The 60,420-nt window shown below is 34.9% G+C and overlaps 5 protein-coding genes across 9 annotated transcripts; 4 read left to right on the top strand and 1 right to left on the bottom strand.

The window, feature by feature from the left end:
* Positions 1-2,198: 2,198 nt before the first annotated feature.
* On the bottom strand, positions 2,199-7,237 carry LOC138320761 (uncharacterized). The gene is made up of 3 exons (XM_069263950.1): positions 6,847-7,237; positions 4,253-4,634; positions 2,199-3,585 (listed from the first exon to the last, which is right to left on the bottom strand). Exons 1-3 carry the CDS (start codon positions 7,015-7,017, stop codon positions 2,747-2,749), a joined length of 1,392 nt encoding a protein of 463 aa, XP_069120051.1. The 5' UTR covers positions 7,018-7,237; the 3' UTR covers positions 2,199-2,746.
* Positions 7,238-7,934: 697 nt separating this feature from the next.
* On the top strand, positions 7,935-19,783 carry LOC138320762 (location of vulva defective 1-like). Of its 5 annotated transcripts, none has more exons than XM_069263951.1 (4): positions 7,935-8,036; positions 11,557-11,742; positions 14,299-14,674; positions 15,356-19,783. In XM_069263951.1, exons 1-4 carry the CDS (start codon positions 7,950-7,952, stop codon positions 15,796-15,798), a joined length of 1,092 nt encoding a protein of 363 aa, XP_069120052.1. In that variant the 5' UTR covers positions 7,935-7,949; the 3' UTR covers positions 15,799-19,783. The 5 variants fall into 5 exon arrangements, with proteins under 5 accessions (XP_069120052.1, XP_069120056.1, XP_069120054.1 ...); XM_069263955.1 differs by lacking the exon at positions 7,935-8,036 and adding an exon at positions 8,052-8,201; XM_069263953.1 differs by lacking the exon at positions 7,935-8,036 and adding an exon at positions 8,857-9,115.
* Positions 19,784-21,395: 1,612 nt separating this feature from the next.
* LOC138320760 (uncharacterized) lies at positions 21,396-26,538 on the top strand. Its single transcript, XM_069263949.1, has 3 exons — positions 21,396-22,550; positions 23,229-23,601; positions 25,151-26,538. Exons 1-3 carry the CDS (start codon positions 22,377-22,379, stop codon positions 25,888-25,890), a joined length of 1,287 nt encoding a protein of 428 aa, XP_069120050.1. The 5' UTR covers positions 21,396-22,376; the 3' UTR covers positions 25,891-26,538.
* Positions 26,539-31,497: 4,959 nt separating this feature from the next.
* LOC138320759 (uncharacterized) lies at positions 31,498-35,950 on the top strand. Its single transcript, XM_069263947.1, has 3 exons — positions 31,498-31,821; positions 33,430-33,808; positions 35,480-35,950. Exons 1-3 carry the CDS (start codon positions 31,651-31,653, stop codon positions 35,593-35,595), a joined length of 666 nt encoding a protein of 221 aa, XP_069120048.1. The 5' UTR covers positions 31,498-31,650; the 3' UTR covers positions 35,596-35,950.
* A 5,707-nt stretch (positions 35,951-41,657) lies between these two features.
* LOC138320758 (cyclin-dependent kinase 9-like) lies at positions 41,658-47,248 on the top strand. The gene is made up of 4 exons (XM_069263946.1): positions 41,658-41,876; positions 43,160-43,241; positions 43,746-43,836; positions 44,206-47,248. Exons 1-4 carry the CDS (start codon positions 41,713-41,715, stop codon positions 45,060-45,062), a joined length of 1,194 nt encoding a protein of 397 aa, XP_069120047.1. The 5' UTR covers positions 41,658-41,712; the 3' UTR covers positions 45,063-47,248.
* The last annotated feature ends 13,172 nt before the right edge of the window (positions 47,249-60,420 follow it).

The following is a 60,420-nucleotide window of genomic DNA, read 5'->3' as shown; positions in this document are numbered from 1 at the left end:
AGTCAAAATGTTCTTGTATTAAACTTTTTTTCTCATACAGATTTTTGGAAATTGGAGTGCATACCGTTGAAGAAAACGGAATAAAAAACATATGTCCGTGTACTGGTTTTTGAGCTGTAGTCACTCAAAGATACCTAGATGACAAAATATTGGATTTTATGGGAATGTTGCCGTTTTGGCCATATACAACAGATATTAAAACCATAATTTACTACTGAGGTGTTTGATATGCATGGATGTTTGCATAATATTTGCCACAGTTGTCGTCTTTACAAATATAGTAGTTATGATCAATAAGACTCATATTTTTTCTCAGAATAACGACATACGCTACCCCTCCCCCGTTATTTTTGAGCTTCCGAATGCACCATTTTCAGCCTTTTTTGCCAGATTTAACTCTTTATAGAAAACTTTCTGGCATTAAACTTTTTGAAATATTTTGCATATAAATAGGGAAAGAGTTGCTCTTTCTAAATCAGGCAGAAAAATGGAGGGTCCGTGTGCTTACTTTTTCGCCCCATTTCAAAAAATAAAAAATAAAAAATAAAAGTGATAAAATGACCATTGAATCCTAAAATAAAGTGACAAATGTGTATCATTTCACGCATTAATGCTTATTATTTTAATCAATACGAAATCAGTAAAGAATTACAGCAAAACTTACCTCAATACAGATAAAAATGCTGGCACAGTGACGATTTAAGTAAAACAATTTAAATGATGGTAAAACTTTGGCTCTACTCAAAACAAAACAAAATACACATTTTCAAAATAGCCGCCTAATGGGTCATTTCTTAAAACCCCTGTATAAAAAATCTACTAGGAATAGAAATGTAATTTTTGACAAATTTTGCAACTGGCAATTTACTACTGATATTGATGACTTTATTTCAAAATCTCATAACTCCTTTGATCTGTCTTGAAACAAGACTTCAACGGGACTGCAACTTCAGAAGAAAACATCCTTAAACTTCAAAAGAAATGATATTATGAAATTCAAATGGATGCATAATGTTAAAAATATCTTCGAAGAAACCGGCTTAAGCCATAACCTTATGGGCCTTGAGCAATTCATTATCTTGACTATTCCACATTTTTCGGTATTTTTTCTATATATATATTTGTTTTACTGATATTCGAAATGATAACATTTTTTTTGTTTAAATAAAGTGATGAAATGGTGAAAAGTTTAAGAGAAATATATATACCAATTACTATATTAGAAATCATAGTATTATCAAATTGAAAGGCCTATTTACTAAATGAAAGTAACGTAACTGTTTTTAAAAAATATTTTCAAATTGACTTTTGATGTAACATCACTAATACAATGTATATAATGTAGTGCACGGTTACACTAGGTGCCCTTTGTGCATGCACGCCTATTTTACTCGGACTACTAATCTCACATGACATGGGATTGATACTATCAGTACAAGAGAAGGCCATTTTCCCTGACGTCAGTGACATTGATCAGTGGTTGATGTGATATCGAACTACGCCAATATCTACAATGTGAATTATATTAAAGTATCCTACAACATATACGTCTTTAGAGAATGTCAAGGGCATACTTAACTGTTCAATAGGTTAACAGTTTATTTAAAGTTAGCCTTTAGGCTAATCAGCATTGAATGGCAATAACAATTGGATGGTTCGTACATAATATGGTGGGTAGAAAATGCGGTGTATTTATGTTAGCAGCAATAAGATATTTATAGTAACTTAATTATTTAATTTCTTCTTTTATGGAATTGAAAGTAAATTAAATAAGTGAAAAATACAATGTTAATTTCAGACCAATTTCTAGCTAAATATTTAGCGTAATTCTTCTTCTTATTTTTTTTTAAAATTGAAAGTAAATTGACTAACTTAACCTTACAATGTTAATTCTAGGTCAAATTCTGGTTAAGCGTTATTGCGGTCAAATTCTGGGCAATTTTAGGTGCAGATTTCTTGACGCAAGAGTTCATATGAAATTTGGTATTTCTAGTAAGTTAATTTAACCTGAATTAAAGTAATAGTATATACCTAGTGTCATGTACAAGATATAATGACAAGAGTATTGCACATCTTCTCACACTCACAGTATGCTAAATGTTTACTCCTATTTAAATAAACCATGGTACAAAGAGCTGTAAGTCCAAATCGCCTTTAAAAAGCTATAGCTACATAAACTATAAGCAACAGCAATCAACTCAACCATAGAACAACACTATTTAATATATACGTAATGTTGTTATGTCTGTAATAAGCAACAGATGACCATGAACATTATATACTCCGATGTTAACATCAACTGCATTTTATATACGCAACAATGTTCAAATCTGCTATCCACAAAGTGTTTATCCACAGTACACATCAATGTCAACACGTACAACACTAAGAGTGACAATGCTATCAAAACAAGGACGATGATCAAGTTGGTAAAGCTGAAATGGAGATCTACTTATTACCGAGGAAAGTGTTTGGAAGTTGCTTATTTATTTCTTTTTACAACAGCTCTATATTTAAATATAACGCAAAGATTTACAAAATGATATCATAGCATATAGCCATCATATATGAACTTGTGTTCAGGGTTATTTACTGGTGAGTTCCAGCAGAACGAAACATAAGTAACTAATGTCGAGGTATTTACATTTTGTATCTTCGTTTCAGTCATATATGTCAAATGCCTATGCATTTATCTTGTTTTCAGACAATCTATGACATACGTGGCAACAGATACTGTGTGTTTATATCACGTGCATTGGCAGAAGTTTGATGGGCAATATGGAGGTTCATGGTTACATGAACTGCTACACCAGGAATCCGTGGCAACCGCAGACACGGACACACACGTTTGACTAGAGGACGCTGTAGAAGTAGGTGTTGCAGTTGTTGTCGTAGAGAGCATCATAGTTGTGGATTTAGTTGTTGTCGTAGACAATGGGATTGTTGTCGTAAAGGGCGTCGGAGTTGTGGATGGTGATTTAGTTGTCGTAGACGGTGGGGTTGATGTTGTAGGAGGCGTCGGAGTTGTGGATGGTGATTTAGTTGTTGTCGTAGACGACGGGGTTGTTGTTGTATGGGGCCTCGGAGTTGTGGATGGTGATTTAGTTGTTGTCGTAGACGATGGGGTTGTTGTCGTAGAGGGCGTCGGAGTTGTGGATGGTGATTTAGTTGTCGTAGACGGTGTGGTTGTTGTTGTAGGGGGCGTCGGAGTTGTGGATGGTGATTTAGTTGTCGTAGACGGTGTGGTTGTTGTTGTAGGGGGCGTCGGAGTTGTGGATGGTGATTTAGTTGTTGTCGTAGACGACGGGGTTGTTGTTGTAGGGGGCCTCGGAGTTGTGGATGGTGATTTAGTTGTTGTCGTAGATGATAGGGTGGTTTTCGACGTTGTGGATGATTTCAAAATGGCTAACAATGTTGTAGATCTCTCAGACGCTGTCGTAAAGGACGTCGTAGGAATCTGTGATGCAGAGGACGTTGTATTAGACATGGCTCCATTTGTAATTGCTATGTCTGAACATGCGTAGAATTCCTCCTGAGGTCCATGTCCCAAACCACTTCCGGTCTCATCTACACCCCAACTGTTTCCTGCATAAGTGAATATTATGAAAATAGTATATACGCAGTCTCCTAAACATTGTCATAATACAATACATACTTACGGGCATAGAAAAACACTGAGTATATGTTGCACTTGATGATAGCTCAAATATTGTTAAAGAAGGCCGGTTCAATTCATATACAACTTTCAAATATTCATGCTATTAGTTTTATGCTGTTAAGGTTTAGATAAAAAAGACCAAAATAGAGCGGTTATTTCTTAGCATTATCTATTAGTTAATGATTGTATCGCACAAAGAGTAATATCAACCTCAGTCTGTGGTAAAATCATGGACATCATTGATATTTTAGAAACATATTGTATCTTCATCTATAAATGATCGTTAATTACGTGGTACACATCCGTGGTACATGTGTACAAGATGGTAACGCAAACCGCTGCACAACTTTAAACGGGTAAACTCTCCGCATCTAGATAGAGAGTAACCGAGTTAACATGGACAAGGCCATAATTAGAAGGGGCCTGTATAGTTTTGATAATCTTTGAGAAGTCCTATCTGAACCATTTCGACAGTTTATTATGAATGAAACCTATGGCAGTTGTTATATTATCTTGTATGCTTAGTGTACAAATATAATTTACTGGTTATTTGGAGACGGTCAGCTTAAGATGTCATTTGTTTTGATAACTTACCTGTGCGATATTTCCACTGCATGACGCACTGGGAACACGTCACATCCATCGGAAGAGTTACAGTGACTGTAAAATTATGAGCACCTCTGCTTCCATCGACGTGATGTTTAGTATCGTTCGTCTGAGAGTTAGTGAGCATATGTTGCGACAGACATTCTTCTGTGATTGCTTTGGAAACGTTATTATTTACACAGAGACGGAATTCAAAGTATCCAAGGTGATTAGCAGTGAGTTGGACGGTGATATTGATGGCAGACCCCATGTTATAATGGCTTACGATCAGTCCTGTTGCATATTTTCCTCCAGCCTCGTTTTCCCTGGGATGTGCCTGGTCATAAGGGTCTCCGCAGAGTCCACATTTGCCATCGAGACTTTGCTGGTGCTGCACAAAAGCAATAACATATTTTTATACTATGCTTCAGTACATTATTAATGCACTATACAGATACCCTTCTGGAAATGTACGTGTAGATTTGGAAACAGGTAAATCGAACCTGTCCACGAGCAATTATGAAATCCATCTTGAATACACATAGTTTAAAAAAGCTAAAGCCTACTTCTTGGTTACATGAAAACGTAGAAAGATTATTCGTTCAAGCAAAAATGTTTTCAAATTTCATGTTTTGCGGCTAGAATCGACTCTATCACATAACAGCTTATGTACCACTAGGCCAATATAAAGCACCAGGGAAGACACATGACAATAAATGCGTATAATTCAATTTTGTTTGTAAAGATATTGTCATTGGTTTAAAATTTACTTTATCAGCTCATAAATGAATAAAATTACGTCGCTTCTGATTGGCTGAGATAACAGACTGAAGAGTCCTTTAATGAATTTGAAGAGATTATCTTCAGTAAATTGAATTATAATGTTTAACTTGAATATAATTTTTCATGTTAGGAATATGTAATACAAAAATCTGACTAAACTCTCATCACAAACCAGCTAATCATTGAATAAAATAAATAAATAAAATAAAACGAAAAACCCCAAAAAACACACATACAAAAAATTGGACATTAAGCACACCAACAAACCAAAAGGACCAAATTATATTCTAAGTACCTCTACACACATGCTATGCATACGGTATTGTATCAATAATTATTCGAAGCACATTCCAATAATAATGTAATCCATACTTGGACATGATCCGTCTCACCAAAATGTATTGTTTCTTATTTTAATTCCACATTGTTATTAGTTTTTTCATATATTTTTCTTTTCATGTCTTACCAAATTTGACAATAAAAATGTATGTTCTATATATCAATTTCCTATGTATATGTATTATTTTCGTACAAATTAATAATTATTTAATGGAAGTATGCTTCGAATGATTACACTAAATCTGACATATATAAAATAATGTAAAATTAAAAATAATAAATATAGTTATTATAATATTTATATTATAAAATTAAAAAAAAAGTTTTCTTCAAAAAACAAATGATCAAAATTAAGTCTAATTGATTTCAAGACAACTATTATTCCAATAAGCGTAAGAATTCACTTTTCATTTTCAGCTAATTTTATTGCAAACAAGTAAATTGATTACAACATGCCTATTTTAGCCATTTCCATGCAAATCCGGTATGGTACAATGTTTTTAACAAAACTTATTAACAGCAAACAGAACATTATATTTTATAGGTACATCTCATTGAATTCCTTTTCACTCTAGTTAAGTTTCACCTATGAGGATACGTGTCAGCACTTACTCGTTTCGTTACATTAAAATATATCAATGTATTATTTATAACAAAAAACATGCTTAACCATATTTTAGTTATATATATATAAAGCCTTTAGTATTTCAGCAATAAAAAGATAGTATATGTCAGTGGATATTTTGTAAATGTTCTCACACATGGAAAAACAGAAATTTCCAAAAAGTCTAGGACCCGTGTGTGCCATCTTTTTCAATCTGGAAATATTTTTGCAGGTGTCTCTAACAATGCGGGGAACTTTACAGGTATATTTATATATGTATTAGATTTATAACTTACTAACCGATTGTCATTGTAGTATTTATAAGTGCGAAGCACTTTTAAGGTAACGCATTAATGAGAATAAAGAAAAAACACAATCTTCAACATTCAATCCTACACACTGACAGCTTCAGTTTGAGGCCACCATTTTTTCATCCACGGTAAAAAATCTCATCAGCGTGAATACGATACGTGAAGTCTGCTTATTATATAATCAAGCGATTCAAACGCTTTTAAGATCCGACGAACGTAATCTTCATCCGGCAGAAGCTCAGTGCTGTTGCTCATTATTTGCAAGCGTTCAAGTGATAAACTACCGTCCAATATAATCACCTGACCAAAAACGGCATATCTGTTATGGAAATAAAAGTTTCTTTCTTCTCTTATGTGGGTTTCCTCTCAAATGGGAGTTTTGGGACAAAGATAGAGTGTGAATATATGGATAAAAATAAACCAAACATTCGGCTCCGTTATTTCAATAAATTGAACTCGTTTAACATTGCATTATTTATACTTATTGAAACATCTGGCGACGCCCTTTAAGGCCTTGCCTTCAGTCATATTAATGGTATAATTGAGTTAGAGGATATTTTACTTACCGCGAATCCACCACAGTACAGCTCATTGTCGTTGTAATTTTTCGGTGTATTGTACCCCGCTCTCCAGGCACTACTTCGTCCGAGTGGATTCAACAGGCGACCATGGCCACTGACCGCCACAAACATGGACAAGGCAATATGTAGGAAAAATGTCATCTCAAACGCCTTCATTCTACTTCTACCCTTCAGACAGTTTCTTACCACAAATATACTTTGCTCTACCCGACAAGGGGTTTTTATACTTGGATACAGATTTTCATGAAAGTAAAAGGGTATTTTTCTTGACGTCAAAGTAATAGATATGATTTGTAAATGACGCGATATTGAACTGCTATATAACCCTTTGTTGATCTTAAAATTGTGCGTGATGTGTAATATCTTTTAGATGTGCGATTAAAGTGTTACACGGGTACTTAAGTATTTTTGTAAGGATGGGTAAACTGTCTTCAGTCACGTTACGCTTATGTGATCATACCAGCACTACAATGATAAGCCCACATATTGCTTGTATATCGGGTGACTGTTCATGACTTCCGTATTGCTGCACTCACTGAACCAAATAATTACATAAGAAATGTAACAAAAGACTATCAAATTAACATTTGTTTTCGAACGACGCAATTTAGCTGTATACATACATTGACACCTAATAGAGGTATATTGTATCGTCGTAACGGATAGGCGTACGTAGGTTACTACGCGTACTGTTCCATTGTTAACGACACACCATATAGCTAAAGAAATAATAACTTTTTATGTTCAATACCCAACAAAAAAGAGCTGTCGGTGTTAAATTTCTTACGGTCCATTATACTTTCGGGATTTAAAAGGCGTAAGACTTAAAGAGCTTTTGACAAACACTATTAATGATACCTAAATATAAATAATGTCGTGTTTTAATAATATATATAAAATAAGCATATAAGAATTTATTAGGTAAGAGTTTGGAAAAAAAAATAAAATGAGAAAATATCACATTAAATATAAAATATGTGATCAGACCTTACATACCGAAAGTGAATAATAAACATTCATTTTAAACCTACTATTATCAACGGAATATGTGTATAAAAACATGTGATTGAATGAGTACTTATAATCAAATGTTGTGTTTATTGCATTTATACCTGCTATTTACAATACAGGGTATCGAAGAAGGCCCATCAGGAAAGAAATATGAACACGATAATGTAAGAGGCATTCCTAGTCTAAGGCTTTATGATGAAGCGGAGCAAATGTAGTGTAATTGTTATTTTTTCTTCCTCCTTGGATTTTGTTGGACACGATGTGTAATAGACCAAAGGTCTATATAACGAAAACCTCGAGGACAGGTAACAGGATGTCGATGAAACCGAGTACGTACATTCGTAAGAATTTTTCTCTCTGTTTGTTGATAAAAAAACCCATATATATCATATATATGGAGGTTTTGAGGAAAGTCAAATACACCACTTTGGAAAAAATCTGTTGTCGTGAGAGACTCCTGATTGATCGACATTAAACGATTTTGATGAAAATTGGTATAGAGTGGTTTTAATACAATGGTGCCTGCGACTGCAAGAGGTTTTTTTTTATTGGGGGGGGGGGTCTGTTATAGTCATCCATTACTATTAGTAATTGTTGCTATATTTTCCATTTTATGGACATGATTTGAATGATTGCTAATGACGAAATATTGAATTGCCATTAAGACATCAACCCAATACTTATGTGACTGTTTAGCTTTAATGTCCTTGAGTAAATTCATTAAAACATGATCCTTTTGTGACTGTAAGTAAAACTATATAATATTTATATCTTCATCTATACTCATTTAGAAATATCTCGTGTAAATTATGTGGTGAATTACAAGTCTTTAATGTATGTACATTATGTCCTTTTACTCCAGTGTAAAAGAATGACCCTTTAATGTAAGGGATAATTTAAAAATTCCTCAATGGAAAGCCTTCATTATCATATTAAAATGATATCGTTCATAATTAATGATCATCTCTAACTTTTATAGGAAAAATGTATTTTTAACTTAATTTTCGTCACTCTTCTCTAACATTCAATATATCCAATATAAAGATGTCGTCACAACCGCATTTCGGATGCTTTCTGATTTTTCCCCTCAGTATAAAGGGATGTGATTCGTCATCATTTGAAGAGGATGTGTTTATCGTAGTTTTTGTCACGCACTGAAAAATTATTGTAGTTTCAGAACAACAATGTTTGTACGCAGTAAAAGTCTTCATACAGACAACCACCGACGAAGAAAGTCAAAAGGGTAAATTTCCCTATTTTAATGCTGGTACATAATATACTTACCAATAGAGGAATTATTTCCCAATATTATGCAATGCTATGGGTTGTTATTGGAATACATTAACATCGAATTGATATGCGCGGCCATTTTATACCACTTTATATTATAATTATGTGGAATCCAAATACGGTGTATAGACACAATTACTACATATATAAGTCGCTGAAGAGAGTACACAAAAATTGGACAGTTGAGTTCTCTATTGTGTGAAGGTAATAGCATTCAACCAGTACACACACAAATTGAAGAATACCTGAACAAGTACTAATGCACTGAGTGGACAGGTGAGTACTCTCTTATATGGAGGTAAGTGTAGTAAACAGATTATACAAAAATTAATAGCTGAAAATTATAAGAATCAATTAAATGTAATAAAATACAATTAGAACGATTATTTTCAATGCCCATTTTTAACTAAGTCTTCAGCAAGTTCCTAGAGAGACCGTTACTTAAAAGAGGTACTTTAGGTACTTTAGTGTATAGGGAATACATGGAAAGTGTCTTAAAGTATAAGCTGTATTTTGACAAGGGTTAAGGAAGAGAAAAGTAGCGACTTTTCGACGGGCCACTTTTTTCCTTCTGTCCCGAGCCAAACATACAGCTTATGTTTTAGACACTATGTATATTTTTTGTCTTGCAATATTCTACAAGCCAACATATCAATGTTTCAGACATGTTCAGACACTTAAGTAAGTCAGGCGCACATTCTGAAATTCTAAAAAACAGCTGTTTTCTATCAGTGCTGGATACAGCAAAAATATATGGGTAGGTGTATACCAATAACGCCAATGTTGGTTGCATATGTTAACAAAGTTAACTGTCTTAATTGAGTCTTTTTTTTATTTAAAGCAACTTATGTTCTCAAATATTCTCGAATTTACACAATGTAAGTTCAAATCGTCAAGAGCAGAGTAACAAATCAGTTTCAAAAGTATTTTAGACATAGATATAAATGAATTTATTACCTTAACTTATCAATCAACGTATTACTTGTTACTTTACTTAGCAATATGACATATTGTGTTTAATCTTCGCCTCAAAAATATATCGAGAGAATGGGATGTCTAGATTTCTGAATGGAAAGAAATTGGCTCTTTCCAGGATTGCACGTAATTGGGTGCCTGTGTTTTCGCAGTGAAACGATATCCCAACTTTTCACTCACCAATATCGTATACAATATTTGAACTTCTTTACTTTGATGATATGTATTAACTTTTGTTTAGCATATTCATTGTACTCCTTCTCGACACTCCCAATGTTTAGTTTCCACTCAGTACGTTTATATACCGAAGATAGCGGGTTGACATATCTATAATCAAATGGAATTATAACTATGCCCATGGTGATCTAGATATCTCGTGTATGTATTTAAGAATTACACAACACTTTTAAGTTATTCCATGGTGTTCCATGTACTGTTGTTATTGACAAACAAACGTGATCACCAATTAATATTTGCCATTGTATGTATGTAACAACGAACGTAAATTCCTCCGTTTATTTTTCGGAGCACCCGCCTATATGACGGTACATTCTGCCATACCTTGCAATTCTTCATCTTAAACTGAATATGTGAATTTTCAAAAACTAAGTTGTAAAATATTTATAGGGATGGATTACAAGCTCGTTAAATCGATTGAGATGAGATATGATTTGCCACGAATATATAGCGTACATGTGAAATATACACACGTCTATTTGTATATTGAATTGTTAATTTTATACCCTTAAACTCATCTTTATCTAGCTCAACAATAACGCTTTTATTCGTGTATATGTCTGTTTTGGAGCTCACATTTAGTCTTACACTTTTTGATCACATAACTACAACAACCTACATCTCAAAGAATTTTAACACGAAAATGTGCTGCAAAAAATCAGCGGAGGCGTCATTTTATTCCGCTGTTCTCGAAACCTGGCGTTACGTTTTTTTCCTGACATCACATTGTGGCAGTGCAATAAAATAGTTTGAGTACCTCCGAGAGACATGAGTTTTTGAAGTTGTCTTCACATGGAAATAGACTATGGCAAATTTCGTAGATGTACATGTATTATAAATTATTCATTTTCTTATTTGCACATATATAGCCTAGAATGTAACGACACCGAGTTTTGATTTAAAATAATGTTCATTTACAGTCAATAGAAGATATAGATCTAGGATGTGTATATCTCAACACCATTTATTTTATGTTGAATTTGGAGATATATTATTGTCAATTTAAGAAATAACATTGACCATATCCCTACTTCTTACCTTTAGTGAATGGTACTAGAACCTCGTTCAATAAATTATACCTTACTTATGTCTCCTTGGCCGATGCTGTTCTGTGTATTATGATTACATAACTTTGTACAATGATGAATTACCGATGGTGGATAATTTGCCATTCATTTTCAGTCTGGTTACCTAAACATGCCACGAGTAGGACTTTTGTTAATTGGAATGTGTTCATGGCTCCAGTACTTTGTGGTTGATGGACACGGCTATATGTTGGACCCTCCCGGCCGGAGCAGTATGTGGAGAGTGGGCTTTGATACTGTACCTAATTATGACGACAATGGTTTAAATTGTGGAAATCAACATGTGAGTAGAATTTTCAATTCTTGAATATATCCATCATAACTCTCGTTCCTGGCCTGCCACTGTCCTGTTCCATATGTTATAAATTTTCATTTTCCTATTAATTTACATGGCAGAGAGTCGATATACCATGGATGATAACGCAATTGCAGATGCGAATATTTTTATGATTGGTTTTAGGCCATGGGCTAGGAGGGTCCCACATGCGACCCCTCCCCCCAAACCTCCAAACCAATATTTTTCTGAACCCTTATGGCCCACTGATCACAAATGAAAATGTTAACATTGCATAAGTTGGGATGAACTTCCGGTTATGACGTCATCAAGATGGCCGCCATCTCGAATTTCACTAAAAAAAATTCAGCATTTTTTCATATTTGGCTTGACGCAGCAAAATTGTTTACCAACAACAAATTATTATTCACAATCAGTTATTTGACCTCTTATCAATCGGTTAAACAACAACAACAAAAATATATAGAAATGCAAAAGAGAATTATTATACCATCATTTGGTTTACAAAACATCACCGGATGTGGCATATGATATATATATATATATGTTATTTTTTCCAAACCGCTAACACTACAGTTTCCTGGTGTATTGGAATTTCCTGAATATAACATTGGCTATTGGCGATTTATATCTTAACAAATTTGAATTTAAAGTTGGATGAATATCAAAGTGGGACTTCACCTAGATCCACATATCGTATATGATGTTCCAGACTTCCCCGGCATGATGGAAAAGATACCAGATCAACATTCTGCGGAGGGTTGCCTTGGTTCTCCTTAATTCGTATGAAGCACAATTCCTCATTCTTGTGAACCTCAGTGACCATAGGTGGCACAGGTGGATTCTTTGAGGTCATGAATGAGGTCAGCAGTGAAGTTTCACTCTTTGTCATGTCTGGAAAGCACTTTAGAGAACTCCTACTGGAGAGTCTTCAATGGTCTCTTTTTGCGCATACACCAGATGTGACACAACCAGCACCTTCAAGGGATTGGGAAAAGTCAGACCATTTATGCCCTCATTAATGACCTCGATGATATCACCTGTGCCATTTATGGTTGCACGAGGGTCCACAAGATTGATGAATAGTACTTCATACTAATTATGGAGCTATGTGCTAAGGAGAACCAATTCCACCATTGGAAGAATGTGCATCTGGTGTGATTTCCATTATGCCGGAGAAGTCTAAAACAGCATGTACGTACGATATGTTAGAATCTGAAAGAGATCCCACATCCCTGAACCTGTTGTTCCTGATATGAACTCTGGCCATGGATGGGTCATAAAAGATGACAGGCTAGAACAACATTGGTAATGCAGTGTCACATCAGCTCATCGACATCGAAGACGACGCTCTGGCTTTCGATGAATTGGATACTGTATCTCGAGTACTCTGATTCGGACTGCATGTACCAGCTACCAGATATGCCGAATCTCTTCAGTGGATAGTGCTGTGAGGCGAAAAAGCACGCACAATGATAATGGTTACCAGTGAAAGACAAATTAGTGACATTGTAGTAACCATCAGACATATTGCTTATGCTATGCATAGGGAATAAACAATGAATCTGCTCATTTTCAAAGACACAAACGCTTTGGGAACTGTTAATGATATTAACGGAAACACAGGCTTAGCTTAGGTTACATTTATTACGCTATCAGTAGGTGTTGTGCTGTAATAATTTGTTGTTGGGAAACATTTTTGCTGCGTCAAGCCAAGTATGAAAAATTTGCTTAAAAATCACCATTTTTGAGCTTAAAAGCTTATTTTTTCATTTCTTCCGTACAAATCACTACATATATTGGATTATTTGGTCCTGATATGTATTTGTCGTTCTATTGTGGTCATTTTGATACCTCATTTGTCTACTTTAGGTGAAAAATATCAGTGTTATGACTATTCTTCATTTTTTAGTGAAATCGAGATGGTGGCCATCTTGATGATGTCATAACCGGAACCTATACAATGTTAGCATTAGTTTTTGTTGTTGTTGTTGTTGTTTAAACTGATTGATAAGTGGTCAAAAAACTTATTAGAAATAATAATTTGCTGTTTGGAAACATTTTTGCTGCGTCAAGCCGAATATGAAAAATTTGCTGAAAATCACCATTTTTGAGCTTAAAATCTGATTTTTTCATTTCCTGCGTAGAAATCACTACATATATTGGATTTTTTGTCCTGATATGTATTCGTTGTTCTATTGTGATCATTTTTATACCTCATTTGTCTTCTTCGGTTGAAAAATGTTAATGTTATGACTATTTTTCAAATTTTAGTGAAATTCGAGATGGCGGCCATCTTGATGACGTCATAACTGGAAGTTCATCCCATCCCAACTTATGCAATGTTAACATGTTTAGCCCATGGCCTATTTAATGTAAATAAACACCTGAAGCTGGTTATTGATAGTTCGCAATCTTTATTAGTATTAAAGGCAATACATTATTACAATAATATAATACTAGCGTTGGAAATAGATGAGAATACAAAGTACCATGTCTGAATATATAGGCAAACAACATTTAGATATGGGTTTATTATTCCAGCAACCAGCTGACTTTAAGGATGTTCAGTGCGGCTTATGTGGAGATCCACTGGATCAGGTTCCACGGGACAACGAGGCTGGCGGAAAATACGCCTCCGGAATTATCTCCAAGTCGTACAGTATGGGTGACATTATCACGATAAAAGTCTTACTCACCTCTAATCATCTGGGATTCTTTGAGTTTCGTCTGTGTGAGAACAATGACGTCACTAAAAGAATCACTAAACAGTGCCTGAAACACGTGCTGGTGAACCCAGTGACGGGCAGCACTAGGTATAACATATCTTCTTACACGACACAACATTTTGAACTGTCTGCGAAGCTACCTGATCACGTCACGTGTTCCCAGTGTGTACTTCAGTGGCGGTATCGTACAGGTAAGGATAAGCTGGAAAATAAGTATGAAATATCAATTTGAGTACTGATGATAGCATCCTCGATACTCCAGGAGTTCCGAGCACCTACACCTCTGGACTATCTCATATTAAAAGTGAAGGCAGACCAGAAGAAAATATCTGAACCAATCACAGGCTTGCAAAAACTTCCTCTGTCTTTGAAGACTATATAGAGGGTGACGCCCAACTTAAAATCCATATATATTCCGTTATACGGCTCTTTTGATGTACATAAAGGACTAAATTACCTGTTCTGTTTCGTTGCCTCCACTTTTACTAAGAGATAGTCCAGGGGCGTAGAGATCGTAAGTGATCGGAACCCGTGGAATATCAAATATATGATGATAGATTATTTAGTAATAACATATCAGGAATAAATGCATCTTTGCCGAATATTTAGTAATAACATATCAGGAATAAATGCATCTTTGCCGAATATTTGATTGGCTTCGTAAAAGTCATGATGATTTTTTTTCTGGGGTGATCTCCCATATGTTAACGCATGGAAATGTGAATCGAAAATGTTTTAATTCGAAGCATCATTTATCTGATATATAATCAGGGTTGATGATTTAGATGGAGCATGTAAGACTTAATTTAAAACATTTGGTCTCTGAAATATCTAAATATGTTCTTTCCTAAATGCATTCGTTTTTATTGTAGGGAACACTTTCCATTACACTGAAAATGATTGTGACCTTTGTGGTAGCCAGGAAGAGTTTTATGCCTGCTCTGATATTTCAATAATTAACAGTCCATCGGCAACCACTGAATCATCGGCCAAAACTACCGAGAATGATGCCACTACTACAACTACCACTCCCGAAGGTGACGTCACTAACACAACAACCAATCCCGATAGTGACGTCACCACCACATCTTCAACCACTGACAGTGACGTCACTACCGACAGTGACACCATGACCATCACCAATCCTGCAATTACTAAGAAATCCACGACCACAAGAAAACCTACTACAAGTAAACCATCTGGCGGTAGATGTGTATCGCTTTCTGTATTTGTGGCTGACATTTGGTGTGACATCAACTGTAATCATAGTCCTCCCTTTTGTCCATTTTTCTTGTGTAAATGCTCTTCATTTTAATGGTAGATTGACGGCTGTCGACTTTGCTAAATTGTGTTGGTTTCGACTTTTGCTTCGACATCTGCGAGCACGAGGGTGTTTACATGCTGTCTGGTCACCTGACAATATTCTGGATCAAGATCAATTTTGTAGTTTAAAATCAGTAATATTATGTTTATTATGTATTAGGTATCTTGATATGGCACTGTATTTTGCAGCATCTTATTTATTTCAACAGCTATATAAACATAAAATCTCTATTATTTACTGTTATCATTGTATAAAAAGTTTGAATTGGGATCCGTGAATGAAGAAAAGATTTAATAGGTACTCCAAACACAAAGTGACGCTCATTATTTCAGCATGGGTGTGATGAATAGATTCTATCCTAAATCCGTCTACCGTGTCGGCATGCCATTCCCCTTAAATTAAAATCCGGTTCGGCCTTTAAGTTCCAAAAGTTATTAGCATAACGTTAACACTATATGATCACCACTTTCTGAATGATTTCACACAGATAAAGTAAATGTTATTTTTTATAACGCGGGTCGTCTAATGCTCCCTTCAACTTAGGACATCGATATAGATGATCTGGCCTTATTGTTGTTACCTTCAACAGGAACAATGTCCTGCTCCTGCCTATAAACAAATTCTAGTACTATAGTTTTTGTTTACCTTACACCTTTTTACATAATTCTATTAAACAAAACGTAAGACTGAATGACTGTTTTTGTCTTATTTATTTTTTGTTGTTGTAATTTCTGTTGCATAAAATTCCCAAGTAGAATAGATTGTTATTCCGGCATTCTAGATAAAATGTATATCGTATGTATAAGGGATGTAAGGAACTTTGTCCCCTGTGTAAAGTTTTAGAACCACTCTATCTTCTGTCTACTCATAATTTTTTTTCTGAAATTATGATATAAAGTGTCAAAGACCCAATAAAACTTTCTTTCCGAGAATATCTCTTTAAAACTTTCGAGAATATCTCTTTAAAACTATCAAACTTTTCAACATTAAGATATAGATATCCCATGTATTGTAGCCGTCTTCATTCAAAAACAACAATCCTGTTTGTAGTATGCCTATTTTTGTTTTATAAGGCAATTCAGTGACATTAAATTACTATCTTACTCCATGAAGGTACATTGAGAGAAATTCATGTATTCCGTATCATTCGACTAAGAAATCAGCGATTATAGAATTCATCCATTCAAACGTATGGAAACTGAGCTATTTCTCTTTTGTTTATTTCTTATATTTTTTTCTGCCTATTTTTATCTTATAACTCTTATAACACCCATGCCATTATAATAGGATATTAGCCAACTATTTGAAATCAATATATATGCAACATACCGTTGTTAATCCTGTAAATGATTTGTAATTGTAGTGATGACAGCGCAAAATACAGTGCCATTATCGAATGTTATCACCCTTCTATAACTCTTATCTTTAAAGCACTCAGAAACAATTTAATATAAATTTAGTTCTGACTGTGACAAGAAACATTTTAGGACTTTTTAAAATATATTTTTCTACGAATCGAAATTATAGAAACATTTATGAAAAGGCAGTGACAAATGATAAAACCACTTGCCGGGTAGACAGGAGAGGAGAGAGAGAAAGTACACAGGATGAGTTTGATGTTCATGAAAGAGACTTAAAAGTAGCTCGCTCTATGAAAACAATATTTAGGACAATGAAATGTCAAATGGTTGGGGAAAGCATTAACATAAGATGCATTTCACATAATAAAAAGGCTATGTAATAAACCGAATAACAAATGGTACCTTTGCTCCTTTGTTATTTTTACTTAGAATCTTTTTTAAAGCGAAAAAAACCAACAACAAACAAACAAACAAACATATGTTATAAACATGAACACTAGCTGGAATATATCATGTAGTCGATTGTTTCCGCGGGTTTGATACATAAGCAATTTAGGGACATAGATATGATGGCAAAAATACAAAAATGACCGTTAACAGAAATTCGAAGAAAATGCATACCACATTTATTCCAAATAATATTTTTCAACTATACACGACTATATTCGGGAAATCTTTCACCTCCTGTATCAGTCATTCCTAACACTTTAATCCACACGGAGTCATACGAGAAAACATCGTCAATTTCAGTCGATTTTCCAATCTGTTGTCCTACAACCTATTAACATAAAAGGTTATATGGTTACATAATTCGGGGTCGCCTCCGCATACTTTTGATCAGGATCGGGAAACGTTTATATTTGAAAAGTAAATCTTACTTTCTTCTTCTTTTGGGTGAATAAGGAAGTTTTCCATCCTATGAAATAATCGACCGTTTTATTCTAATTAATGAAATACTTTTTATGTTTTCAAGGAAAACAATGTATCGCGAAATGTCGAATTCAGTCAGTAATGATATTATGCATAACACATTTGGAGGCTGAAAAAAGTTGGTTGCGAGTTCCTAGTTCCGTTGAAGTTAAAAAGAAATAGGAACTCGCAACCAACTTTAGCCCTCCTGTGGCAGTTAAATAGAAATAGGAACTCGCCACCCACTTTAGTCCTCCTGTGGCAGTTAAATAGAAATAGGAACTCGCCATCCACTTTAGCCCTCCTGTGGCAGTTGAATAGAAATAGAAACTCGCCACCCACTTTAGCCCTCCTGTGGCAGTTAAATAGAAATAGGAACTCGCCACCAACTTTATCCCTCCTTTCGCAGTTAAATAGAAATAGGAACTCGCCATCTACTTTAGCCCTCTTGTGGCAGTTAAATAGAAATAGGAACTCGCCACCAACTTTGGCCTCCTGTGGCAGTTAAATAGAAATAGGAACTCGCCACCCACTTTAGCCCTCCTGTTGCAGTTAAATAGAAATAGGAACTCGCCACCCACTTTTGCCCTCCTGTGGCAGTTAAATAGAAATAGGAACTCGCCACCCACTTTAGCCCTCCTTTGGCAGTTAAATAGAAATAGGAACTCGCCACCCACTTTAGGCCTACTGTGGCATTAGGTTAAGCTTATGAAATGTTTATGTTATGTCATACAGGACGTTAATAAAAAACCATTAACACTTCTTCAATGCCATACTATCAATCGCATAACATTACATAAAGAAGATTGAAAATCCAATACAGATAACACGAGCATTGATTCATACAAAAGGTGTGTCTATAATATTATAATTTATGTAACAATATTAAAGCTTTTCTTCATTCACCGATCCCAAATCAAACTTTTTATACCATGTATTGTAGTCGTCATCATTCAAAAACAACAATCCTGTTTGTAGTATGCCTATTTTTGTTGTATAAGGCAATTCAGTGACATTAAATTACTACATTAAATTACTATCTTCCTCCATGATGGTACATTGAGAGAAATTCATGTATTCCGTATCATTAAGAAGTCAGCGATTATAGAATGCATCCATTCAAACGTATGGAAACTGAGCTATTTCTCTTTTGTTTATTTCTTATATTTTTTTCTGCCTATTTTTATCTTATAACTCTTATAACACCCATGCCATTATAATAGGATATTAGCCAACTATTTGAAATCAATATATATGCAACATACCGTTGTTAATCCTGTAAATGATTTGTAATTGTAGTGATGACAGCGCAAAATACAGTGCCATTATCGAATGTTATCACCCTTCTATAACTCTTATCTTTAAAGCACTCAGAAACAATTTAATATAAATTTAGTTCTGACTGTGACAAGAAACATTTTAGGACTTTTTAAAATATATTTTTCTACGAATCGAAATTATAGAAACATTTATGAAAAGGCAGTGACAAATGATAAAACCACTTGCCGGGTAGACAGGAGAGGAGAGAGAGAAAGTACACAGGATGAGTTTGATGTTCATGAAAGAGACTTAAAAGTAGCTCGCTCTATGAAAACAATATTTAGGACAATGAAATGTCAAATGGTTGGGGAAAGCATTAACATAAGATGCATTTCACATAATAAAAAGGCGTTGTAATAAACCGAATAAAACAAATGGCACTTCTGCTTCTTTGTTAGTTTTACTTAGAATCTTTTTAAAGCGAAAAAACAAAAACAAACAAACAAACAAACATATGTTATAAACATGAACACTAGCTGGAATATATACCATGTAGTCGATTGTTTCCGCGGGTTTGATACATAAGCAATTTAGGGACATAGACATGATGGCAAAAATACAAAAATGAACGTTAACAAAAATTCGAAGAAAATGTATATGTGAACCACATTTATTCCAAATAATATTTTTCATCTATACACGACTAATTCGGGAAATATTTATTTTTCACCCCCTGTATCAGTCATTCCTAACACGTTGATCTACACGGAGTCATACGAGAAAACATCGTCAATTTCAGTCGATTTTCCAATCTGTTGTCCTACAACCTATTAACATAAAAGGTTATATGGTTACATAATTCGGGGTCGCCTCCGCATACTTTTGATCAGGATCGGGAAACGTTTATATTTGAAAAGTAAATCTTACTTTCTTCTTCTTTTGGGTGAATAAGGAAGTTTTCCATCCTATGAAATAATCGACCGTTTTATTCTAATTAATGAAATACTTTTTATGTTTTCAAGGAAAACAATGTATCGCGAAATGTCGAATTCAGTCAGTAATGATATTATGCATAACACATTTGGAGGCTGAAAAAAGTTGGTTGCGAGTTCCTAGTTCCGTTGAAGTTAAAAAGAAATAGGAACAACTCGCAACCAACTTTAGCCCTCCTGTGGCATTAGGTTAAGCATATGAAATGTTTCTGTTATGTCATACAGGACGTTAATAAAAAAAAACATTGACACTTTTCAGTGTAATACTATCAATCTCATAACATTACATAAAGAAGATTGGAAATCCAATACAGATAACACGAGCATTGATTCATACAAAAAGTGTGTCTAATATTATTATAATTATGTAACAATATTAAAGCGACTAATACTTTCACCGTTGAAAACAGAAGCCAAGCGTTGTGCAACTTATTAAATATCAATATTATTCACTTTACGTTGCCAAACAGAAAACGAACCTTATTCGGTGAGACAAAAACTAGAAATGTGTGTCATGTAGGCGATAAGCCAGTAACTGACTGAATGTAACCAAACAGCATCATTTTCCTTGTCCTCCATATATGTTGATACCTTAATGTTTCATAATATTATCGATCAATAGTCCTTAATCTTTGCAATTAATAATTATAGCCATGCATCGTCCTGTGTGGGCTTTATGGTAATGTATTTCTTTTTATCATTCTGATGCCAAATACATACTAAATTGAATGCAATTATTGCATATTTAGTGTGGCAGTTCACATCTGGGTCATTTAATTGGATTTATCACAGAGTAGGAGTGGATGACGTAGTTGCAGTTAATTGCTTTAAAGTAACTAACCACAACTTACGTATACTAATTAAAAGATAATGCCTTGGGTAATGTTGATACTGTAAATAAGGCACCGGCTCGGGACAAAGTCAAACGTGAATTGTAGCGGTAAGGTGAGTACATGCTATTATGCTAAATCCATAGTCCAATACATATTATAGAATTTTTATTAAATTAGATTATCAATCTTATCATTTTTATTTAAAAGTGATTCAAAAGTCACATGTTGATATAAAAATCTTTCTATATATCTGATTGAAACATATTCCAAGGTTTCAAGTACTTATTAAGCAGCTTATTTGTCATTAATATCTTCAACTATTTTTCGGTCTGATAAATATGTTGGTAACGAACAGTTTTGTAACATTGAGGATGGTACAACATCCAGAAAAAGCATCTCAATATTAATGAGGTTATTTCATTATATTTAATAACTGATACAAAAACATGTTTATAAGGTTATTTCATTTTAACACAAAAAATACAAGTTTGATTAATGAAAAATGCTGAGAATAAAGTGAACAAATGAACAGATACGTTGAGGAAAATCATCCCATGATTGTTACGTTATATATAAAAAACGACGTTTAGAAAGGCAACTCTTTAATACATAAAATCCATATTTTATTAACATACTTCAAACATCTCTCGCATATAGTGAACAGTACACTATTCCATTATGCATACAAGCAAGAAAAGTATTTTCTAAGCGTGTGCATATATAATTTAAATGGTTTATTTCCTTTATCGAAATAAATCTCATTTCTAAAAATATATCTTGTCCAACAGAAAATATTTAAGTGAGCATGTTTCATTAAAAGCAAATTATAACTAATCGGGCTGCATTTAAAAAATGTCACCCCATCACAAAATAAGCTCCAATTTACTGTAAAACAACTTTCTTCCCCTTGCGATTTACACGACCGAATTAAGTGAATTCTCGAAAGTGTATTTCCAGAAATAGATAACTTCTTGAAAGAAATTCTAATAAATTTGTATTCTGAAATCGTTTTGAAACTGAGATAGCGAAAGTTAGTAACCGCGAAAGAAAGCTGGTGTACAGTATTAAGAATAAATTCGAATACAATATTTTACAATGATTTTTGGGAAATGTATTTCTTTACAAATCTAAGCTCACACCTGCCTTATTCTATTGGCATTGCGAATATTTAATCTAATTTTGTTTTCAGATTGTAAGCTGTAAAACCGGTGAATATGGTGTCCCTCCGAATGTCGCCGTTGTACGTTGTTTTCGTTTTCGCCCTGGCGTCGGTCGTGCATGGGCACGGCAGAATGTTAGACCCTCCAGGTAGGAGCAGCATGTGGAGAGTTGGATTCAATACTCCAGTCAACTTCGATGATAACGGCCTCAATTGTGGATACAAAGAGGTGATTACTATTCTAATAGGACACAAATTTATGAAAGCATGGGAGGCCGTTTATTTGCATGAATTAGTCATTTTAATGTCGTAACCAGAAGTATTACTATACTACTCTAAAATCCGTACAATATTTGGAACGTACTGAATGTTGTCTAACTGTAGTTGAACCGTAAAATGCACTTTTTCGAGATTGTACTTAGTTGATAGTTCTATGTCCTTAATACAGTGGTGTAGTGGGGTGGCTTTGGTAACTTATTTGTTTTGAGTTTAATGTCCTACGATTATTCACAGTTCTGTAAGTAAAGCTGGTTGGCATCTCTGTCTTTAACTGATAGCATTTTTTGCGAGATTCAATATGAATGAAAGAAAATTAATTAAACTGAAACAAAACACAGAAATACCACTGTCCCCAAACCATCTACTCACCACAAGGATATCCTGAGATTTCTGTCAAAATGATTCTTTATTTTGGCGTACTTTTGTAGTATCTTATAACACAGATCCACTGAAGTATACACTGAAATATGCTATTATACAGTGTGTGAAGCAATTGATATCGTAAAATAATAATAATAAACCCATTGTTACCATTTGATTATGTCAAGTTACTCATATTTCGTTTGAATAGTAAATTTATATTTAAGTGAAGTAGTTTTTAAGTAAAATGTATGTATTCTGTTACCAGCAACCTCTAGACTTCTTCAGAGGAAATTGTGGTGTTTGTGGGGACCCTTCAGACCAAGAGCCGAAACAGAACGAGGCTGGCGGGAAGTATGCAACTGGAATAATCTCAAAATACTACAAAATGGGCGAGGTCATTGATATTCAAATCGATATCACAACGAATGATGGTGGGTTTTTCGAGTTTCGACTGTGTGAAAATAATGACGTGTCCAAACCAATCACCAGGAGCTGTTTGAAGCATGTCTTGGTTCATCCGGTGACGGGAGAGACACAGTACCCTGTGAAGAAATTCAAACATAACATCGCTGTACCTGTCAAGCTGCCAGAGAACGTCACCTGTTCACAGTGTGTCCTACAGTGGAGGTACCACACAGGTAAATCACATCCTCACTCATGTCAAATATATATCCAACGATAAATATCAATATATGTTCTATCACAATTAAAAAATATGATATCATGTTATACATGTCATTGTTATCTTACTTAATTAAAACAATTATAGATTTAAGTTAATTTATGAGTCATACTCACCAATATCTCAAAGGTATAATAGTTAATATGGCAAAAGGACCTTCGCGTTAATTGACAAGAACTTTTATTTCTAATAGCCAAAACATGCATGTTTGTATATTATAAGACTCTTTCATATGTGGATATGAAGGATAGGGATATTCTACCCGAGGGTCACAAAATGTAGTAAAACCCGAGGCTTGCAGAGGGTTTTGCAACATTTTGTGACTCAAAACCAGTTGTTTGCATCTTTTATAGTAAAACCAGTCAATTTTTTGAAAAAAAATGTTAAAATTTTACCGAGGAAATAGAAATTTTGTTGACACCGTGACGTCACGAGGCTTTATTGCATGGGTAGCCATGCAATAAAGCCTCAGGCGACATGAGTGTATTGCCCTAGACCAGCCAGTATTACACCCATAGGTATGAAAGAAAATGATATTCCATATGGACGAAAGAATACGCCAACTTGCATGTTAAAAACATACTGTATAGCCATGTTTGTGGGAGTGCTGCTTGGGCTATTGTTATGTGGTCGTGAATGTTTGAAGATTTGTCTGATCTGGAAATATACTATTTATATATTATTGCCTTCTTTTGAGACCGAAGTGCCCTCAAAAGAAGGCAATATTGTGTTTTTAGTACATAACGAATTGGAAAAAAAGATAGGACAAACAATTATCTAAGATCATCAATAGCATTTTTTTTCAAAACGAGTGCAGACACGTCTAACGTTTAGAAATGCCATGGTCGGAGGCGTATAATATATATTTTTCCTGGCAGAAATCTGTGAAAATACTCACTGCCTATTTCGATGCTTGCTCAGTTCAATTTGCTATTTTGTTCTTTTGTAAATTCGTCAGCATTCAAGTTTCCAAACTTTGACATTTATGTTTTGCAAAACGTCGTCCGCACACATCTTGTTTGCCAGTGAACAGCACAGATAGCGACAAGGACGCCGTTTTTGTCAATATGCCGCTCGTGACAAAAAGGCGCGGGAAACCATAGTTCCGGGACTACGGCTAAATAGTGCCCGGGGGCTAAGACAATGAAAACACGAGAAAAAGTCACGTTATGAACTAACAAATCTTACTGCTTTACCAACCCCGTACAATCGGATGAAGTTAACTTATAATAAGCCCCAAAAATATATCTGTTTAGGGTTACATTGGCCAAAAAATATGGTCAGTAGGTTGGGAAGAATTTTTGTGTGTCTTTCACTCTAAAATAATGGCCGGAACCGGACTCTGAGATCGAAATTCCGACATTTATTTTTTTCCGTAGAAAAGTGGAACAAAAATTAGGGTCGGGGGTAGAAATTTAGGGTCGGTCGGGTAACCATAAGCAGACAAATTATTGATTTTTGGCCTAATTTACTTTACTTACGTGTGTGTTTGTTTGATTTTGCAGGAAAGAATGGGAAGTGTAAAACTTGTGTTGACCAAGAAGAATTCTATGCGTGTTCAGATATAGCCATCAAAGCCAGAGGTTCTCCTACGATACCCATAGAGACGGGGAAACAAGGATCCGCTCTGTCACCACTTGTGGGCGATAAGACATTTGGTCGTAAGCAAAGAAGTAGTGGCAGATGTTACTCAATTTCGCGAAGTACTGACGACGATCGCTGGTGTGCAATAAACTGTAACCACTCTCCGCCACATTGCCCAACCTTCCTATGTAGATGTACTACCCCGACAACCACAAAGGAAAAACCCACTCTAACCACTGCTGAAACTACCACAACTACCGCGTCGTTGCCTACTGTCCCAAAGACCACCTCCAACTCTTTGATCTCCTTTTTACGTTCATGTGTTTCCCTATATCCGAGCGTCAGTAGCTATTGGTGTAACATCAACTGTAATTACTCCCCGATATTTTGTCCAGCCTATATGTGTAAATGTACTAAGAAACCATCCCCTACGACACCTGACCCCACCACTACCACCACTCCAATCCGCACCACCACTACCACTCCAATCCCCACTACTACTATCACTCCAATCCCCACTACTACTATCACTCCAATTCCCACCACTGTCACCACCACTGTCCCAACTACCTCATATCCTTTCGCCATTCCCGTTAATGAAACGGATGCGGAAGTCCTACCCGATGTCCAGTCACAGTTAGACGAATCATTGTCTAATTAGAACTTCGTCATTTTCGATCTTGTACTTGTAAGTGTAATATCTATATATTTTCTCGGTTAAAAGTATTCTAACAGTGTTTATCACTGACCTTGTGGATAATAATTACTATGATTAAATATTCTATAATTTATAGATAATCTATTCAAAATTCAAATTCAACTTGGGACATTTTTTCTCTCTATGAAATTATCATGCCGTTTTAAGCCAAGTAAAAGCGACGTCATTTTTGCCTTTATGTGCTGATAAACGTATGTTTAAACCAATGAACAAGCCTGTTAAAAGTAATATCAAATTATTTTCTTTTGGGATTTCATTACATTAGCACTGCATTCTGTTGAAAGATGGTTAACATTGTGATGGGTAGTCAATAATTACAGGAATATTGTTATTGTGACAATCTTATTTGAACAGATCTGAACATCTATGTGTCAACTTACGTGACAAAATCAGTGTTGTGTGATCTCAACTAAATGTTTATTAAAGGCAAAGTGGGGATTGAACCATTTTGTTGTTATGGAACATTTTCTGAAATATTTGTGATACATTTATCTCGATTGTACCATTATTTTAGAAGGATTTTGGAAATAAACATGAAAGTGCCATACAATATCTTAAATAAATATTCTTTCTCGTTATTAGTAGTAATAATTAATTTTTTGGTATTTATTTACAGAGCCAGTTATAAATAAAATAGTTTGCTCACATTTTTTTTAGAAAAATAACCGAAACAACGATATCATAATAGAAGCCTAAAAGGTGAGTATGACCTTGTGATCCGGAGGAGAAAGCATCTTGAACTTAGTCGTTTGTAATGTTCTATAAATATGTGCCATATGTTATGAAGTAGAATCACTGGCATTCACAGAATTAAATCACAGAACACCTGGCATAACAATTGGATGTCATACCTTGATCAGGATGCCGACCAAGGTTATGCAGCAATGTGACAAGATAGGTTTCGCTATCTATACTGTTTTGTACAAAGACTATACGAAAAATGCAAAAGGAAGGGTAACATTACATAAACTACAATATAGTTAACCATTTAATTAGTGTTAATTTCATTTGGAATTTTATCAAACACGTCTAAGAATGTTTTATTTTTGCGCGGAGTTTCATAAAATTTCATATGAAGTTGATACAAATTTTAGATATTTTGTCACATATCAATAACATCCTATATTTTTAAGAATTTCAATGTCGAAATATGTTGCAAAAAAGTCCAGCGTTCTCATATTGTAACGTCGCAACAATGCTTATTATGGTCATGACGTCACAATGAATGTCCATCCAGGTTATATTATATGAGGACATCACGTGACAGAATACTTGATTCTGATTGGCTACACACATGGGTACTATTTGCAATAATGCCCGGGCAAGCGGGCACTTTTGAAGTCGCGGGAAAATGAACGTGAATGTATTGTGACGTCACCGTTACATGGCGTCATTATAGCGTTGCGCTTCGACCAAGACTTCAACTTGCGGATGGCGGACAGGCTGTTGTGTGAGGGAATAGAAGCAAATGTTGCTTTTCTACAGACAGTTATTTATGTTCTATATTGATCTAGTTTCAATTCATATGTTGTACTTTTAATGTGCCAACGTGGTGTGGAAATGAAAATAGCATTGCGAGATGTCGCCTGACGTGCTTCTGTTACAATGACACGAAAACGAGTCTCATGTGTGGGTGATGTACTAAACTCATTATGGCCTGGTCGGGAGGGCACTATTGCCTGATATTATTGTCTCGTGATGGGATAGTGCCCGAGCCGGATCTCGACAATACTGCCCTCTCAACCAGGTCATAATGAATAACTAGTGACACATGCAAACATTTCTTTTAAATCACTGGATATCAGGTGGATTATGTGATAAAAATGGGGATGATAAGCATGCTAGAAGGATAAAAGTATCTCCGTTTGTGCTCTTTCGATCGATAAAATTCATCAACTTAGATTTATACACAAAGTGTGCTTTAGATCAATGTTCTTGTGAAATAGTGTATCGTACTAATCGGTACCCTACGTTATCTGTAACATGCCTACCACAGAAGTAGGAAAATTATGACATTTTATAGCAAAATATTTAGTTTATCTTATTTCTGAATATAAGCAAAACATTCATTGGTGTTTTAAGGATTGAAAATCACCCCTTGATCCGCCTCTCCAATAATGTTCCGTCCATAATGTTCTTTGCCTAGGTTTAAAATATGAAAATATATTACTCAATGGACTGTAATATGATATATGACATTTCCCTTCGGTATGGCACGAGATGAAATTTATTTTTGCGTAATTGGCATTCTTTAGAATTAGTCACTGTGACCTATTTTTGACTGTAAATATACTTTTCAATTTGGTTTCTTTTTTGACATATCAATGCATAATAATTCCAGAAAAAAATCATCGAAAATATCATTTGGTTCCGGCAAAAGTGGACTTACAGTAAATTTATCTTCCAATTTAACTCCCCATAACTCACAAGGGACTCCGACCTTACCTTAATCATATGTCATATCATGATACCCTAAAAAACGGGTAACTGTAAACAAAAATAAAATAATGCTTATCGGTGATGGCCACCAGAGGGCCCAAATCGACACTCCTTCTGTGCTTTAAAGTTTTTCAACATAATTTTTATCAATATATAAATATCCCTTGTCTAACATCTAACACCAAAGTAAGTAAGTAAAGTTACTTTTCCACGTGTAAAACAACATGGATATTTTAATTAGATATATATTTTTGAGTGGCAAAATATGAATTTCCAGAGACGTCGGATCTAAATCTGTACTCTTAAAAAAAAGAAACGCATAATTGATTTTTTTGAGGCAGATAATAAATAAATACAAATGTTAGAAATTAAGATATTTTATATAGATAAGGTAATTGAATGTCAAGACAAATTTCAAGTTATTCACAGTTCATTGTCCATTTTGTCACTTAAAGTCATTATCGCGTAGCATTAGCATCAATAACTGCTTGACAGCGTTTTTCCATCAATGACGTCAGATTACGGATGACATGTTGTAGAATGTTTGCCCACTCTGCCTGAAATGCATTTAAAAGTTGTTGCGGTGCAGAATGTCTTTGGCGGACGCGTCTGGATATGTGATACCTATCCCAAATGCGAGAGATGATACTCAGACACATTGAAGATTGTGGCTACTGCGGTCTGCGATTTGCCTGCTTCTAACAGACCGATTAAGCCTCATTAAGAAGTGGCATAACTCATCCATATTTCACAGCGCTGCAGCTAGTGTATTGAGGAAATAGCTCGAATGTAGTCGGTGAAAAAGGAGATGAAATTTTCTATATACTGATTTAGTACAGTAGGTTGCGGAGCGGAGCAATATCCAACTCTACACTTCCAAACCTAGGCCTAAAGTGAATATACAAGTAACACAAAATGATAATATACATAACATCCAGGAACAAACGTGTAAACAGCACTTAGTCTAAACGTGATATACAATAGTCGCTAATTAACTGACGCAAGCGTTACCGGTATTGAGAAGTGCTATGAAGAATGAGCTCAAAGAAACACAGGTAAATACGTTAAAGCAATAAATCACTGTAAAGAAACGGTTATAATATTTAAAATGAAGCTTTGTATTTTACTTCTAAACCTAGAATATTAAGTATGTTCGAGTAGATTAAAACAAAGGAATAATTTATCACAAATGTCCGAATATGAACCTGTCATAAACCGCGTGACACATATATAGTGCCATAAAGTGAAACTGATTTCAAAACCGAGAACCCCTGACTTACATAGGCTGTTGGTCTAAGTTTCATTTGAAAAGAATGGAAAATCGATTTATGCAAGCGGATCGGGAAAATCAAGCCAATCCAGATTCGGCCTAAGTCCAGGACAAGCCCCGTGAATGACCTGCAATTAAAACCGGCGCGTTTGAAGAAATCACCTGGATATTGTCCTAAAACTCACATATAACAATTGAAAAAATTAAATTAAATTTGATTATTTCATTATTAGAAAATTTATTGAAATATATGCTATATATTATATTGTTACGAATGTGCAGTAAACCTTGGCTGTTTACACTGAGTTAACTATAGACAATAAATTATACTCTACAACGACATTTATAAGCAGACATCTATCTCCTTGATATAAATATAAATCTAACCGTATTGTTAGCTTCTTAGCACGTGACAGAAACAGTTTTGTTGTCCTATATCATATGATTCTGTCCAAAAGCATCGGTAGTATTACGAGATTGAACGGAAATAAAATGCTTAGAAGGATAAAAATGTGGACGCCAGACAGAAAAAAAACCATACCCTGTTCTTTTAGCCATTTCTGACACTCGCGAGAGTCATCAGGCAGTCCTCCGACACGTGTGTGAGTCCTCAGATTTTTAAGCGGCTAGTGTTAGGAAAATCCCGGTCTTGCAGTCATGTAGGCAACGCATCGGCTGATTTTAGTGTCCTAACGAACGATAACCCTCGCTCACGGGGTGGTCCTTCAACTGTCCACTAGAGTCCTGTTGCATCAATTACAATTTGTATAAGCACAAATTTATAGTATTCAATTACAAACCTTTTCTTTCTATAAAAACAGTGAGAATGAAGCTATTCAACGACAAGATTCAGAATCATTATCCAAAGACAAAAGGTATTTCCAATGTGCAAATGTTTTCTTTTTCTTAATTGGAGTGTGGAGTGTTTAGTGTGGAGTTATATATAAATTAATAATTGATCTTGATTGGCGGTAGAGCAATCTTATACTTATCAACCTTAACATGTGTATTTATCAAATAGACGATAAGCGTTAAGCGCATTGAGCAGTAAACACTTTGACCGTCGTACTCGGCTGTGACAAAGAGCCTAAAAATACTACGATAGTGTACAGTTGCATTAAAATATAGATACAACAATTGTCAGACACTGAAACAAAATAAATAAAGTGAAAACACAAATGTATAATTATTTTTTCTTTGTTTTCATACCAAATATGGCTTTCTAATTGGCCGATTCTTTATTGTCATGCCACTATTAAAAACAATCCGTGAATGGCACGAAAACCTGATGTTATCATGACGTCATAATAGACAAATTGAAGTTGCGTATTGATTTGAAAAAAAATAATCCCCTGGAAAATCACTGTAATCATACGTGTAAATGTATTTTATTTTATGAAGTAGTTTGTAGAAATAATTATAAGTATTTATGTCACGACGTGGAATCACACAATTTGCAAACAAAATGTCTTCCATATCCCGATAAAATAAAAAAAATAGTGATATCGATGTTAAATAAATCTGATAATAATACTGTTGCTGAAGCTTGCCAATCTAATTAAAATTAGACTTGTAATTCCGCTCCACTACGATGGAGCGTAACATAGAGTATCGCAGTGGAACGGAATTACAAATCTAATTTTAATTAGATTATGAAGCTTGTTTGTGAAGCTTGCATACACACTTTCCACATGACGGTCCATGTTCCTCTTAACCTCACAATAAATTAATACACATATCCATGTCATAACGTTCTGAGGTACAGATATCTCAATAGCTGTGCAAATACACATAAATAATTGACCAGGAGCATAACTGCCAATAAAAGTTGTAATTTATGGGAGAATAGCATTTAGATTTGTCTGTATATGAAAGGAAACACGTCTCATGGTTCTGATAGCATCCTACCTTACGTCAAGTCTTAGGAATAGGATTGTTTTCCTAAACACAAATTAAGAACCCGTAACGAAACCCAGGAATCCAAGGCATTAATAATGTCAACCTTGAAGATTGTGGTGCTGCTCTGTATTGGCCTTTGTGTTGTGGTGGAGGTGACAAGTCACGGGCGCCTTGTCAAACCACCCAGTAGGGGCTCTATGTGGAGGTATGGATTTGACACACCCGTCAATTACAACGACAACGAACTCAACTGTGGCGGATTTCATGTAAGTCTATACCAACGATCATTCATAAAAATGTAAGCAACTATAAAAGTATGTCCACAGAAACGAGAACCTCAAATATCCTGTCTGATTTAAATAGAGAATAAATGGTTAGTATCTTACGATACAAGGTTTATTTTGGTGCGAGACTAAGGAAAGCCGAGATGACGAGGCCCAAAATAAACCTTGTATTGTAAGACACTAACGGTGTATTTTGTTTACCCTGCAACCATTATGGCTTTCAAAACGAAAGCAAATTGACAGTTTTTACTTGGTTTCGCTCGAAGCGAGACGCTTCTTTGATGCGGAGGTAAAGATTCATTCACTTAACCGAATGAGAGTGTACTCTTTTTTTTTACTGCCGTGGGAAATAAATAAGCGCATTCACAAACAGTAACCGTAATTATATTCAGTGTGATATATCACTAACACAAAATGAAAATACTTAAAAAGCAATACATATCTTTGCCATGAATTAAGAAAAAGACGACACCCCAATACAAGATTTTCGATATCGTAGAAATAACGTCATTCCGCTGAATGTGACGTCACGTTTTAGCGGCGGGACAGAATGACGTTTCATTCACTGGAAGGTTCAAGTTTTGGGTCAAGTTAGAAAAAGTTCCGTCAGATATGGAACAAATTCGCGTGATCGTATTGACGGATAAAGCATTTCGTATAGACGGATAAAGCACAAGTTTATCCGGCAGTAGTTATCGGTCAGTATGTGGGGCAGTTGCAGGATAAAAATAATTACAGATAATGATGTATAATATATCTATCTATCCTGTAACTTACTTTGATTTACCCTTTTAAACTAAATTGATAACAATTAAAATGATCTTCCTCTATTCCCAATTACGAAACCTCTGCAAAGCTATAAACTGATAGAATCTGTATTGCTTATACTGCAAACTGATTCGTAATGGACAGAGGTGGTGAATTTCGTTTCCTTATGCTTATATCATTAACATATTTTACATATTTATCAATATCAGCAAATACCCTATTAATATAATGTTCAGGTCAATTTTATTAGTTTACTTTTGACTAGTAAACGTTTACTAACTTCGATTTCAAAGAAACTCTTTACACAAAGAAGCCTATTTATTCTATTAGTAAAGCTCGGCACTATCCATTCTTAACTATAAATTACTTTGGACACGACTCCATAGTGCATGTATCGTAGAATGAGGGAACATTGTTGAGCCAAAACCTAACTTTATTTTTGAGTATTTTATAACCATTATGAACCCTATAGTATGTCGCTACGTTATGTGATAACTAGTGTGTTGCTACTCACTCATTTGTTCAGGAACCGCAGCACAATTTCAGTTATCAGGATTGAACCACCATTTTAAATTCGAATGAAAAAATGGTATTGTAAAACAAACCTGATAATCTATATTTGTTTTATTCCCACTTTTTTAACAACTATACTTAATTTAAATGTTTTGTTTCGTCGACGACATAGATACTGTTCACTCTTTCGAAACGCATGGAAATTTCCATGCGTCATTGGGAAATTTTTGATTGAGTCGAATTTAGATTTGTGTACTTATTTCGTTATCACTTCTGATGCTAACTTTCGTTTCGTTATCACATGTTTAGAATCAGTGGAACAACCAAGGCGGGGAATGTGGGTTATGTGGCGACCCCTACGAGGGAGAGAGGGCCCACGAGGCAGGTGGAGAATACGCTACTGGAACAATTGCAGCCTGCTACGTCACTTCCGTCTCTTCTATAGAAGTGGTTGCTGAACTTACCTCAAACCACAAGGGTTACTTCGAGTTCCGGCTGTGTGAGAACAACAATATCAGCCAGGCCATCAGCCAGGAATGTCTGGACGAACACGTGCTGAACTTTACTGGAACTGCGGATACGCGAGGATACATCACCTCAGATGAAAATCGGGAATTTAGTTTCCATGTCGACCTGCCAAAAGGTGTGACCTGCCAACAGTGCGTTCTTCAATGGAAATACAACGCCGGTAAGTTTAACTTTTTACCATTTATGTAAATATTACTATAAATCCGTATACGCCATTTATGGCTTTCCAATGATGTTGTACTTATGACAGATAGCATTTGGTTAAATGAGACACAGTAATTATATCTATACATATAGATAAGAGAGTTAGACTGTCCACTGTGTAGTGTCAGGATAGAGGGACCATGCTGAGTCAGTACCCCTGGCTGAAGGGAAGGGTTGACCCCCGTGGTGACCACATGATAGCAGGTCTCAGGAAGAGCTAAAATAAATGTGTTTGTTTTATATATTTAAAACAAGTAATAAGTAAAGAATTATAATAGTGAATAATGTAATTTACTAAGCATTGGATACAGCAAGATGTGTATTATTGATATACTGAGTTACAATTCAATAGGCAGTATAGTTTGGAAGCTGTATAGCTTTTACAGTAATGTTTAGTATGTGAAAGTCAGTATTTCTAATGTAACATTTGTAATTAATAATAGTTCTATATATTTTCTATATCATTAGAAAGAAGATAAAGTTATCTTTAATTTGCAACCTTTATATCGGTTGTGTACTATATGGTTTCATTAATATATTAGGATAAAGATGTATAAGAAACACAGACTAGGCCTGTCAGGCAAAACCTAGAGATCCTTAGGGAGTCTGATTAGGGTGTCTTCTACCAGGTGTGGCAGGGACTTGTATAGTAGGGTCTTAGAGCCCAAAATCTAGACTAGTAGTTAGAGAAGTTCTAGAAGTGACAAAAGGTTATAGTAAGCCCATTGGAATATATATTTATACATGGAGTGTAATTGGTGAATGTGAGATGCTGATGTAAAATTGTGGAACCCTAAGTAATAAATATGAGGAACTGGCAGTATGGATTGGACATTATATTTTAAGTGTAAACTAAGCATAATCATTATGTATGATTATGCAAGTGCTATGACCAGCCGCGACGGTCGGTCATATACTGATGAGCACCCAGGTTTACTTGATGATCAAATATTTTTATTGTATCCCAGGTAAAAAAATATACTTCCGTTAGTTTAATAGTAGTATATTGAAACGGGAATATACTCTTAAATCTGCTTAATTGAAAACAAGTTGAGTAATACAGTCAAAATATGTACATGTATCATACTTTTGAACGGATATTTTAGATGTTTTAGATATGTAAATTGAATTTTACATTGCAAAACTCATGATATCATATCACATTGAAAACCGATTGCAAAGTATCTACCAAGGTCAACTATTTACCCAGAATTGTTATCATATTATCATGTTTTATTATCTTCAACAATGAAAGTGAATCCAGCACAACAATTTACCAGGAACATTATATCCAGTGATATAGAAAACATAGTATTCGCATAATGTATAATAGCAATAATTTCTGTATTTTCCAACATTGTCTGGTAGTTAACCCAAGGTTACATTATTTTAGTGCCATGGCCTAAGGTAGCAAGAAACCATGATGTTTTCCAAATCTGATCGCTACACCAAGGATTTATAAGTGATCTCATATACGTCCTTGGCTACACTAACATGTGGATTTAAACTTATTGTGACCAATTATGTCAATGATAAATTTAGTTGAAATGGAATAATTTTAACATACCATTACATCAGACTAACAGTATTTGTTATCTTTGTGTATGATACACCAATCCTCTTACAGGTAACAGCTGGGGGTGTGATGGGAAGGATGACTGTTGTATTGGATGTGGTCAACAGGAGCAGTTCTACGGCTGCGCAGACATACAGATACTAGATACGTGTCCATTTACTGTGTAAACTCTAGTAAACTGATGTTTTAATGACATTTCAGTAATTTATACAACCAAGTTGTGTTGTTCATATGTCGTAACCGCAGAATACAATCATAGAAAATTAGAGTAAATTTATAATCCATTAATCAGAGAATTACACACAAATAAGCCATGCAAGATACGACACTTGTTGGTCTCATTGTAACGATTGTGACATTCTTCTGTGATTGTTTGCTACAAATGATTCGTTTGGACAATATCAATCCTGATTAAATTGAAATAAAATGGTCATAAATATATAATTTGTATCAATGTATCTACTTCTTTTGTCATATAAGAATCAATTTCTTTTCAATAAACATACTTCATGATATACCATATACATGTAGTTGTTTTTATATTGGAATTTTACAAGCCAAAAAGAAAACGTTGGACCACAAGAGGAAAACAATATGGGCTACCAGTTACTAAAGTATAATGTTGCCATAGAATATTCAGATTATTCCATTCATTATGATTTCAAAACAAAAACTAGTTAGCAGGTTATGAATATATGATCTCCCTCAGTGTCGGGTGAAATAGCACATAGTATTTTGAGTTGTGTTATTGAAATGAAAATACCAAATAACTGTATACTAATTGTATACCCACGTATTCCAACTTTCATCACTTGTAAGTAAGTGACATATTACAAAAATTGGCCGTCACCTTAAACATTGACTGACATATAGGGATTAACTGCAAATCAACAAGAAGCATGAGTGTTTATACAGGGTGTCCCATAAATCAAGTTACACTTTCAAAATGGTATTACTTTTGACATACATGAACAACAAAAAAGATATTTAGGTATATGAAGACATACAGTCAAACGTTTTGTAATTTGGTTTTTGCTGAAAACCATTGACGTTACAATGACGTCATTATTTCTAAGATATTGGCACGTCAAGAGGGCATTATACAGAAACTGTGAAATGTGTTATACTTTGTAAAACAGTGTTGTTGGTCATGTAATGACCCAGTACTCAACAACTCAATTCTTTGTGAGTGCTACCAGAAATACAGAAAATAATCACCAACACCAGAAAATAGTGTCCAACCACAGGCGTTTGTAATATATAATGAATATTAATGATAATCAAAACTCGGATCGAATCATATAGAAATTACAAACGCCTGTGGTCCAATGCATTAATTAGGCATTGTAGAATAAGAACAAATCTTAAATGCTAGTGTTCAAATGCTCAAATATCAACGATAGCGTCGTTTTGAGCATTTTTCAAAAATGTGTCTTTAAAGAAAATCGTTGCTAAGATTACCTAAATTTGTTTGTAAATCTGTTTGTTATTCAAAATATTAAATTTTATGATTGCAGGCTTTTTGGAGATGAAGTCCTGGTGCTTTACGTGCTGTATTAAAGAAAATTATGACCTTTGAAAGTGTTTACAACATAATTTATGGGACACCCTGTAATATTGCACTGCTATAAAATGATGAGTGGTATAATTAGAAATACAAAGATGACAGTACTTATGAGGTGTAGTTCAATGTATCTAGGCACGGGCACTTGATAAAAATATAATCTGACAGCATGACTTGGTAATATATATATTACTTCAGAGAATATTGCCAAGTACCTGTGATCTAAGTTGATGAAACGTGTTTAAACATCGGTATTACCCTTGGATATAATTGTGCACTCGTAAATTGTTATGTAGCTTATATAACTTTTGACAAAATGTGCTACATGGTTTGGAACCTATTTCTGTTATCAAATAACCAAGCCCTTATGTTTCTATAGCAACTACATGAAGCGTTATCGACTTGAAAGACAAAACAATATTTTCTCAGTATGTAAAATTGTGTTCTATTTACATCTATAAAACATTGCAAATTCCACGAAAAAAAATGTACGAAGTTATTGATTTAGTATTTCATATATTAAAGTTCATTGTCTGCTTGTAAAAGTGATAAAAACGTTTGAGGTTATCCATATTGGTATCCGTGATGTTTGCTGATGATTCTTCTTTCTCTAAGGCCGTTAGCTCCTCTACCGCTACATCCTAGAAAACATTTACGTATGCCATCAATTTTGTCATCTGGGAATTTTCCGGGCTACATCAATGCTTTGATGGGTGCTTTGTTATCGCTTTCTAGCTTGGAAATCGTGGTATTTTTTTTTATTTTAGGTCATAAAACATTTTTACATATTAACAGCTTGTACATGGTAAACCTTCTTACTCATCTTTCATTCAATAGCTATCGCTATTTTTATACTGTTTTATTATCATACATGTATATACAACATGTAATACATTGTCTTTTTACATAAAATATTTTATAACCATTTTGTCACAAACACGTCTTTCATTCAACATACGTTTTTTTCGCGCTAATATATCGATAGAAATAATAACTTATATTTTTACATCATTTTCGTCCTCGCATTTTACACATATTTCTCATTCTACACTCTCTCATTCTTTTACAATCATACTTCATTTTCAAATATTGTCATACTTTTTTTTCAATGTTTCATCCATTTTAAATATATTTGTTGTACTTATCTAAAAACATCATATACTAAGTCTTGTTTTCAAAGTATTTGTCAAGCTTAATTTTAAATGAGTTGTTTAAGGGCCTTATCACACACAATGTCATCCGGGGAATGCTGACTAAAATGTGAACAAGAACCAATGGATATTGTTTACAAGGTAAGCACTGATAGTAAACAGAGCAAAAGGCCGTTTGAGAAACATTGTTGACATTATGCACATCCGTAAGGAGGCATGTATTTGTGACGGTAAACGAGACCATCGAGGTATATGTTTGCATGGAACAATTTATAGGTAAATAGTATTTCTCTCCATATCTCATCAATCATTGGGCTATATGAAAAACCCCATTGTCAATTTTTGGTATGAGAATTGTCGTAGCTTGATCAATTTTGCCCCTCCTTTTGCTTTATGCTGTTTGCTTTCCTTCTTCGTCCATTGTTCCTTTGTTTCCATTACCGCAGCAAATCTACGTCTTCTAACAGATGTTATGTTAAAAAATAAAATATCTCTTTGACTCAAACCATTTCTGCCCTGTTGACTATCATTGCTTGTTGCCACATTTTTCTAGATTTGGTTCCTATGGCGGGCGCATAATCTCGGTATTCATTTTATTTTAATAAGAATGTCTTCTTCATCCATTTAATATTTGCTTCGTGTCATTGTCTTACAATAGCTTCCCTATTCCAGCAATCTGCGTTTCCGTTGTTGTTTCTGTGATATTTATGGCCGTAAATGGAGAAGAAAGATAAAAAAAATTGAGCGTATTTTTTTAATATTCATGATATAAGTGTTTCTCGATTTAAATAAATATAACCCCGATTATATGAATTGTGACTCGTCTTTTTGTATGTCTACCAATTAAAGTTGAAGTTCTTTATTACTTTGACCAACAGGAGAGTAGGAAATGTAGCGGCTAGACCGAGATTCGAACCCGAGACCTCCGAACACTATAGCCGAACGCTCTACTGCTGAGCTAGCTACCTGGTCATCGATGATCGATTCAGTCAAATCCCGCTACGCTCCTCTCTCCTTTTCCAAAGTCTTCGACCTCGAAGATATAAAGAGACCCTAGCATATATATACATTTATATTTCAATTTTGCTTGTTGCGAGCATTTTCATTGGCTTAAAAATTTACGCTACATGTATCAGCCCATACAGGAAAAAAATGGCGTCGTCGTTTGTAACGTTGATTCTGATTGGCTGAGATGACGGCGTAATTATTTCATAGACAAGAGAGTCCCAAAATGAATTTTGAATATTGAAGAGATTATCTTTAGTAAATTGAATTATAAGGATTAATTTGAATAGATTTTTTAAATTATGGAGATATAACACAAAAATCTGAGTGTACTCTCATCATAAACCGCTTCGCTGTGTATTTAGAGTACACTCAGATTTTGTGTTAAATCTCCACAACCGCCACGTACGTTTAGCTGGGCGCCAATTTTGTTCAATCGCACAACCATTTCCCGTCTGTTAGTCATTTCATATACAAATATTTACAGTATGAAAACTATGTTTACCAATGCTATCCTTCAGAACAGTAAGGGGAGACATGCATGATAGAATTTTACAAAATTACGATGTATAAATGAAATATACGACAAGGAATGCAGCAGTTCAATTGTTTTATGGGATGATATCAATCAACGCCACAATCGTCGTGTCAACACAAAAAATATTTTTTCAAAACGAGCCACAACTAGCTTACGTAAAAACTTTTTTTTAATAAGATCAACATTAGGCCTAATCTGGAACAAATTACCTCAACGCGTTATTTCGGCAACAAATATCAATACGGTGTATATATGTTCAATAATGAGTTGGACCGATACTGGAGAAACCAAGAACTATTCTTTAACTACAGAGCCGAAAGTGTTGAATTTATTAAACTGACAATGTACACGTTTTATATTATAATATAATATTTTATTGATAATTTATATGCACTACTAGATTTTATGTATGTCCCTGGTACTGTTCGATTCTTCGGCAAGGGTGGTATGCGTTTGGATTCGATTCCAAGTCATCTTCTACAAGATCTCATAGAGTACAGACCCGACGTTGTTGTAGTTCAGCTTGGAGGTAACGACATTTCTGCTACTTCATCCCCCAACGAGATCTTTCAGCGACTCCAGACACTTCAGACAGACCTACTTCGAGCCGGCATACAGAAGATTTACTTCGCAGAGATTCTCCGACGAGGAAACTTCACCAAGTCCCCAGGCCTGACACAGACATCTTTCAACAAGCAACGGAACAAGATCAACCGATTGACACAGACGAAGCTCAACTTTATCAGGATCCATGTGAAGTTCCCCGACCACTACCTCCACGACCTTGTACATCTTAATGACACCGGACTCCAGACACAGTTCCTTTCAGTGCGTAGGCCAATGTTTTTGTGATGTATGTGTACATATTGACATTTTACTTCTGTAATGTACTTTTTGAACATTATCTGTAAATACCGTGCAAAATGTTTTGATGAATTAGATATGTGAATGTGAAATGTACAAATGTACCATGTAAAATAATTGTGTATTGATAAATAATAAATTAATGATGTATTTTATATCTATGCATGTATTATGTGAACTGATGTGTATGTAAATAATGTTTATATATATATATTCTAATAAATAAATGATTTAATTCACTCTGTGTCCTATCGTATTTTATTTTTTGACTATAAATATTAGGTTAGCATTACTTGCTATTAGCTAACAAGAGTCAATCACCTTTACATTGATATATCTGTATACATGTATGTGTATATACATAAATTAATTCAGTTTTTTACTAAAAAAAATGAGAAATTACTGAAAACTTCACTCATGTCCATTCAGTTCATGTTGTCTTCAGGTCCACCATATCGGCATTAACTATACAGTAAGCGACCCTTTTCTACAAGCTTTGAAATTAAGAGTTTTTTTTTACTCATAAATAGCATTAATATAGTTTATTAGTGAATAATATTGGATAAAACAAAGATATATTGCTTCCATACACGAATTAATACTCTAAAACCCCGTTCAGGTCCTCCTTCAGGTCCCGTTCAGGTCCGCCATATTATCGGTACGGTAAGCGACCTTTTTGTCGAGCTTTATAATTAAGTCTTCAAAAAAAAATTTTCACAAAAAAAGACATCAAGATGTGTATTAATATATATTCTAGCATATAATAAAGAGATATTGCATATAAATATGCATTTAATACTCTAAAACCCCGTTCAGGTCCTCCTTCAGGTCCCGTTCAGGTCCATTCAGGTAATTTATATGCACTACTAGATTGATTTGTAATGAATTTGTATAAATGAGTCTAGTATAGAGGACTTACTCACACAAGTCCTGATCCAGAAATAAACTTATCTTATATTGTCTTATCTTAAAACCATCACTTTAGTGTGTTTTAACAATGATAGCATTAAAAAATAAATGTCCGCTTATATCAGTCGTAATATTTTCAATGTATCCGGATTTCATTTACGACATCCGGTTTTAATATTTCTCGATCTACACAGTATTTGATGACGCAGTAGGCACTTCCTGTTTATTGGAAGTGTACACACTCAAGATTAAAATGCAGCGTGGTGGTGGGGGAGAAAGTGCTTCTGGATACTCGGGAGGGGCCCACCCCACTAGTGGAGGACATTCATCGTATCGCTACGAAGATCTAGAATTCCCCTACTGCGAAGATTCTGGCAAATATGAAAAACTGGCCAAAATTGGACAGGGAACATTTGGGTAGTTACGTTATTCTCTCTCTCAGTACAAAGAGTTTTCTTCTTTTCATGCCATTCGAGTGATTTCTCATAAATGTGTACAGGGTGACGGGTCACTATAAGCTAGTTACATTATTGATTTTGTTTAATATCTGGTCAAAACTGAATATGTGTAAGGTTAGATAAATATCTTTATGGATCTTAGTTATACTGTCACAACACCAATTAATGAATTATACTGAAACACGTAGAATATCATTTGGGTGATTAAATGATTACTTAAATGGGTAACTGTAACTCAAATGCAGGAATGTTACCCATAGTACAGGGTTGTGCCAAACCTGATTATGTACTATGTAACTGGCAAGTCACACATTTTTGTTTATCACCAAACATACAACTCTTTGTAATATATGTATTCCAACATGTGTAATTGCTATCCGCTTGTACTCAGATCAGCAATCTAAATTATTTCTGTGAAGTTGTATTGATGAAAGAGCAAAATCCAATTTCCATCTATATACAATATTCCAACAATTACGGAGGTGTGATTGAAACATTTGAAAACATTATCCAAGTGCTAGCCAGCGATATTTCTGATCCTGACACCAGACTTAGACATTATGACAAATAGAAGTCTAGTATAAAATAGTACCCAGAGCGCATTACTACAGGAAAAGATGGAATTCGTTGACACCCTCTGGTATCAGGCCAGGTCATCTCTATTCAGACTGACAACCGGGAAGTGTCATTTACCTTATTTTTTCAACAAATGAATAATTTATTTACCGAAATATAACAATCCATTGAGATTAAAGGCGATTTGCATGCTATGAGAAATGGCAATGATGAGGAGGGAAATTTAATGTCGCAGAAAAGAAACTATATGTACTGTGTTGACACAATAGAATGTCCATACTTTATTACTTGACGAAATGGATGGCTATGATTCAGAGAAGATTATTCATTTGTTGTAAAGATGTAAGGTACCCGGTAAGAGTCTTAATAGGAGATGACCTAGCCCGATACCAAACGGTGTTGGCAAATTCTAACTTTTCATGTAGTTGTGCTCTCTGGCCCTAAATCAGACATCTACTACATGTATCTGTCATAATGTCTAAGTCTGGTGTCAGGGCCAGAGTATCTTCGGCTACTTGAGGGCATATAACATCCATCAATGTAACTAGTTAGAATAATAGGTATGTATAACATCTCATTTTAATTACAGATTTCATTTCATTTGTTTCATGAGATTATCAGTTATATAACAATTTAATATACATATACAATTTTTTTTATATCTAGGGAAGTGTTTAAAGCCAGAGACAGGAAAACCAAAAGACTTGTAGCAATGAAGAAAGTATTGATGGAAAATGAAAAAGAAGGAGTAAGCACATTTTTTGATCATATACATGTATAATTTTCATCATCTAACGGCGAGTCAGCATTGCTTTTTTCTGAATATTTATATCCTATTCTCTTATTATATATTATATCTCATTACTATAATAATTGTACAATTGATACTGTTTAAAAATTCTAAAGAAATCTTAATATGTTAAGAAAACAATGTAATGTTATAGGAAAGAATAATAGACTTCTTTTTCATTATGTTGACATGAATTTAAATAATTATAATAATTGTACTTTTCTGTTGCCTACAAATTTGAAATAATTAAGATGACACAATGTTTTGTTAGAGCAATTTCCCATAATAGTGTAGGATCCCATAGACCAAATGTTGTGATGATTGACTTGTAATTGTAACCTGATATTATCTATGATGAACATGACAGATGTTAGATGCATAAGAGCTTTAAATTATCTGTAGACATCAGACTAGGAAAGTTGTTATGAGTGTGTAAGAGAGAAAATATTCTTTTTATTGCAGTTTCCGATTACAGCTTTGAGGGAGATAAAGATTCTCCAGCTGTTACGACATGAAAATGTTGTTGACCTTATAGAGATCTGCCGCACAAAAGGTAATTAATAAGAGCAAGTATTTTCAAAGATATTTCTTTAAAACCAATCAAAATGTGGTAATGAGTTTATATTCTTATTTATAAATGAATGACATTGAATAGGTTACAATATACCATGTGTTTGAAATTTATAGCTTGTGTTGATTTAGTTTTGTATGGATAAGGATTTGTGTCTTTAATATGGAAAATCATTTGCACAAAAAGGTAACATCATAATCAAATTAAAAATAGTAAGTAGTCTTCTGCAATTCATTATCCTAGGCTCTAGACAGAGCTGCATACATATATACTGATATGTATGGTTTTTAGCAATTATAAAGCTATACAGAATGTTGAGATTTTCTAATGTCGGTTCTATCCCTATTACAGCCTCCCAGTACAACAGATTTAAAAGCACCTTCTTCCTGATCTTTGAGTTTTGTGAACATGACCTGGCAGGACTTTTGAGTAACGCTAATGTGAAGTTCAATCTTGGCGAGATTAAGAAGGTCATGCAGCAGCTGCTTAATGGCCTCTACTTCATCCACAGTAATAAGATTCTACATCGTGATATGAAGGCAGCCAACATCCTCATCACTAAACATGGTGTTCTAAAGCTGGCAGACTTTGGACTGGCCCGGGCCTTTAGTGTTCAGAAGGCGGGGCAGCCCAACAAATACACTAATCGTGTGGTAACCTTGTGGTACCGGCCTCCCGAACTGCTGCTAGGGGAGAGAAACTATGGACCACCCATTGATATGTGGGGTGGTGGATGTATCATGGCAGAAATGTGGACACGGGCGCCCATCATGCAGGGCAAGACAGAACAGAATCAACTTCAGCTGATCAGTCAGTTATGTGGGTCAGTTACTAAAGAGGTTTGGCCCAATGTTGATAAACTGGATCTATTTGCACAGCTGGATCTTCCTCAAGGTCAAAAGCGTAAAGTGAAAGAGAGACTTAAAGCATATGTAAAGGATCAGTATGCTCTTGACCTCCTAGACAAACTTTTAACCCTTGACCCCTCAAAGCGACTGGACAGTGACAGCGCTTTGAACCACGATTTCTTCTGGACAGATCCAATGCCTAGTGACTTGTCTGAAATGTTATCACAGCACAAGACGTCCATGTTCGAGTTCCTGGCACCACCCAGGCGACCAGGTTATAGGCCAATGCCACACGCACAGAATCAGAATGTCCAACGACCCCCACACAACCCTGACCTGCATGTAGAGCGTGTTTATTAGTGCTATCAATGGGTTTATTTGCTTAAGTATTCTGTTTTAAAAGGACCCATTTATGTTTATAATCAATATTTAACATTGAAATCATCTGTAATGAGTAGTAATGAGTCTATTTAGTTACAAAAAAAATTGAAAATGACTCTGGCAAATAGTTGATCAATATGGATGAGGGATATTCAGGAACTGAAAATGCTCAAACTAATCTCTATTTCATGAAAAATACAACAAATTAACTGTATTTAGGTGGTTGATAAAAATATTTTCCTTGACAGAATGACAAGATTTTATTTTACTCATAAGAGTTTTTTTTATTTTAACGATATGATTTTTGATTGTCTCAAACTGTCACATTCAAGGAATCATTGAATCTCGATTGGGGTAAACATATCGACTAGATATGAAATTGTCTAAAAGCAGATAAGTATATCGACTAGATATGAATTTGTGTAGAAATAGCTAAAGATATGGACTAGTTATTAATTTGTGTAGAAGTAGCTAAAGATATGGACTAGATATGAATTTGTCTACAAGCAGGCCTTGTAAGTGTGAGAGTCCATGTGCGATTATATTAATGACATAAACAATTTATTCTCACCAGTTTTAATTTGTTTGTTTTTTAAAAGATTCCAGTAATTTTATCTGACAATTATGTTAAACTTTTATCTTGGTTTACATACTAGTACTGTTGTACATTTTTTAAAAGTTATAGTTTCTTTACATTTATTTTTCATTTAAAAGTTCTGTCATCTTTTACCTATAGACTTCAAACAGTGATGTTAAATATATATACATGTGCAAGGTATAGGCAATCTCACAGGGACTGATGTAGTCTTTATATTGACCAGATAATGAAAATGGTTACTCGCTCTACAATTTTAAAGGCAATGACCATTTTAATTTTTTGAGACTTCTTTAGAAATATAATATCTTGAATCTGGCTTTCACATAGTTGAGAAACAGATTCTGATCCACATAAATTAAAATTGTGTTCCTAAATATGATAATCCCTTTTCATTATTAATAATAGTAACACATGTTGGGCTTTAATTTCCTCGATATAAACATGACCTGGGTATATTGTAGACTCTAATTTGAACATCCACAGAAAATGTGTTCCAGTATTTACATGTGTGAATGTTCATTACATATTATTTTTGTCCAAACTAAAAAAACCAAAACACATTTTGTACAGATAAGCAACAATTTTTTTGCAGTTTGAGTTTTTTTTTATATGTTTTGTAATTATTGTGTAATACATGTACATGAATGTGAGGACAAAATCGCATATTTTTTCTTGACAGTGTACTGAAATGTGTCTCGTTTGGTAATACTAATTTTCTATCACTTGTATACTGATCCTGAACAGGATTATATGATAATGTTTATATGACCCACAAAACGTCAGGGTGTATAAACTTCTGTCATCCTCTAATCTTGTCCAGCCAACTCCTCCTAAACTACTGGACCAATTTCAATGAAACTTAAAAGAAATTTTTGAGAACACAGATAAACATGAAGGCTATATTTTCCCAATATTTGAATTTGGTTGGCATGGTAACCAGATCATTATCAAAAACTTTTCTGATTAGTAAAATTTAGAAATTTTCAGATTAATTAGCTGAAAATGGCTATAAAAGTACAATGGTTATACTTTTTAAGACATCAGCTCTCATTTGGTTGCCATGGTAACCAAATGAAATGTCAAAATGAACATAATTTGTGTATGGATCACTGGTGAGCCATTGGCTTACAATTCTAGTTGTTTGACGGAATCTAACAAGAACAACTGGTCTTATTCTATATGTTTTAATTTTACATCATTTTATGGATATATTCTTTTTTTCAATTTTAGAGCAATGCTTGTACATTCTTTTTCAAATACTGTATATTGAAAGTTTTGCATCAATCTATCTTTTTTTAATAAGAAATAATATTTTGTATGTATAGTTTCCACATTCAAACTGGAAATAAATTTCCAGGTAGCAATGTTTTTCAGCTAAATCCAACTGGATCAAGTTTTTACTTTTAATAATAACTATATGTGTTTCTTTTATGGTGGGTTACACATAGAATGTGCTGTAACTTGTCACTCTAGAATGTCAATGTGAATATTTTTATCAGGAACACACTGTATTGGCTATGTATCAACAAGAGTGTCACATGTCTTGATTAAAATAATCTTAAAGTGATCTATGCAAGAGTTTTAGTTTTTAGTGTACCTGCCCAGTATCATCTCCAAAAGTACGTATGTAGGTCTCGAGACCTGGCTTAAAGTATGCTGTGAAGAAGTGTACCGAGTTTTACCAGATGATGCAACCTATTCACAGTCAAATATAAAAAAGTAGGCCAATTCATGACACACCTGTATACATTTGTAAAGTCTTGACCAATCATAGAGTTCATAAAATCTGGGAGCATACCTAAATGAATTCTTAATTTGATAAAGGTCAAAAGGTAGGTCAGTCATTGAGTCATGATGTAATCATAAATTGAAAATCTAATGAAAACTTTTAACCTCTGTTCTCTCACTGAAACCCATCAGATAATTAAAACATTAGGGCACCTGTGCTGTATTGTATGTTTATAGACTGTCATAACCCATCAGATAACTAAAACATTAGGACACCTGTGCTACATTGTATGTTTATAGACTGTCATAACCCATCAGATAACTAAAACATTAGGACACCTGTGCTGCATTGTATGTTTATAGACTGTCATAACCCATCAGATAACTAAAACATTAGGACACCTGTGCTGCATTGTATGTTTTATAGACTGTTAACCATCAGATAACTAAAACATTAGGACACCATGCTGCATTGTATGTTTATGACTAAAACATTAGGACACCTGTGCTGCATTGTATGTTTATGACTGTCATAACCCATCAGATAACTAAAACATTAGGACACCTGTGCTGCATTGTATGTTTATAGACTGTCATAACCCATCAGATAACTAAAACATTAGGACACCTGTGCTGCATTGTATGTTTATAGACTGTCATAACCCATCAGATAACTAAAACATTAGGACACCTGTGCTGCATTGTATGTTTATAGACTGTCATAACCCATCAGATAACTAAAACATTAGGACACCTGTGCTGCATTGTATGTTTATAGACTGTCATAACCCATCAGATAACTAAAACATTAGGACACCTGTGCTGCATTGTATGTTTATAGACTGTCATAACCCATCAGATAACTAAAACATTAGGACACCTGTGCTGCATTGTATGTTTATAGACTGTCATAACCCATCAGATAACTAAAACATTAGGACACCTGTGCTGCATTGTATGTTTATAGACTGTCATAACCCATCAGATAACTAAAACATTAGGACACCTGTGCTGCATTGTATGTTTATAGACTGTCATAACCCATCAGATAACTAAAACATTAGGACACCTGTGCTGCATTGTATGTTTATAGACTGTCATAACCCATCAGATAACTAAAACATTAGGACACCTGTGCTGCATTGTATGTTTATAGACTGTCATAACCCATCAGATAACTAAAACATTAGGACACCTGTGCTGCATTGTATGTTTATAGACTGTCATAACCCATCAGATAACTAAAACATTAGGACACCTGTGCTGTATTGTATGTTTATAGACTGTCATAACCCATCAGATAACTAAAAACATTAGGACACCTGTGCTGTATTGTATGTTTATAGACTGTCATAACCCATCAGATAACTAAAACATTAGGACACCTGTGCTGCATTGTATGTTTATAGACTGTCATAACCCATCAGATAACTAAAACATTAGGACACCTGTGCTGCATTGTATGTTTATAGACTGTCATAACCCATCAGATAACTAAAACATTAGGACACCTGTGCTGCTGCATTGTATGTTTATAGACTGTCATAACCCATCAGATAACTAAAACATTAGGACACCTGTGCTGCATTGTATGTTTATAGACTGTCATAACCCATCAGATAACTAAAACATTAGGACACCTGTGCTGCATTGTATGTTTATAGACTGTCATAACCCATCAGATAACTAAAACATTAGGACACCTGTGCTGCATTGTATGTTTATAGACTGTCATAACCCATCAGATAACTAAAACATTAGGACACCTGTGCTGCATTGTATGTTTATAGACTGTCATAACCCATCAGATAACTAAAACATTAGGACACCTGTGCTGCATTGTATGTTTATAGACTGTCATAACCCATCAGATAACTAAAACATTAGGACACCTGTGCTGCATTGTATGTTTATAGACTGTCATAACCCATCAGATAACTAAAACATTAGGACACCTGTGCTGCATTGTATGTTTATAGACTGTCATAACCCATCAGATAACTAAAACATTAGGACACCTGTGCTGTATTGTATGTTTATAGACTGTCATAACCCATCAGATAACTAAAACATTAGGACACCTGTGCTGTATTGTATGTTTATAGACTGTCATAACCCATCAGATAACTAAAACATTAGGACACCTGTGCTGCATTGTATGTTTATAGACTGTCATAACCCATCAGATAACTAAAACATTAGGACACCTGTGCTGCATTGTATGTTTATAGACTGTCATAACCCATCAGATAACTAAAACATTAGGACACCTGTGCTGCATTGTATGTTTATAGACTGTCATAACCCATCAGATAACTAAAACATTAGGACACCTGTGCTGCATTGTATGTTTATAGACTGTCATAACCCATCAGATAACTAAAACATTAGGACACCTGTGCTGCATTGTATGTTTATAGACTGTCATAACCCATCAGATAACTAAAACATTAGGACACCTGTGCTGCATTGTATGTTTATAGACTGTCATAACCCATCAGATAACTAAAACATTAGGACACCTGTGCTGCATTGTATGTTTATAGACTGTCATAACCCATCAGATAACTAAAACATTAGGACACCTGTGCTGCATTGTATGTTTATAGACTGTCATAACCCATCAGATAACTAAAACATTAGGACACCTGTGCTGCATTGTATGTTTATAGACTGTCATAACCCATCAGATAACTAAAACATTAGGACACCTGTGCTGTATTGTATGTTTATAGACTGTCATAACCCATCAGATAACTAAAACATTAGGACACCTGTGCTGCATTGTATGTTTATAGACTGTCATAACCCATCAGATAACTAAAACATTAGGACACCTGTGCTGTATTGTATGTTTATAGACTGTCATAACCCATCAGATAACTAAAACATTAGGACACCTGTGCTGTATTGTATGTTTATAGACTGTCATAACCCATCAGATAACTAAAACATTAGGACACCTGTGCTGATTGTATGTTTATAGACTGTCATAACCCATCAGATAACTAAACATTAGGACACCTGTGCTGATTGTATGTTTATAGACTGTCATAACCCATCAGATAACTAAAACATTAGGACACCTGTGCTGTATTGTATGTTTATAGACTGTCATAACCCATCAGATAACTAAAACATTAGGACACCTGTGCTGTATTGTATGTTTATAGACTGTCATAACCCATCAGATAACTAAAACATTAGGACACCTGTGCTGCATTGTATGTTTATAGACTGTCATAACCCATCAGATAACTAAAACATTAGGACACCTGTGCTGTATTGTATGTTTATAGACTGTCATAACCCATCAGATAACTAAAACATTAGGACACCTGTGCTGTATTGTATGTTTATAGACTGTCATAACCCATCAGATAACTAAAACATTAGGACACCTGTGCTGCATTGTATGTATGTTTATAGACTGTCATAACCCATCAGATAACTAAAACATTAGGACACCTGTGCTGTATTGTATGTTTATAGACTGTCATAACCCATCAGATAACTAAAACATTAGGACACCTGTGCTGCATTGCTGCATTGTATGTTTATAGACTGTCATAACCCATCAGATAACTAAAACATTAGGACACCTGTGCTGTATTGTATGTTTATAGACTGTCATAACCCATCAGATAACTAAAACATTAGGACACCTGTGCTGCATTGTATGTTTATAGACTGTCATAACCCATCAGATAACTAAAACATTAGGACACCTGTGCTGCATTGTATGTTTATAGACTGTCATAACCCATCAGATAACTAAAACATTAGGACACCTGTGCTGCATTGTATGTTTATAGACTGTCATAACCCATCAGATAACTAAAACATTAGGACACCTGTGCTGCATTGTATGTTTATAGACTGTCATAACCCATCAGATAACTAAAACATTAGGACACCTGTGCTGCATTGTATGTTTATAGACTGTCATAACCCATCAGATAACTAAAACATTAGGACACCTGTGCTGCATTGTATGTTTATAGACTGTCATAACCCATCAGATAACTAAAACATTAGGACACCTGTGCTGCATTGTATGTTTATAGACTGTCATAACCCATCAGATAACTAAAAACATTAGGACACCTGTGCTGCATTGTATGTTTATAGACTGTCATAACCCATCAGATAACTAAAACATTAGGACACCTGTGCTGCATTGTATGTTTATAGACTGTCATAACCCATCAGATAACTAAAACATTAGGACACCTGTGCTGCATTGTATGTTTATAGACTGTCATAACCCATCAGATAACTAAAACATTAGGACACCTGTGCTGCATTGTATGTTTATAGACTGTCATAACCCATCAGATAACTAAAACATTAGGACACCTGTGCTGCATTGTATGTTTATAGACTGTCATAACCCATCAGATAACTAAAACATTAGGACACCTGTGCTGCATTGTATGTTTATAGACTGTCATAACCCATCAGATAACTAAAACATTAGGACACCTGTGCTGCATTGTATGTTTATAGACTGTCATAACCCATCAGATAACTAAAACATTAGGACACCTGTGCTGCATTGTATGTTTATAGACTGTCATAACCCATCAGATAACTAAAACATTAGGACACCTGTGCTGCATTGTATGTTTATAGACGTGTTAACCCATCAGATAACTAAAACATTAGGACACCTGTGCTGCATTGTATGTTTATAGACTGTCATAACCCATCAGATAACTAAAACATTAGGACACCTGTGCTGCATTGTATGTTTATAGACTGTCATAACCCATCAGATAACTAAAACATTAGGACACCTGTGCTGCATTGTATGTTTATAGACTGTCATAACCCATCAGATAACTAAAACATTAGGACACCTGTGCTGCATTGTATGTTTATAGACTGTCATAACCCATCAGATAACTAAAACATTAGGACACCTGTGCTGCATTGTATGTTTATAGACTGTCATAACCCATCAGATAACTAAAACATTAGGACACCTGTGCTGTATTGTATGTTTATAGACTGTCATAACCCATCAGATAACTAAAACATTAGGACACCTGTGCTGTATTGTATGTTTATAGACTGTCATAACCCATCAGATAACTAAAACATTAGGACACCTGTGCTGCATTGTATGTTTATAGACTGTCATAACCCATCAGATAACTAAAACATTAGGACACCTGTGCTGCATTGTATGTTTATAGACTGTCATAACCCATCAGATAACTAAAACATTAGGACACCTGTGCTGCATTGTATGTTTATAGACTGTCATAACCCATCAGATAACTAAAACATTAGGACACCTGTGCTGCATTGTATGTTTATAGACTGTCATAACCCATCAGATAACTAAAACATTAGGACACCTGTGCTGCATTGTATGTTTATAGACTGTCATAACCCATCAGATAACTAAAACATTAGGACACCTGTGCTGCATTGTATGTTTATAGACTGTCATAACCCATCAGATAACTAAAACATTAGGACACCTGTGCTGTATTGTATGTTTATAGACTGTCATAACCCATCAGATAACTAAAACATTAGGACACCTGTGCTGTATTGTATGTTTATAGACTGTCATAACCCATCAGATAACTAAAACATTAGGACACCTGTGCTGCATTGTATGTTTATAGACTGTCATAACCCATCAGATAACTAAAACATTAGGACACCTGTGCTGCATTGTATGTTTATAGACTGTCATAACCCATCAGATAACTAAAACATTAGGACACCTGTGCTGCATTGTATGTTTATAGACTGTCATAACCCATCAGATAACTAAAACATTAGGACACCTGTGCTGCATTGTATGTTTATAGACTGTCATAACCCATCAGATAACTAAAACATTAGGACACCTGTGCTGCATTGTATGTTTATAGACTGTCATAACCCATCAGATAACTAAAACATTAGGACACCTGTGCTGCATTGTATGTTTATAGACTGTCATAACCCATCAGATAACTAAAACATTAGGACACCTGTGCTGCATTGTATGTTTATAGACTGTCATAACCCATCAGATAACTAAAACATTAGGACACCTGTGCTGATTGTATGTTTATAGACTGTCATAACCCATCAGATAACTAAAACATTAGGACACCTGTGCTGCATTGTATGTTTATAGACTGTCATAACCCATCAGATAACTAAAACATTAGGACACCTGTGCTGTATTGTATGTTTATAGACTGTCATAACCCATCAGATAACTAAAACATTAGGACACCTGTGCTGCATTGTATGTTTATAGACTGTCATAACCCATCAGATAACTAAAACATTAGGACACCTGTGCTGCATTGTATGTTTATAGACTGTCATAACCCATCAGATAACTAAAACATTAGGACACCTGTGCTGCATTGTATGTTTATAGACTGTCATAACCCATCAGATAACTAAAACATTAGGACACCTGTGCTGCATTGTATGTTTATAGACTGTCATAACCCATCAGATAACTAAAACATTAGGACACCTGTGCTGCATTGTATGTTTATAGACTGTCATAACCCATCAGATAACTAAAACATTAGGACACCTGTGCTGCATTGTATGTTTATAGACTGTCATAACCCATCAGATAACTAAAACATTAGGACACCTGTGCTGCATTGTATGTTTATAGACTGTCATAACCCATCAGATAACTAAAACATTAGGACACCTGTGCTGCATTGTATGTTTATAGACTGTCATAACCCATCAGATAACTAAAACATTAGGACACCTGTGCTGCATTGTATGTTTATAGACTGTCATAACCCATCAGATAACTAAAACATTAGGACACCTGTGCTGCATTGTATGTTTATAGACTGTCATAACCCATCAGATAACTAAAACATTAGGACACCTGTGCTGTATTGTATGTTTATAGACTGTCATAACCCATCAGATAACTAAAACATTAGGACACCTGTGCTGCATTGTATGTTTATAGACTGTCATAACCCATCAGATAACTAAAACATTAGGACACCTGTGCTGTATTGTATGTTTATAGACTGTCATAACCCATCAGATAACTAAAACATTAGGACACCTGTGCTGTATTGTATGTTTATAGACTGTCATAACCCATCAGATAACTAAAACATTAGGACACCTGTGCTGCATTGTATGTTTATAGACTGTCATAACCCATCAGATAACTAAAACATTAGGACACCTGTGCTGCATTGTATGTTTATAGACTGTCATAACCCATCAGATAACTAAAACATTAGGACACCTGTGCTGCATTGTATGTTTATAGACTGTCATAACCCATCAGATAACTAAAACATTAGGACACCTGTGCTGCATTGTATGTTTATAGACTGTCAAAACCCATCAGATAACTAAAACATTAGGACACCTGTGCTGCATTGTATGTTTATAGACTGTCATAACCCATCAGATAACTAAAACATTAGGACACCTGTGCTGCATTGTATGTTTATAGACTGTCATAACCCATCAGATAACTAAAACATTAGGACACCTGTGCTGCATTGTATGTTTATAGACTGTCATAACCCATCAGATAACTAAAACATTAGGACACCTGTGCTGCATTGTATGTTTATAGACTGTCATAACCCATCAGATAACTAAAACATTAGGACACCTGTGCTGCATTGTATGTTTATAGACTGTCATAACCCATCAGATAACTAAAACATTAGGACACCTGTGCTGCATTGTATGTTTATAGACTGTCATAACCCATCAGATAACTAAAACATTAGGACACCTGTGCTGCATTGTATGTTTATAGACTGTCATAACCCATCAGATAACTAAAACATTAGGACACCTGTGCTGCATTGTATGTTTATAGACTGTCATAACCCATCAGATAACTAAAACATTAGGACACCTGTGCTGCATTGTATGTTTATAGACTGTCATAACCCATCAGATAACTAAAACATTAGGACACCTGTGCTGCATTGTATGTTTATAGACTGTCATAACCCATCAGATAACTAAAACATTAGGACACCTGTGCTGCATTGTATGTTTATAGACTGTCATAACCCATCAGATAACTAAAACATTAGGACACCTGTGCTGCATTGTATGTTTATAGACTGTCATAACCCATCAGATAACTAAAACATTAGGACACCTGTGCTGCATTGTATGTTTATAGACTGTCATAACCCATCAGATAACTAAAACATTAGGACACCTGTGCTGCATTGTATGTTTATAGACTGTCATAACCCATCAGATAACTAAAACATTAGGACACCTGTGCTGCATTGTATGTTTATAGACTGTCATAACCCATCAGATAACTAAAACATTAGGACACCTGTGCTGCATTGTATGTTTATAGACTGTCATAACCCATCAGATAACTAAAACATTAGGACACCTGTGCTGCATTGTATGTTTATAGACTGTCATAACCCATCAGATAACTAAAACATTAGGACACCTGTGCTGCATTGTATGTTTATAGACTGTCATAACCCATCAGATAACTAAAACATTAGGACACCTGTGCTGCATTGTATGTTTATAGACTGTCATAACCCATCAGATAACTAAAACATTAGGACACCTGTGCTGCATTGTATGTTTATAGACTGTCATAACCCATCAGATAACTAAAACATTAGGACACCTGTGCTGCATTGTATGTTTATAGACTGTCATAACCCATCAGATAACTAAAACATTAGGACACCTGTGCTGCATTGTATGTTTATAGACTGTCATAACCCATCAGATAACTAAAACATTAGGACACCTGTGCTGCATTGTATGTTTATAGACTGTCATAACCCATCAGATAACTAAAACATTAGGACACCTGTGCTGCATTGTATGTTTATAGACTGTCATAACCCATCAGATAACTAAAACATTAGGACACCTGTGCTGCATTGTATGTTTATAGACTGTCATAACCCATCAGATAACTAAAACATTAGGACACCTGTGCTGCATTGTATGTTTATAGACTGTCATAACCCATCAGATAACTAAAACATTAGGACACCTGTGCTGCATTGTATGTTTATAGACTGTCATAACCCATCAGATAACTAAAACATTAGGACACCTGTGCTGCATTGTATGTTTATAGACTGTCATAACCCATCAGATAACTAAAACATTAGGACACCTGTGCTGCATTGTATGTTTATAGACTGTCATAACCCATCAGATAACTAAAACATTAGGACACCTGTGCTGCATTGTATGTTTATAGACTGTCATAACCCATCAGATAACTAAAACATTAGGACACCTGTGCTGCATTGTATGTTTATAGACTGTCATAACCCATCAGATAACTAAAACATTAGGACACCTGTGCTGCATTGTATGTTTATAGACTGTCATAACCCATCAGATAACTAAAACATTAGGACACCTGTGCTGCATTGTATGTTTATAGACTGTCATAACCCATCAGATAACTAAAACATTAGGACACCTGTGCTGCATTGTATGTTTATAGACTGTCATAACCCATCAGATAACTAAAACATTAGGACACCTGTGCTGCATTGTATGTTTATAGACTGTCATAACCCATCAGATAACTAAAACATTAGGACACCTGTGCTGCATTGTATGTTTATAGACTGTCATAACCCATCAGATAACTAAAACATTAGGACACCTGTGCTGCATTGTATGTTTATAGACTGTCATAACCCATCAGATAACTAAAACATTAGGACACCTGTGCTGCATTGTATGTTTATAGACTGTCATAACCCATCAGATAACTAAAACATTAGGACACCTGTGCTGCATTGTATGTTTATAGACTGTCATAACCCATCAGATAACTAAAACATTAGGACACCTGTGCTGCATTGTATGTTTATAGACTGTCATAACCCATCAGATAACTAAAACATTAGGACACCTGTGCTGCATTGTATGTTTATAGACTGTCATAACCCATCAGATAACTAAAACATTAGGACACCTGTGCTGCATTGTATGTTTATAGACTGTCATAACCCATCAGATAACTAAAACATTAGGACACCTGTGCTGCATTGTATGTTTATAGACTGTCATAACCCATCAGATAACTAAAACATTAGGACACCTGTGCTGTATTGTATGTTTATAGACTGTCATAACCCATCAGATAACTAAAACATTAGGACACCTGTGCTGTATTGTATGTTTATAGACTGTCATAACCCATCAGATAACTAAAACATTAGGACACCTGTGCTGCATTGTATGTTTATAGACTGTCATAACCCATCAGATAACTAAAACATTAGGACACCTGTGCTGCATTGTATGTTTATAGACTGTCATAACCCATCAGATAACTAAAACATTAGGACACCTGTGCTGCATTGTATGTTTATAGACTGTCATAACCCATCAGATAACTAAAACATTAGGACACCTGTGCTGTATTGTATGTTTATAGACTGTCATAACCCATCAGATAACTAAAACATTAGGACACCTGTGCTGTATTGTATGTTTATAGACTGTCATAACCCATCAGATAACTAAAACATTAGGACACCTGTGCTGCATTGTATGTTTATAGACTGTCATAACCCATCAGATAACTAAAACATTAGGACACCTGTGCTGCATTGTATGTTTATAGACTGTCATAACCCATCAGATAACTAAAACATTAGGACACCTGTGCTGCATTGTATGTTTATAGACTGTCATAACCCATCAGATAACTAAAACATTAGGACACCTGTGCTGCATTGTATGTTTATAGACTGTCATAACCCATCAGATAACTAAAACATTAGGACACCTGTGCTGCATTGTATGTTTATAGACTGTCATAACCCATCAGATAACTAAAACATTAGGACACCTGTGCTGCATTGTATGTTTATAGACTGTCATAACCCATCAGATAACTAAAACATTAGGACACCTGTGCTGCATTGTATGTTTATAGACTGTCATAACCCATCAGATAACTAAAACATTAGGACACCTGTGCTGCATTGTATGTTTATAGACTGTCATAACCCATCAGATAACTAAAACATTAGGACACCTGTGCTGCATTGTATGTTTATAGACTGTCATAACCCATCAGATAACTAAAACATTAGGACACCTGTGCTGCATTGTATGTTTATAGACTGTCATAACCCATCAGATAACTAAAACATTAGGACACCTGTGCTGCATTGTATGTTTATAGACTGTCATAACCCATCAGATAACTAAAACATTAGGACACCTGTGCTGCATTGTATGTTTATAGACTGTCATAACCCATCAGATAACTAAAACATTAGGACACCTGTGCTGCATTGTATGTTTATAGACTGTCATAACCCATCAGATAACTAAAACATTAGGACACCTGTGCTGCATTGTATGTTTATAGACTGTCATAACCCATCAGATAACTAAAACATTAGGACACCTGTGCTGCATTGTATGTTTATAGACTGTCATAACCCATCAGATAACTAAAACATTAGGACACCTGTGCTGCATTGTATGTTTATAGACTGTCATAACCCATCAGATAACTAAAACATTAGGACACCTGTGCTGCATTGTATGTTTATAGACTGTCATAACCCATCAGATAACTAAAACATTAGGACACCTGTGCTGCATTGTATGTTTATAGACTGTCATAACCCATCAGATAACTAAAACATTAGGACACCTGTGCTGCATTGTATGTTTTATAGACTGTCATAACCCATCAGATAACTAAAACATTAGGACACCTGTGCTGCATTGTATGTTTATAGACTGTCATAACCCATCAGATAACTAAAACATTAGGACACCTGTGCTGCATTGTATGTTTATAGACTGTCATAACCCATCAGATAACTAAAACATTAGGACACCTGTGCTGCATTGTATGTTTATAGACTGTCATAACCCATCAGATAACTAAAACATTAGGACACCTGTGCTGCATTGTATGTTTATAGACTGTCATAACCCATCAGATAACTAAAACATTAGGACACCTGTGCTGCATTGTATGTTTATAGACTGTCATAACCCATCAGATAACTAAAACATTAGGACACCTGTGCTGCATTGTATGTTTATAGACTGTCATAACCCATCAGATAACTAAAACATTAGGACACCTGTGCTGCATTGTATGTTTATAGACTGTCATAACCCATCAGATAACTAAAACATTAGGACACCTGTGCTGCATTGTATGTTTATAGACTGTCATAACCCATCAGATAACTAAAACATTAGGACACCTGTGCTGCATTGTATGTTTATAGACTGTCATAACCCATCAGATAACTAAAACATTAGGACACCTGTGCTGCATTGTATGTTTATAGACTGTCATAACCCATCAGATAACTAAAACATTAGGACACCTGTGCTGCATTGTATGTTTATAGACTGTCATAACCCATCAGATAACTAAAACATTAGGACACCTGTGCTGCATTGTATGTTTATAGACTGTCATAACCCATCAGATAACTAAAACATTAGGACACCTGTGCTGCATTGTATGTTTTTAGACTGTCATAACCCATCAGATAACTAAAACATTAGGACACCTGTGCTGCATTGTATGTTTATAGACTGTCATAACCCATCAGATAACTAAAACATTAGGACACCTGTGCTGCATTGTATGTTTATAGACTGTCATAACCCATCAGATAACTAAAACATTAGGACACCTGTGCTGCATTGTATGTTTATAGACTGTCATAACCCATCAGATAACTAAAACATTAGGACACCTGTGCTGCATTGTATGTTTATAGACTGTCATAACCCATCAGATAACTAAAACATTAGGACACCTGTGCTGCATTGTATGTTTATAGACTGTCATAACCCATCAGATAACTAAAACATTAGGACACCTGTGCTGCATTGTATGTTTATAGACTGTCATAACCCATCAGATAACTAAAACATTAGGACACCTGTGCTGCATTGTATGTTTATAGACTGTCATAACCCATCAGATAACTAAAACATTAGGACACCTGTGCTGCATTGTATGTTTAT

The sequence above is a fragment of the Argopecten irradians genome, chromosome 4 (assembly GCF_041381155.1).
Source record: "Argopecten irradians isolate NY chromosome 4, Ai_NY, whole genome shotgun sequence".
In the NCBI taxonomy this organism is placed as follows: Eukaryota; Metazoa; Mollusca; class Bivalvia; order Pectinida; family Pectinidae; genus Argopecten; species Argopecten irradians.
Note: the sequence above shows the minus strand (reverse complement) of the source record. Positions and strands in the feature narration are given on the sequence as shown.

What these genes read in the sequence shown, in the direction of transcription:
- LOC138320761 (XM_069263950.1), bottom strand. Translation starts at nt 7,017, where the DNA reads ATGAAGGCGTTTGAGATGACATTTTTCCTACATATTGCCTTGTCCATG. An exon ending in TGTACTGTGGTGGATTCGCG is followed by an intron (nt 4,635 to 6,846) that starts GTAAGTAAAATA and finishes GCTTTTGTGCAG; the next exon opens with CACCAGCAAAGTCTCGATGG. An exon ending in GCAGTGGAAATATCGCACAG is followed by an intron (nt 3,586 to 4,252) that starts GTAAGTTATCAA and finishes TCACTTATGCAG; the next exon opens with GAAACAGTTGGGGTGTAGAT.
- LOC138320762 (XM_069263951.1), top strand. Translation starts at nt 7,950, where the DNA reads ATGTTGTGTTTATTGCATTTATACCTGCTATTTACAATACAGGGTATC. An exon ending in TAAATTGTGGAAATCAACAT is followed by an intron (nt 11,743 to 14,298) that starts GTGAGTAGAATT and finishes TTATTATTCCAG; the next exon opens with CAACCAGCTGACTTTAAGGA. An exon ending in TCAGTGGCGGTATCGTACAG is followed by an intron (nt 14,675 to 15,355) that starts GTAAGGATAAGC and finishes TTTTTATTGTAG; the next exon opens with GGAACACTTTCCATTACACT.
- LOC138320760 (XM_069263949.1), top strand. Translation starts at nt 22,377, where the DNA reads ATGGTGTCCCTCCGAATGTCGCCGTTGTACGTTGTTTTCGTTTTCGCC. An exon ending in TCAATTGTGGATACAAAGAG is followed by an intron (nt 22,551 to 23,228) that starts GTGATTACTATT and finishes TTCTGTTACCAG; the next exon opens with CAACCTCTAGACTTCTTCAG. An exon ending in ACAGTGGAGGTACCACACAG is followed by an intron (nt 23,602 to 25,150) that starts GTAAATCACATC and finishes TTGATTTTGCAG; the next exon opens with GAAAGAATGGGAAGTGTAAA.
- LOC138320759 (XM_069263947.1), top strand. Translation starts at nt 31,651, where the DNA reads ATGTCAACCTTGAAGATTGTGGTGCTGCTCTGTATTGGCCTTTGTGTT. An exon ending in TCAACTGTGGCGGATTTCAT is followed by an intron (nt 31,822 to 33,429) that starts GTAAGTCTATAC and finishes TCACATGTTTAG; the next exon opens with AATCAGTGGAACAACCAAGG. An exon ending in TCAATGGAAATACAACGCCG is followed by an intron (nt 33,809 to 35,479) that starts GTAAGTTTAACT and finishes ATCCTCTTACAG; the next exon opens with GTAACAGCTGGGGGTGTGAT.
- LOC138320758 (XM_069263946.1), top strand. Translation starts at nt 41,713, where the DNA reads ATGCAGCGTGGTGGTGGGGGAGAAAGTGCTTCTGGATACTCGGGAGGG. An exon ending in ATTGGACAGGGAACATTTGG is followed by an intron (nt 41,877 to 43,159) that starts GTAGTTACGTTA and finishes TTTTATATCTAG; the next exon opens with GGAAGTGTTTAAAGCCAGAG. An exon ending in AGAGATCTGCCGCACAAAAG is followed by an intron (nt 43,837 to 44,205) that starts GTAATTAATAAG and finishes TCCCTATTACAG; the next exon opens with CCTCCCAGTACAACAGATTT.